The 72,089-nt window shown below is 48.7% G+C and overlaps 2 protein-coding genes across 2 annotated transcripts; one reads left to right on the top strand and one right to left on the bottom strand.

Moving 5' to 3' along the window:
- Positions 1-45,181: 45,181 nt before the first annotated feature.
- LOC109745335 (uncharacterized) lies at positions 45,182-47,415 on the top strand. The gene has a single exon (XM_020304450.4). It carries the CDS (start codon positions 45,343-45,345, stop codon positions 47,110-47,112), a length of 1,770 nt encoding a protein of 589 aa, XP_020160039.1. The 5' UTR covers positions 45,182-45,342; the 3' UTR covers positions 47,113-47,415.
- Positions 47,400-50,427, bottom strand: LOC109745336 (auxin-responsive protein IAA5). The gene is made up of 5 exons (XM_020304452.4): positions 50,004-50,427; positions 49,696-49,913; positions 49,377-49,518; positions 48,312-48,373; positions 47,400-47,805 (listed from the first exon to the last, which is right to left on the bottom strand). Exons 1-5 carry the CDS (start codon positions 50,321-50,323, stop codon positions 47,768-47,770), a joined length of 780 nt encoding a protein of 259 aa, XP_020160041.1. The 5' UTR covers positions 50,324-50,427; the 3' UTR covers positions 47,400-47,767.
- Between the last annotated feature and the right edge of the window lie 21,662 nt (positions 50,428-72,089).

The following is a 72,089-nucleotide window of genomic DNA, read 5'->3' on the forward strand; positions in this document are numbered from 1 at the left end:
GGTGGTCAGGGCCGAGCGATGCGTGTTTCTCTCGTACACGCACGCGCGTGGGTGCGAGGCGTTGGGCTCTAACTGAACCCGAGCAATTGCACTGCAGGCTACGCGTTACTGAACCCAAGCGATCGATCGATGGCTGTTAACTGAACCCGATCGAGTGATTCCTTCGCTACTGCTGCTAACTGAAGCCAATCGATGCTGCCTCTGGATGAACAGTGAGCATTGTTGGGGGGTTTGGATGAACATTTCCCGGTGGGGGTGGATGAACAGGACCCCGTGGTGTTGCCTCTGGATGAACAGGACCCCGATCGATTGAGCCGGTTGGGGCTGGATGAACAGGACTCCGTGGAGGGCTGGATGAACAGGACCACCCCGTGGAGGGCTGGATGAACAGTAGACGGTGGAAGGGTGGATGAACAGTAGCCCGTGGAGGGGTGGTTGAACAGGAGCCCGTGGAGAGGGCTGGTTGTACAGTAGCCGGTGGAGTAGCGCGCGGTGGAGGATGGATGAACAGGAGCCCGTGGATGAACAGTCGCAGGTGGAGGATGGAGGAGGTCGACGGTGGATGAACAGTAGCCCGTGGAGGCTGGAGGGGGTCAACGGTGGAGATGAACAGTATCCCGTGGAGTCTCGTTTTGTGGTACGCCACACCCCTCCCGATGAACAGGACCCCAGTTTCGACCGTAGTGCTCCAACACAAGTCTGTTTCCTCCGTTTTGCGGTACGCCACACCCCTCCCGATCAACAGGACCCCCGTTTCGACCGTAGGAGGTCCATTTCCTCCGTTTTGCGGTACGCTAGACCCCTCCCGATGAACAGGATCCCGTTTCGAACGTGGCCGGTTGAACACAAGGTCGTTTCCTCCGTTCTGTGGTACACCAGGCCTCGTTTCCATCGGATGTTTCGTCTAAGCCCTCCCGATGAACACGACGACGCATTCCATTCCGACCCCCCCCCCCCCCCCCGGTTGGCTCCCCATGAACACGACGACGACGTTGTTTCTCCGTTCCGACCCAGCCATGTACACGAGCCCTGGCCGTACGTATGCCCGAGTAGGCGTTCAAGACCCTGCTCGTATGTACGTGCGTGGCCGTATTTTTTTTCTTGCACACTGGCCGCTATACGTACGTGTACATGCTACGTGCGCGCCTCTACTACGACAAGTGCGCGCCTCCACATCGACCAGTATGTACGTACACGTTCGCGACCAGAATGACAACACTACGTATGCTTCGACCAGGTGGGTCCCGACTGTCAGGCACTTCCTTGCGTGCGAAGATGTAGCAGGTGGGTCCCAGCAGTCAGGGGGGAGAATCGTTTTTTTGCCCGGATGCACTTCCTTGAGTGCGAAGATGTAGCTGGTGGGTTGCAGCAGTCAGGGGGAAACTTTTTTCGTGAAATACAGTGGCCCGTCCGGTGGGTCCTCGTTGTCAGGTGGAGGAATATTTATTTTGCGCATAATAAGGAGGCACTTGCTTGCTGCGGCCGTGGACCCAGCTGTCAGCCTCTCCACGTACAGTCGATGTCCGATGGAAGCCGTTCCTTGACCACGTTGACCACGCCGTGCCGAGAGCACCAGGGCGGTGGATGACGGCGAGGCCTAGGAAGGGGATGACCTGGAGCCGGGAAGACGTGGCAGTGGAAGCCCGCGCGGAGAGGAGTACGAGGGTTCACTGGTTCGGCTGCGGTGTGAGGCTGCCGTTGCCGCAGAATAACAGGGGGTGTGGGTGAGTGGAGGGATGGCCTAGCCAGCGGTGGGAGTAGTAGGGGGCGGTGAGGCCTCCCCGGCAGCACGGCCGGCGCTGGTTTGGGTGGCTGGAGCAAGAAGACCAGAGGTTGAAGAAGCACTACGGCCATTGGATGGACATCGTACGGTCACTAGAGCTAGAATCGTGCATATTGACTTAGTTGACAAAGCCCTCCGTCCCCGTCAACTTAGTAGGCCCACAAGTCAGCCTGCCACTATACTGGGTCCCAGCTAACAGGGGGAGTATTCATTTTTTTTGTGCGTAATAAGGAGGCACTTCCTTGCATGCGAAGATATAGCTGGTGGGTCCGAGCTGTCAGCGGCGGTAACATTTTTTTTCACGAAATACAGAGGCCCTTTCGGTGGGTCCCATATGTCAGGTGGAGGAATCATTATTTTGCGCGTAATAAGGAGGCATTTTCTTGCATGCGGCTGTGGACCCAGCTGTCAGCCTCTCCACGTACGATCCACTTCATATGCATGTCGGTCGTTGACCACGTTGACCAGGCCGCGCTGAGAGCACCAGGGCGGTGGACGACGGCGAGGCCTAGGAAGGGAACAACACAGAGCCAGGGAAGACTCGGCAGTTGTTTCCCACGCGGAGGGGAGTACGACTGTACGAGGGTTTACTGGTTCGTCTACCGTCGCAGGAGAATAACAGCAGGTGTGGGTGAGTAGAGGGATGGCTAGGCCAGCGATGGGAGTAAGCTGGGGCGGTGAGGCCTGCGCGGCAGTACAGCCGACCGTGGGGAGGAGGGAGCAGGCAGTCCCGCTGGCGCTTGTTTGAGCGGCTGGAGCAGGAAGAGCAGAGATTAAAGAAGCACGATGGTCGTTGGATGGACATCCAACAGTCACTGCTTGTGCGTCAACCTTTTTTTAGGAAAACCTCAAATCTGTGGAAAACATCATACAGCCCATCTGCCATTATTTCTAATACTTTACAGCCCATTTGCTAATTCTTAAGGTTTTTTTCTGGAGCCCATATTCTTTTCGTTAGCATTACAGCCCATATTGTGGCCACGGTTAAAAAATTGTATGAAATTTTGCATATTTCGGTGCGGTCCGAACTGTTTTTAATCCCAAAATTTCGAGTCACATTCAAACTAATTTTAAAAATAAATGTATATCAATATAAAATCCAACAAATTTTCCATGCATAAAAATCAATGCGATTTAACATCTCGAAATGAAAAAAAGAAATTTGAAACTAATTGCCGTTTTGATGTGTTTTAAAAATGTACAGCCCATTTCTCATTACTGATAGGCCATTTTCTCGGCCAGCCAAATGAAGCTCTCCTTGTCTTGAAAGATTTGCAGCCCAACAGGCCTGACAAAGCGACTTACTTGGCAAATCACAAAAAAACTGGGTTGTGGCTGTGGACCGAGCTGTCAGCCTCTCCACGTACAGTACTCTTCTGATGGAAGTAGGTCGTTGACCACATTGACCAGGCTGCGCCGAGAGCACCAAGGCGGTGGACGACGACGAGGCCTAGGACCCAGCTGCTTCTTGCGGCCGTGGACCTAGCTGTCAGCCTATCCACGTACAGTCCACGTCCGATGAAAGCCTTTCCTTGACCACGTTGACCACGCCGCGCCGAGAGCACCAGGGCGGTGGACGACGGCGAGGCCTAGGAAGGGGACGACGCGGAGCCGGGGAAGACGCGGCAATGGAAGCCCGCGCGGAGAGGAGTATGAGGGTTCACTGGTTCGGTTGCGGTGTGAGGCTGCCGTCGCCGCAGAATAACAGGGGGTGTGGGTGAGTGGAGGGATGGCCTGGCCAGTGGTGGGAGTAGTATGGGGGCGATGAGGCCTCCGCGACAGCACAGCCGGCCATGAGAGGTAGGAGTAGGAGGCACGATCGGCGCTTCTTTGGGCGGCTGGAGCAAGAAGACCAGAGGTTGAAGAAGCACTATGGCCGTTGGATGGATATCATACGGTCACTGGAGCTAGAATCGTTCATATTGACTAAGTTGACAAAGCCCTCCATCCCCGTCAACTTAGTAGGCCCACAAGTCAGTCACCCACTATGGTGGGTCCCAGCTAGCAGGGGGTATTCATTTTTTTGTGCGTAATAAGGAGGCACTTCCTTGCGTGCGAAGATATAGCTGGTGGGTCCGACCTGTCAGCGGGGGGAACGTTTTTTTCGTGAAATACAGAAGCCCTTCCCACATACAGTCCATGTACAGTGCGTAATAAGGAGGAACTTTCCTTGCGTGCGACCATGGACCTCGTTGGTCCCAGTCGTCAGGCTCTCCACGTACAGTCCTCTTCCGATGACTCTCGTATGTTGACCACGCCACGTCGAGCGCACCGAGGCGGTGGACGACGGCGAGGCCCCAAACTGGAATGACCCGGAGATGGGGAAGGCGCAGCAGTGGAGTCGCAAACGGAGAGGAATGGGAAACCTGACTGGTTCGGGTGCGGGGTGGGCCTACACTCAGCAGAGAATAACAGGAGGTGCGGAGTGGAGGGATGGCCTGGCCGTCAGTGGGGTAGTGTTTCGCTGAGGAGCGCAAAACAATGCCGCTGGACGCCGGAGGCTGGAGCAGGCGGTCCCGGCAGCGCTGGGGGAAGAAGACGAGAGATTGAAGAAGAATGCCGGCCGTTGGATGTAAATCCAACGTCTTCTTAGGCTTCGACCTACTGGCCCACATGTCAGCTAGTCCATTTGTTTTTTAGTCCATTTGGTGGGCTGGGTGAAACAATGATGTAGCATCTATGCAACCTGTTTATATATATGGTAGAATTTAAAGCCCATTTGTATTTTTCTCGAAATCTGCGGACTTGCTGGGCTGGGTGAAAATATCATGTTGGGATAGATGGAGAAATGTTATAAAAACATAAACACATGATTGCACGTCTATTACTACATTGGTCAGTAAAATCTTTGCAAGCTTATGTACGCAATCACTAGGACTTAAATTTCCAAGTTATATATAAACAATTATTATTATTATTTTGTAAGAACTTTCAACTTATGAAATAAAATATCATTTTAATTTGATGAGTTAATAGTATGTGGGGTATTATTATTTTTTAGGCTAGACGTGAGATAGTTGAGTTGGTTCTAGGAAAAAGTACTGGGAGAAAACTCAGTTTACATCGAAAAAGAAAGTGGGAGAAAATTCAGATATAGGATTAATGAAAACAAAAAATAAAGGAAGTGGGAAGGTCTATAAAATGGTTGGACGAACGACAGGTTTAACGAAAACTTATATTGTTTCTAATATATATATATATATATATATAATAAAATAAGATATAAATATAGGTTCACTTTTGCATTCTTATAGAAAACAGGTTCAGTTTTGCATTCTTATAAAAAAATAGAACTGAGCTGTGCGTCGTCTTGAAAAAACAAACATAACTTGGGTTGCTGATGTTATAGACAAGCTAGGTTGGGAGGCCCAGAGGCCGCTTGATACCTGCTGGATCCAAAAAAATGTTGAAACATGTCATGGGCTGCCCATGTTAAACAACAAAACCTAGGCCATGGACCTGGTGGGCCCAGGACTGTCAGCCTCTCGACGAACAGTTGTCTCCCGATTCCTCTTGTTTTGCTGACCATGTTGGGAACAACAGACGGCGACGACGCGGCTAGAGCACCAAGGCGGAGGACGACGTTGAGACCTCGGACTGAACAAACCGGAGCGGGGGAAGATGCAGGCGGAGGGGAGTACGAGGGTTGACTTGTTCGGGTGCAGGGTGGGCCGGTGGAGCTGCCGCCGCCGGACAATGTGAGGTAGTAGAGGGATGGCCTGGCCAACGCCATAGGCTATGATGGCCAGCCACTGTATAGGAAGAGGACGAAAGATTAAACAAAATAAAGAAATACAAATGGATAGGTGGTTGGTCCCATATGTCTGTGTACGAGACCTACTGGGTCCACCTGAGGAGGGGAATATGTTGGGAGGAAGGAGATTCAAAACACGGCAGCCGAGTGAACTATTTTTTTAACGGACAAGTGAACTAGTTGCATACATAAGCAAATAGCCACTAAAAAAGCAAACGGGTTAATGGGTTCTTAAAAGAAATATTTCGGACAAAACAGATAATTACGACACATAGGCTAATGCATGAAACACTCGGATGATAAAGCTGCTTATAAACAGATAAAGTACAACATCTAGACCTTCCTGGCACGCTTGATCATGACGCTGCGGCTGTCCGTGTACTTGTCGGTTACGGGAAGCAGACACGCCCTCATGTCCAAGATCTGCCTGTACATGTCGTAGCATGCGTATGCGTCCTTGGCCGCGTAGGTTATGTAGGCTAGATTCAGAGGTACCTCCCACATGTTCAGGTCCTTGGTATCATTGTCTTCTTTCATGTTGGCGTATCAGGGGTCGATGATGGTCTCGACGAGGTCAACCACGGAGTCCTTCTCCTGCCCGTTGCTGATGATTTTGTATTGCTTCTGGATATCGACAAGCTTGTTGCACCAGATGGCCGAATCGTCGCGTTCTTCCTTCTCTCCACCGTAGCGAAGGTGCAGTCGGCGCTGCCGATGAAACGGGCGAATGCTCCAGAACCTCTGATGGCCCTATAGAAGTGGTAGATGAGAACCTCGTCCCGCACACATACCTGGGTGATGGCGATCTGCTGGTCCCTGTCAGGAGACGAATGGATGGGCACAAGGTCTAGTCCTGCAACCTTGTGCTTTCTCGTCCTATAGGTACAGCTTGAACTCGGCGAGGCAGAGCTTCACCGAGTCCGGATCGTTGGTGTACATCACATTCGACTTGGTGCAGCCATAGGACTGAACGGCGAACTCAAAGGGGAACTCCTTGCTGAAGTCCATATCCAGCAGGATCACCCCTCAGATCGCCATTGGAGTCTCTTCAACTGAACGAGTGTGTAGGCGGCGGCAGCAGTTCATTTTTCAACTGAACGAATGGATGGGCACAGGTGACAACAGTTACTACGCCTCCCTCGTCCGCTGCGCGCCCGGCAGAAGATGCACCCTCGGCGCATTCAAATGCCTCCATTAAGAAACCTACTCCGGCCACACGTCGGTTCACGAGCGGGTCTGTATTGGTACTGTAATAACAGGAGTTAGTGGTCACTTTACTTAAATTTAATTAGCTTTAATAGAAATTTATACTTAAAACAAGCAATGCATTGGCTCGTTCTATCAGTGCCACAGGATCAACATGCACAACAATTAGAATTATTATTCTCAGGACGCACACGATCAGCACATTTGTCGCACTTTCACAAAGATAATACTACCAAGTTTGAACTGTTTGTTATGGTTGTTGTCCTCTGCATCATCATGTCGTGTTTCCCAGCTTGCAAGATTCAGAACCAACAAATAAGATCCAAATAATAAGTACAACAAAGATGCCTACACATCTCATTGATTCCCAGCTTGCAAGATTCAGAACCAACAAATAAGATCCAAATAATAAATACAACAAAGATGCCTACACATCTCATTGATTCCCAACTTGCAAGATTCAGAACCAACAAATAAGATTCAAATAATAAGTATAACAAAGATGCCTACACATCTCATTGATTCCCAGCTTGCAAGATTCAGAACCAACCCATTAGAGCCTTTTGACAAAGTGAATATCGAGATTAAATCCATCTTGGCTAGCCATGTCATACAATCGAAGAACTTGGCGAATGCTCTTAACCGTCACAACATCTGTAGTTGAGTATTCCTGTTTGCACAGCACAAACAAGAAGAGCATGATTTCACTTTAATAGTGGCCTCCTTGAACTCAACCTGCAGCTCCACTCGGATGAGGCCTGCCTGGAGTTCCATGACTCAATTCATGCGCCCTTTTCTGCAGTTCACCTAAAATGAAGCAAAGATTGCATCATTCAGCTAGCAAGAAGTACTTGCTCTCGTGAGCTGGCAGGTTCTTCTTTAGTAGTTGCACTAAAATTGAGGAACATTAAGGTTGGTTGTCCAGCTCATGTAAGGTGCAACTATAATTTTCTTATCCTTTTGTGCAGTTCCACTAAAATAAAGTGCCATTGTGGTGACAGTGACGGCTCATCTTGCAAAGGCTAATAAAATGTTGGACGAGATTACCAGCAGAACTTGACGGAGATTTTGGAAACTCCAATCACCATTTTGTGCAGTTCCACCAAAATTGAGAGATGTTGCCCACGTGACATTTTAGTTGAACTGCACAAGACACTCATTCCAAAAAAAGTGTTTTGTGAAGTTCACCAAAAGGTCACAATAGCAACAAGGTGAAATGGATATCCCTATCTGCACAAAAAGATAGAAAGTAAACAGTTGCTGGTCAATAAGAATATACGAAACATATACGAAATGAAAAGAAGCATCTTAATTATGTTCATGGCAATCACGCAAGGACAGTAGAAATTTTAAAATGTTAGCAACGCTTCATGTTACCAGAAGCATTATGATCAACAATGAGATTCCTCAAATATGGGATTACTTTAATGGTGGCATTGCTTGTTTACCAGATACAGTAAATCAACAGCAGCTAAAGAGTTGGTTTAAGGGCATGGGACCATGGGGACACCAGGACACTCAGCAGCGTAAAGGAGCAACTTACTTATCATACTGGGGAAAACAGCAGGAGTGTCATTTGTAACACATTTTAATTGCATCTTATCACTGGAGGCATTAGATTAACAATAACACTGGTTAGACATGTCCCTAAGGTAACATTGTGATCGCTTCATTTTACATGCGCCCTTACATTAACAACAGCAAAAGGTTGGTATAAGGACATGCGACAGTGGACGCATCAGCACAATGTACCTACAAGGAGGCATAAAGTGGTGATGCTGAGTTTGTTCATGCTATGTGAGGGCAGCAAATCTAATCCTGGAGACCTTTTACTATGTGAGGGCAGAAAACCTAATCCTAGAGACCTTGTACTATGTGAGGGCAGCAAATCTAATCCTGGAGACCTTTTACTATGTGAGGGCAGCAAATCTAATCCTGGAGACCTTTTACTATGTGAGGGCAGCAAATCTAATCCTGAGACCTTTTACTATGTGAGGGCAGCAATTCTAATCCTGGAGACCTTTTACTATGTGAGGGCAACAAATCTAATCCTAGACATACTCTGTTGACTTGTGCACCAGCCGCCACTTTCTATCCTTTTTTCAACCAATAATAGATCTGTTCCTTATCCTGTTTGTACTGCGTTTTCCCATTATTTCCCTTTTCAACCAAGAGACCGGTTGGGTATCCGGTCTCTACTACTTCCACCATATTATTTCCTCTTTGAATCAAGTCCTAGATTCATGCTACAACTTTCCCCCCTTTCTTCGTTGTTTGAACAAAGCCCTAGATTCGAATGCATGAAGTAGCTTTACCTCTAATAATACTAAAAATTTAGGTGGCTTTGGAAGAGCTGATGGGAGTAGAAAAAGATGCACATGCGGACACGTGGGGAGCTGGGGCAGTAGAGCAAGGCCGCTTTCGAAGAACTTATACCTGAGGGTCATCGGGATGTCGGCGGCGGCAGGTCGAATCTGCGGACAATACGGCAGGGAGGAAGAAGGGTCGGAGGACCTCCTGATCCGGCACTGTCTCGGAGAGAACGGCACGGGTAGAGGATCGGGCCCCTCCGGCAGCTGTAGGTTTCCTCCCTCGCCGGCGATGACCGCGTGAACAATGCACCTAGTCCTCTACACACACCAGCCGAAGGGATTCGGTCGGATCTATGAGCAGAGAGAAAATGTCGCTTACGCTGTCTTGTTTATATCTGGAGAGGATGAGAGAATGAAGAGAGCAACCCTAGTAAAGCAAGCACTCATGCCCCTATGTACATATATAGTGGAGTGATTATCTTTTTCTCTCCACAACAAGCGTTTCAATTTTCGTACGTGGCATTAAAGAAAAGAAACTCTCTATTTAAGGTGACCAACTGTACGACTCCTACTTACTACTACTAGTAGTAGTATTGTTCACTTGTGCTCCTCGGCCCTCCATTCATTGAACAACCCCATGGGTGAATAAACATACAGTACTAGTATTTATATAGAACGAATAAGCTCGAACTATTTTTGCGTAGTTAAAAGTTGAGGGCGGGGCTTTTCCCGGGCAGTACGCGCGGCAGTTTTCGTGTAGGCGGTTTGACAGAGAGGCGAGGAGGGTGAGGGAGTAGCGGATTCAACTTACTTACTGCTGGAAAGGTCGGGCTATGCGATTTAACGATGCGTTACTGTTTGGATCCATGTGTCAGAGTTAGTGGGTTAGTTTGAACTCAACTAACCCAAAAATATCCAAATAGGAGGGTTAGTTTGGGTTACTGTTTGGATCCATGTGTTAGAGTTAGTTTGGGTTAGTTTGAACTCAACTAACCCAAAAAAAATCTAACCCACCCAAGAGGTGCTTATTTTAGTTAGTTCTTCTCGGGACACTAAAAAACACATTTTTCTCTCGCTCTCCCCGCAGCAGATCCCTCCCCACTTCCTCGAAGCTTCTCATCCTCTCCCTCCCTCCCTTTCGCACCGCCCATGAAGGCACCTCGCCGTATCCGCGCTCCATCTAACCCTGTCATCCAAACACCTCTTTCGGTCTAACTCTAACCTTTAACTGAGTTAGAGTATCCAAACAGGGCCAGGCGGTACGACCGGGGTGATGCCCCCCTTCCATTCTGTACTCTAATCTGGTGCATGACACGTATTACATCGACCCGGATGCTGCTGGCTGTCCCACATGTCGGTGAAGTAGTACGTAGTAGTAAGAAGGAGCAAAGAATCATGCGGTGTAAGTCTTTCTAGAGATTCCAACAAGTGACTAGACTACACCGCGTGCAGTATCTCAAATCTCAAATCTCCCTTCCGGTTTATAGGGCTCAAATCTCAAATCTCATCAACCAAGGCATTTTGCGATTGGAGGAATGTATCTCGTACTTTATAAAACTACCCTAATTAAACTCATGCATTAATTACGTAGTTATCTCGTTTTCCTCTCCGCCTTGGTCGCGGTGCACAATATTGGGCAGTCCTATATGACTAGCCGCTCTATCTACATGCGGGACATCAAAGCATCCGGGCCCGCGTGCCATCCACCAAATCACAGCGAGGTGCTACAGTCAAAACTCACCGGTCACCCCAGTGTGGCCGTCATGACCCGTCATATCACAAAACCCACACCTTTACCAGCAATGGTAAAGTGGCCTCGAAGTTGGACTGGACGAAGCAACCATCATTTCACTGCAATGCTCGTTGAAGCCCTTTCTCCCCTTTCTTGGAGAAAACCTCACTCCAGGCTACTCACTTCTGCCATTTTTCTTCTGTACCAATGAAGGAAAGGTGGGCGAATCAGTGATGCTGCTATATTTTCATTCCAAGAATCTTCTTTTTGCGAAGCACTCACCGATTCTCACAGCCTATTCTTTTCCCGTTTTCATTGTGATTGTGGTTTCCTTTCGATTGCTTTTTGTTTGTCTGTTCATTGATGGATCCTGGAGCACTAGGCAAAGAGTTGCCGGCGGACAACCCACTGGAGACAACGATCTCCAGGAAGCGAGCACCGACCAACGAGTTGACCATGTTGGTGGGCCAACCCATGGAGACGAAGAACTCCAAGAAACAAGCACTGGCCAATGAGTTGACGACGTTGGCGGATGAACTCCTCAAAGAAAGTTGGAAGAACAGCAAGGGCCCCACCGTGCCTACCCCAAAAACTCTGATGGCCACCTATGCGAGGCTCAAGGCCAAGTTTGAGGAGATAGTCGCCGTTGAGAAGCAGTATTCCCCTGGCAAGGTGATGGCCCCCATGGAGGACGAGGAGATGGCCCCGGAGGGATGGGATCCCCCGGTGAGCTGCACAAGGTAAAAAAATGGCTTATTACCGAAAGTTGTGGTTTTTGATTATTTGCAATGTGCTTGCTAATATGTTAGGGTAGTGCAGGTGCCGGTGGACGTCCTTGATGATTCCGATGTCGCGGCCCGTCCTGTGGACAACGCCCCAGAGATCGTTTTTGATGTCGCGGTCCGTCCTGTTGGCATCGCCCCGAAGATCGATTCCGATGCCGCCGTCCATCCTGTGGACATCGCCCTAGAGATCGATTCCGATGTCGCGGTCAGTCCTGTGGACATCGCCCCAGAGATCGATTCCCATGCCGATGTCCGTGTTGTGGTCATTGCCCGAGAGATCGATGACAAGAAATAGTTGGCCGCGCTAATCCTTCAGGGTAGTTTGCATTGCCCTGTGTTTAATTACCAGAATGATGCGTGTTATCAAACCATCTTAGGGCTAGTGCACTGTCTTGTGTGGGCGGTACTTGCTACTTTTGTTTGATAGTGAATCATGTGAACCCTCTCCGAGTTATGGAAACAGATGTATCCTCACCAGCTTTTGATGTAATATATGGCATGCTTAGATGTAAGTTTGAACTATGTATCATATCAGCAGGGCTTATTTGATGATTCTTGGTGTTAGTAGGCTAGCTACTGTGCGAGCCATAGTACTTGCAAAACACTCACCGAAGAGAAATGTTGGGGCTGATGAGCTCGTGGTATGCTTATACTGATCCGTCGTCGATCGGCCAATAGCCGAAGCTCCTAAAATTGTAGGCTTAGCGATCGATCAGGCAATAGTCGACACGGATACATTCAGGCCTCATTTGGCTCATAGGGTAGGAAAATCATAGCAAAAGTACAGAGATGTACAACACAAAATCATAGCAGTACAGAGACGTCCCTCCGTTCCAAAATAGATGAGTTAACTTTGTACTACTAACTTTGAAACGGAGGGAGTACAAATCCTAGGCGGGCTAGTTTGGCCTAGTGGGTTTTAGTGATATGACGTGGTACAGTGTCGTCCAGTCTTCGCGTGTGGTAGCAGTACTGCGGGTAGAGTAAGTTTTCATGAAGAAGCGGAATTCAACAAAGTCATGATGGCTCCTTCGTCCGACTAACTTTGTGCATGGCAGGTGGACCAGGATAATTTTGTGCATGGCAGGTGGACCAGGATGGTCGACGTCCCACATGTCGGCGAATGAAAGTATTCTTTCCGATATAGTGGACGAGCAACGAGTATTCATTGTTTATTTTTGATGAAACCTATTGTCTCCACTGTTAATACGGAGGAGTGTGAAACACGGCAGCCCAGTGAACTTGGCATGTGCACCACTCCCTCCTTCCTCATGTAATACTACCATAGTGTTGACTATAAGGTTACAACTTTTTCTCACTTTCTCTCTATCTATTTCCCCTCAAAAGTTTTTTGCCTTTCTTTTTTTAGACACAATTGTTTTTTATGCCTCTTTTTTTAGAATTAGTTTTTTTATACCTAGGAGCACGTGTAGAGACGGGCTCCTGTAGATCCCACTCCTTGACTTTGTCAATGCCTCTCTCTCCTCCACATAAGCGGGCTTGTCGAGAAGACAAGAGATGATCTCTTAGCACAATATGTTTCACCATGTTTTTAGGAATAACTAGTTATTGAAGATAAGGCTAAGAGATGATCCATTGTACACATGTTTTTTTGTCATCTCTAAATTACATGAAAGACTTATGATAAGACTACATTATCAACCATTGTACATGCCCTTTATAGCCCAGAATTTTACTGGTACTACTTGCTATGAATGCGGGCAGCTGGCCTCTGAGGGGGGAGCGCGTGCGGGGAGGTGGTGGGGTGGGGGAGAGGTTCTGGTGGGCCAGGGCGGTAAGAAGCGGGCTTGGAAGCGGTGTGGACTCCCGCATGGCCCACCTCACATTATCACCACATATTTCTTGGAGTCCGTGCACGGCGGGCGGGCGATCTCTTCTCCCTCCCCCGTCTCTCTCCTCTCAGCCGACGCCCGCCGAGCGATTAGATTTCGGCTATCGACGGTTTATTCAATTGCAGTCCCACATGTCAGTGAAAACGCAAGACAACGCGTGTCCCCTCTGGGGAGCGGCGTGTGAGCCAGACTGTCGGGGGTGCGACATGAACGCGACGCGTACGAGTTGTAAGTGTGCCGCCTTTTCCTTTTGAACTTGCAAAGCGTAACATTTTCGTGTGGTTGATTGATAGAAATCCAGAACAAAATGACGAGGGTGGTGCTTTCCCGCGCGTTAGGCGGGCTAGTTTGAGTGATATGACGTGCTACAGTGCCGTCCACTTGCTTCATTTTTGTGTAAGCAAGAGTCTACACTCTTACGTGGGAGGAGTGCGAAACACGGCGGATCTGATTTTGATCGAGGGATAACTGTTCCCTGCGAAATAATGGAGCACTGTTAGCGATTATAGCATGATAGTTAGGGCATCTCCAGCGCTGGCCCTCAAATTTACACCGGCATCTGTCCGAGGACACTGATGGATGCCATCCAATGCTGCCTGCATAACTTTCGATAACTATATGAACTAACTGGACGAAATTCGTGCAAACAAAGCAAATTTCAAATTGACCGGATGAAATTCATTACATTTCAAGAACTTTTCCTATAAACTAGACGAAATTCATTACATATTTCGCACAAACCGTACTAAAACCTACTCCAGTGCCAGCCGTCCATCCGACTGCCGCGCGGGTGGCGCTCTCTCGGCCGTCACGCTGCTGCAATGCCGGCGCCAGTGAGAGGTCACGTCGGGCGTGAATGCGGACGCTGCTTCAGTGACTTAACTGCAGGTGCATTGTCTCACTGACATGTGGGCCCAACGGGCATCAGGCCCGCATGTCACTGACACACCAACTGCACCTGCAGTTAAGGCCGGTGAATGCGGCATTGATATTCTAGAGAGACATGATCATTTCAGGTGGGAAGCGCGCGCTAGCGATGGAAGGGGTTTCGGTAGGCCAGGGCGGTCAGACGCTGGCGTGATGGTAAAATGTGAACTCATGGATGACGAGCCTTTGAAGCGTATGCGGCACGTATTGACAACCAGGCGTCCATGCAACCGCTCTTGTCGCCAGCTAGCATTCAACGACCACCATTAGACACCACACAACCATACATAACTTACTAATAATGGACGAATCGATCAGACACACACTCGTATGCAGTGGCACTATGATCGGTTGCTCACGATAGTACATAATCCGCACCATAGTACCCTCTCTAGCTAGGTTGTTTTATAGATTGTCGTTGTGATGGACGATATACATGAGCAAGGCGCCGAGTCACGAGTATGACCGTTGGTGTTGAGCCAGGTCAATACATGCTCGGTGTTCGCGGAGGCCTCTAGCAAACGTCTAAACAGTAATGTCACATACGCATAATTTTGGTTTTTATTTCTTTCTCCACTGACAGGTAGGCCCGCATAGATAGATAGATAAAGAACACGAGCTGATGAGGTGCATGCGGACTGTTTGACTGGTCAACCAAACAAATACGGAGCTATACGCTGAGCCAGTGACCGTATAATCACCATATCTCGTATACAAATACAATGATCAAAGTGAGCTATCAAGACAAGTTCAATGACCGCCAATGCATTTTACTCGGTAATAAATGACCAGGATTGAAGGGGAATCCAAATTTCCTTCGTCTTCTGTCCTTGAGCTCTTGACAAACCAATGCACTTTACGGTTGTCCGGCCACTCCACCCCAGAGCTGTCACCAAGCGTCGTTCATGCCACCGCGCCGCACACTAACCAGTAAGGAAGCGCTGGCATCCCGCCGCGCCGAGTTCCTCGCCGCCCACGACCGCACATAGAATGGTAGGCAAGCGGTGGCATCCCGTCGTGCCGAGTTCATCGCCACTCGCGACCTCACACCTATGTGGGCGGAATTTGAAGCTGCCAAGGCCGAATGGGCGGTAGAGCAAGAGGTGGCCAAAGCCGCACAGAGGGAGCGGAAAAGTCAGAAAGCACTCAAGAAAAGAAGCCCGCCGCCACAAGAAAGAAGAGGACGCACGCGTTGCTGCGGAGAGGTCGGCGGAGATCCAAGCACGGTGGGGTGTCGCCGACAAAGCCGGGAAGGAGAACGACGGCGTCTGGCCAGCATGTGAGAAGTAGTAGTACTAGTAGTTAGTGTGTGTGTCTGTGTCGCCTGTACTTTGTTTGATTAATTACGAGCATATAACAGTACTATTAGTTACTACTGTAGTTTTTAGAGCAAATTACCAGTACATTAGCCTAGACTCAATGGAAAAATTCCTATCCTATGCATCAAATGGCATCTCTTTCTCTATAGGAATTGAGATGCATGTCATGTCACTTCCTATGATTTTCATATTCCTATAAAATTCCTATCCTATGAACCAAAGGAGGCCTCTGCTGGAGTAACTACTATAGCTAGCAGTACTGCTGGTACAGTAGTTTTCTTCAAGAATCGGAATTCAACGAAGTCATGATGGTTCCTTCGTCCGAGCAACTTCACAGTGGGTAAGGTTGGGTCTGTGATTTGACGGCTCATTAGTAATTACTGCGGCGCGGCGGCCGGGGTGACTCTCCCTTGGAGTTCTGCGGGCATGGCAAGTGGACCAGGATGGTCGACGTCCCACATGTCGACGAGCGGAAGTATTCTTTCCGATATCGAGGAGCAAGGAAACCGCGTGGTATAGTATCACTGGTGATTTATATTTATTTTTTATTTCTAATGAATGCTAGCGTTTCAACTCTTACGACGAAGGAGTGACAAACACACGGCACGTGCTGGATGTCGCACACGTCAGCGAAAGGAGTGGGACATGAACAGCGTGGTAGCGCGTCTCAACTTCTGGGTCGGAGACCACACGTAGTAGTACTACTATACTAGTGGTATGAACGATACAAAGTGCGACCCGGAGAGAAAGACACGTCTAGTTGGAAGGTCTCGGGGCATACACGTAAACAAATATAAAACCTAATATGTGCCTCCAATTAATATAGTAGTAGTAGAGTACTTAGTCACGTACTCCATAACATCACCGGGCATTGCACATACAACATTTAGTGGTAGTAAAAGACAAATGCCTATATGCCACGCATGTTCATACTATTTGTGCCTTTCTACTTCACTTACTGCGCTACATTACACAGGTTCGCACGTCCACTCATGGGTACATGTCCGTCTTGTAGTTCCAGTCCCACGTGTTCTTCATATAGATGGAACGATCCTTACATGACACGTGCACCTTGATGCTAGATGTGTCGCGTGTTGGCAAAAGGATGAACAAAGCTCACGTAAAAAAATAGAGTGGAAGAACATAGATTCCCGACGACCGAGAAGGAGCAAGGAACCTCGGGATGGAGCGTCTGCACTCATAATATTTTATATTATTCAGCGATATAAAATCAACCAATCATCTCCACAGTGGACTGGAAGAGTACGAAACACGGCAGCCCAGTGTAGTTACATCATACTAGTACATGGCTAACCCACGCTATCACCATATTTCTTGGCTTCCGTGCGACACCCATCTCTAGTAATCCAGCAGCCTGTATCGCTTCTCCCTCCTCATCTCTCTCAAAGTGCGCGGGCTGGCGTTTTTGCCGTCTATTGAGGTCGGTTAACTCATCACATGTTAGCGACATGCCAAAGGCATTCTAAAAAAATTCCTTTCATGTTCCGTTTTCAAAAAGAAAAAAATCCTTTCACGTACGAATTTTACTGTATGCTTTGAGCAACTTGCATGTCCTATACTGCTCCTGTTTGGATACTCTAACTTAGCTAGAGGTTAGACTAACTCATGACTAACCCTGAACTAACGGTAGCCAAAGAGGTGTTTGGGAGACAGGGTTAGATTGACAATAAATGCACTTGATGGAGAGAGAGAAGTGATTTTTCAGTGGTCCCAATGAGAACTATCTTCAGTTAGCACCTCTTGGGTGGGATAGTTTTTTTTAGTGGGTTCGGTGCAACTTGCTCCAATTTAAACCCTCATGCTTGGATACTTTAGGGCTATTTGAGCCCCAACTAGCTCAAACTAACTCTAACCCATGGATCCAAACAGGGCGTATGGCCAGCCTCGACGCGGAGCAGTCGGTGCACCGGGAAGCGGCGCTCTCTCGGCCGTCGCGCCGCTTCAAAGCCGGCGCCAGTGAGAGGTCGCCTCCGCTCTGGCCGGGCATTAATGCGGCACTGACGCTCCAGGGTGACGCTGACCGTTTCACGCAGGAAGCGCGCGCTGGCAAGGGAGTATAGGTTTTGAACCGTTTCAGGTGTAGTACTGGTAGTTTGCAAAAGTACTCAATTATTGAACTCAGTTTCCTAAGAAATTGTGGTAAAAACATTACTCCACAGCCCGCTTCCCTTCTCCTTCCTCTTCCACCGCCCACGCACGTCCGCAGGAAGCGACCGGTCAACCCTTATATAGGAGTGCTAGCACAAAAAGATGCATGCATGACCACTAAAATTTCCATATTAAAGAGCCGCTCCGGCTGGAGTATGGCATATGTTGTTACCTTCGACCGGGCCATGGCTACCGGGCGGGACATGGATCCTCTGACGTGGCTATCACTGCCTTACCCTGCCTTTCCTTTGCTGACTGGTGGGACCCACGCTTGGGGGTCCCACATGTTAGTGATAGAATGGTAGGATTGTTCACGTCAGGGGATCCTCATCCTACCGGGCGACAGCGACCAGAGAAGAGGCAGCGGGAGGGGAATGAATGCAGCTACTGTTTGGGTTCACCGTCCGGCTTAAATAAATGTGCACATCACGTGTACCCGCGGGTGCACAAATTGTAACATACGTGTCTGCTTAAGTGGGCGTCACGTAACTGGTGTGTGTGTGTGTGTGAGATTCTGAGAGACAGAGTGCGTGTGTGCAACTCTACTCTTCGACATGTACTCAACCTTTTGCATCGGGATATAAGTACAATGGTATTTACTTTAGCTAGTGATTTACGTGGCCATGTTAATGTGGTTGTGTGAAAAAATGTCACTTCCTGCTCGTGATTTGTGTTATATAATTACAAGCAAGATGCTCGTGCATTGCACGGAACATCAATATGCATTTTTTTTTACAAAACACCTATTGTGATTTACCCATGCAGGAGTAATCCCATGTGTAAAAACTAATGATATTTCGAGAATTTTATCGGAAAACTGGTATCTCGAGAATGTCATCGAAAAAATGAAAGATGAGAGATAAGGTGAGGAGGAGTGGAGCGTGGTGGTGACTGGTGGTCGGAATGGGCGGAGGCATGGGGATGGACGGTGCCGGCAGGCGGTAGCGGCCACCATGCTAGATTGTTCCAGAGACTTTCTTTTTTCATTGCTCAGCAATGAGGTTGTGGGAGATAAGGATGTGGAGAGAGGTGCGGCTATCTTTTGTAAAATTATCATAGTTTGCTTTCTATCCGTCAGATATAGATCAGACGGTCTATATTACAAGATGGCAGGCACACCATCATCGCCACCTCAGTTTTTATAAGGGTACAGATGATAAGTTTGCTAACTACTAAAGTAAAGTGGAATTTGTCCATGTTATACAAGTAAATTAAGGTGATTGTTTATCATACGGGTAAGGGTGGATGAAGGGTGGTAGGAACAAATGCTCCGCCTAGAGCATGTGTGTGTGAGATGGAGTCTCAGTGTGTGTGTGTGTGTGTTTGTGTGTGAGAGAGAGAGATGGAGTCTTAGTGTGTGTTTGTGTGCGTGTGTGTGTGTGTGATCGAGTCTTAGTGTGTGTGTGTGTGGGTGGGTGGGTGCGTGCGTGCGTGTGTGTGATGGAGTCTTAGTGTGTGTGGGTGGGTGGGTGGGTGGGTGCGTGCGTGCGCGTGTGTGTGTGTGTTTGTTTGTGTGTGTGTGTGTGTGTGTGTCGCGGGGTCCTCGGTGGCGGATGTAATTTAAGTGTGCATGGCTTCATCATAGAGAGGTGATGTATATGGCAGAGGCCACCAACGATGGGGTGCGAGAGAGAAAATGCCCGTAGAGAGGGAAGAGAAGGTGTGTGCGCGTGAGAGTAGTCGACATAGAGAGAACGTGTTTGTTCGAGAGACACCGAGGAAGACTAGTATATATCGATGGTGCATGTAGGCGGGAATTAAACGAAGGGATGGTCTTATTGGTTTCGGGGATATAGGGGAAGAGTGAGAGGGAGGGGTAGCTAGAAGGAGATTGTTAAGTGTGAGTGTGTGTTTTACCCATCCAGGCGGAAGTTATGTGCACACAAGAAGAGAACGATTCGATGTGGCGTTAGGGTTGAGGGTAATTAACTATGTATGGAGACATAGAGACCTTCAACGTGCATGTGTGAGAGGTATAGATGTATACGTGGGATGTGTGTGTGTGTGCGCGCGCGTGCATGATCGAGATAAAAGAAAGAAGACATAAGTCATAAGCTAAGATCAACGACATGGAAGAGACGGATCGGTATGACAATATGCATGCATGCGAGAATGCAGGGAAGAAGGCCCGACAATTGAGCATGTGTTTTTGTCTTTAAGAGATAGTGGCGTGCGCTGGAGCATGCATCTATGGCGAGTAGAGGGAGTGAGGCACAACGATTGTGCAAAAGAGATCAACCTATAAATGAAAGAAGGTTGATGGAGAAACAGATAAATAGAAAGATAAAGATGCTAGCTAGTGTGTGTTAGAGATAGGAGTCGAGTGGATCAGAAGGCTGGGTTATGGGTGTGGGTGTGAGAGAGATGAAGAAAGGGTGCATGTGACTCACATACAAACAAATATCGGAGAGAAATGAGATCCCGACAGACGGAGTTTTGTGTCTGCGAGAGAGAAAGATATTTCAAAACGAGAGTGATAGCTAGAGAAACATATGAGGGAACGCAAGATATCTCTAGGGAGAGAGAGTGTGTGTGAGCGACATACAAGAGAACAGTGGAGAAATATGAGACCCTGGGAGACAGAGTTTGTGTTTGTGTGTGAGAAAGAGATATTTAAGAGGAAGAGTCGTAGGTTCTCATACCTAAGGAGCGAAAGACATCTCTGTATGAGGGGTGTGCGAGTGGCACACAGGGGAATAGTAGAGAGAAATGAGACCCCGGGAGACAAAGTTTTGTGTTTGTGTGAGAGAAAGAGATTCCACATGGAGAATCATAGTTAGAGACACATAACACGGAGCGAACTTAGAGAGAGATAGAGTGATGAAGGTCGAGGGAGAGAGTACCGTTAGTGTGTTACGAAGATAAAAGATCATTGTCGACATACAGGTAGCACGAGAGATACCCGAGAGACGATGAACGCGTATAGGTCTAGAGAGATAGTCCTATATAAGCATGAGTGATAGTTATATGAGACGAATATCTGGATTAAATGGGATTCAAATATTTAAACTGGAGATCACGACATCGATAATATCATAACGCAAATTGGTGTATCAAAAATGCATATTCATTTGAATTTGGGGACACGTGTAATGTTATATAGTTTATCAATATTGGTGATCCATCGATTCTTTAATTAGAATCAATGCATGGTTTATATGCAATTAATGTCTAAACGGGATTACACTATATGTTGCGTGTGTGAAACACATTATACATGTTTGAGAAGTAAAAAAACCCGCATGAAACACACATTAATTGGAGACATTTAGCGAGGAATGCATACATTGGATTTCAACATAAAGTGGTTTCAAATATTTGAAAATCCAAATTGATGGATACAACCTTATGAATCTGAGATCATGCCATTTGTAACCCATATTTATGTATAAAGGGTGTTGTGCTTTTGAAAGTATATATAAAAAAATGATGTATACAGAATTTTATTCCAATCGAAAATGGATCCCGCCCGAAAAAAATAGAATACAAACGGGATTCGAATTGAGTTGGCACGGTAAACGTGCACTCTGCAAAATTTGAACGAAGTGGGGAAAGTCGCAGTAACCGCTCGAAACCAAAATCTGCGAGATGGAAATTACTACTGCCTATCCCTGCCACGCAAAGCCTATCTGCTCGATTTCTATAGGTTTCGATAGGGGTAGGTTTGTAATTTCACTCGAACGTGACATAACCGCCTCTCACCCGGATTCATACACGGTGGGCGCCAAAACACAGTGTGTCCTCGGCCGAAATCGACTCCCTCCCCGATTCATACACAGTGGGCGCCAAAAACAAACTCTCGTCGGCAAATATTCGGTGTATGCGAGATTACCGTCCTATCCCCAACCGACTAATGTTGCTGTGATGTAGGAAATTTGAAACGGGGGCTAAGTTTGTAAATTTCCTCGCATTTGAGACAAGCGCACCCTGAAGACATGGTTCCCCCCTTCCTCTCCACCTCCATTTCCCCATTCGTACTCCGTGGGCGCCAAAACACCCTCTCCACCCCAGCCTCCTCCGTCCGCCAGCCCATCCACCGCCATCCTCCTCCACCATGCCGGAGCTGATACCCCGATGCCGCCGTCCATTACAAGAGATCGACCTCTCTCATCCACGGCTTCGGACCAGGATCCTTGCATCCCGTCCTCTCGCTTCATCCCTGTCGTCGTCCACCTTGCCGGCGCCGCTCCTACGACCGTCTCGTCCACCGCACCCCGCCGCCATCGTCTACCCTCCTAGATCTGCTTCCACGCCGCCGACAGCCATCGCTACCGCAGCACCGTCAAATTCTCAGCAGATGCATACACGGCGCTGCACTAGAGGCGGTACTCTTTCGTGTCTGCTCAACTTATTTATCGCAGCAAGAAAATAGATCGCCACTGCTTTAGTCTGATTTCTTGTCCATCACTTACTTGCTAGTTGAAAGCAAACATTGGTTGCGAAGTTGCCTTTGTCCGGTTTGCACCTTCAGATCCGCCATGGCACGCTCAACACTATACTCCCAATGCTTATGGTTTTCCCCTTTTATATTCCACACTAGTTAAATCACAGTAGACTAAATTTCAAAATTGGGTCAGTCGATTTTTCAGAGCTCGCCGGAGTTCGCCGGTGCGAACGAAGGGGCTCGGGTGGGGACTTTGGTTGTGGGGGGCGGTCGTGGGGCCTCGCCCAACGAAGAAAACTCGACGCGGGTGGGGGCGGGGGTGGGGGTGGCGGAGGAACACAGGCGGTGGGGGCCCGTGGTCCGGTCGGCGGCCCGTGCGGTGTTCTCTATGGGAAGAATCAGAGATGAGGAAGAAGAAGGGTTAGGAGACGTAGGATCTTCATCCAACCGCTTGAAATGGTCGACTGACCCAAATGACAAGAGTCACGCGACTTGCATGCAGACATGCCTTTATATTCAGTACCATCATCGTACCTGCTTAGCACTGCTCCTGAATCCATCAAGCTAAACAACCTGCCACTCATAATTCCAAACTTGTTGCTCAAGTACGAATCTGATATGATGTTGATATTATTAAAACAGATAACATTTAATTGGTCAGCTAATGTTCCTACTTTACTTTTGAAAAAGCACGTGCACCACATATAGAGAGACATCAGGGAGTTGCTTTCTTAATGCTCTCTGGTTCATCATGTGTGGGCACTGCGCAACGAACATTTTATTATCCAAAATCTGCTTGCTCTTATTTAGCATGTTCCTCTTACGTTCTTCTTTAATAAGTACTCTCTCCGTTCCTAAATACAAGTCTTTGTATAGATTCCACCATGGACTACATATGGAGCAAAATGAGTGAATCTACACTCTAAAATGTATCTGGATACATCTGTATGTGATCCATAGTGGAAATCTCTACCAAGACTTATATTTTGGAACGGAGGGAGTATGATAGTAGTACAGTATGTTCCTTGTAGTGAAGATGAGTAGGGACATTTGTAGTGTAGAGGTCTATACGGTCGGTTGGTGTGGACACTTTGAACTCTTCGGGCCTCTTTGGTTCGTAGGATTTTGTAAACATGGGAATAGGATTTGTAGTGGCCTGCCCACTTGAATCCTATAAGAATAGCAAGGAAATGCGGGGAGCTGTGTTGCCTTTGAGAGTTACACTGATATTAACAGTGCCGCACCTTCAGTTGAAGAGAGCTGGTATCCGAAGCCTTTCTAGCCGTACCGGCAATACTAGCACATATATTCCAGCAAGTTACACTTTGCTGATTTTACTCTGATGCTTACGGTTTTCTCGTTATATCTACACTATGATCTGTGTAGCTGCTTTGTGTCGCACTAGCAGCAGTCCACTCTTGAACACCGCAATGACTTACAAAATTGGCATTGAGTGCCATTCTGGATGCAATGAAACTCATACGCTCCCCACATGTTGGTTCTTGTTCAGAATATGATCCTAATGACTATTCTAACCTCGAGGAGTCAAAGGCAGATGGCCTGTCCTGTTCACCCATCAAGGTGCATGTTCTAATTTGGCAAGGTTTTATTGATTGTGCGTATCTTGCATATGTTGTCTTGCATTTCTTCTACTTTGTTGCACCGCCATTTGCTTAGTTTACTCATCATATATGTCAAGATGCCATGCCCATCTATTATCAATACATATTCCATCTGTCATCGTACCATGTTTTTCCACTCAAATGTTGTTCTTGTGCATCAGACATCAAAAAGGAAGAGGGTGATTGCCGAACCTGAAGGAGCACCAGCAAAGTCCTTGAAAAACGTGGTTGTGCCGGAGAAATCAGACAGCACCCCACTTATATTACTGTACAACCAGTGACACAAAACATAGGACTGACTCCAGCAGATTGTACCCATACTTCACTGGCCACACCACTAGCCGCACCACACAGGACCTGCACTCCAGCAAAAGGTATGCCGATTTCAATTGCCATAGCACCAGCCGTACCACAAAAAAATCCCACTCCAGCAAAAAGTACAGCAAGTCCACCGGCCGAAGACCTATCCCAACTGCAGAGAAGGCCAATTCCTGCAGATTGGAACCCCATTCCAGTTATTCCGAGTTTAAAAGACAATGCTTTCAATGTTGTTAGGGACTACGTGCATATATTCCCATCATGGGAAGATTATAGTGAAGACAAACACCATTTTCACATCTTCCTGTCCCACTTACGTGTAAGTGCTATTATTCATGGTGATTATTTTCCTGTTTTCTGCTGATTGAACACATCAATGATTTACATTACATTGTTGTAAGTAGGCGAGGGTCAATCTGGATAGTCATGACGAGCAAAGCTTGCTTGCGCTTTTCAAGAAAGCATTGCAGCAGTATTGGTGTTACCTGAGGAAATCACATTTTGATGGCAAGTCTATAAACGAATTTCTGGTGAAGTCTCCTGTGCTAAATTTAGAAGAGATTGAATGGAAAAACCTTGTTATGAACTGGTCTCGTTCCGAGGATGAGGTACTATCTATGATATCGCATGACAATTTGAACTTCTACTTTTCCGCATGTGCCTTACGGATCTTTTTTGCAGGAAATCTGCTCGAAAAAGAATTCCGGTTTGAAAAGAACGACAGGATATCGCAAATATGCTGCCTGCTGCTTTGCTCTTGTTAGTACCTGTTGTCCTGTATCACTGTACTTGCATACATGCCTGGTTCATTATGTGACAGCAGTATGCATGATAGCTTGCTTATCAATTGTTCGCTCCAAATTATCTGATCTGTATGAATGGTTACATTAGTGTAGAATATATCCAATGCCAATGAATTTTTTTAGCTCTGCATTGTTCTTGTAAGTACCTGTTGTCCTTTATCAGTGTACTTATATTGACAGGTAGGTGTTCATGTACCATCACTCTCCAGCTTATTTTCCTTTGCCCTCCATTTTCTACACATAAGATCTATATTTACCCTTACCATAAGGTTGGATAACACCGATGGTACTGAAGAAGTTTAGCTCTGCATTGCTCTTGGTTGTACCTTTTGCCTGTATCGTTGTACTTACATTTATAGCTACTTCGTTATGTAGCATCACTCTTCATCTTATCTTAAATATTCTCCATTTTTTCTTATATTGTCACATCTATATTTACTCTTAACAAAATGTAGAATAAAGGCAATGCTTATGAAGAAGATTCTGTGGTAAACTTCTTGAATTGCCCCCCCCCCATCAGCATGGACAAGGGCTTTATAGAGCCTGCCTTCACCAATAATGTAAGTTTGTCCTTCTCAAGCCTTCAAACTTTGTTGTGTATATTTGGTTAGGCATGACTGCAACAGCTGTTTATTTTTGGTGTTTGCATCAAATTGCATGTTTAAAGTTTATTATGTACTCCCTCCGTCCCATAATATAAGAACGTTTTTGACATTAGTGTAGTGTAAAAAAACGTTCTTATATTATGGGACGGAGGGAGTAGTTCATAAACAAAAGTTTGTCCTTCTCAATTTAAGTTTTCAGTTGTACAACCAAGTTCCTTCTTCATACCATGTAAATTAAACTATATAGAGCAAGTGATCTTTTTTTGGCAATCTGAAATGGGATAAATTGACTGCACACTAACCATTGATACTTATGAGTTCTTAACTTATGAGTTCTTAATCTGTAATTCAGTGGTGTCGTGAAGCTTCCAACTCCTTCACAATGTCATTTCCTGCCATGTCTTGACCTGAACAATACCATATTGTGTTAATGCTATTTTAAACTGTGTCACTTTATTCGTCAGTAAAAAATGTGATGAATTGTTAGCACTGATACTTAAATGTGCAAAACCTGTCATCTGTCTGCTTGTTTGTCTTTCAGAGAGAGGAGGATATAAGTGTCAAACAAGTGCAGTCTCACCAGCTTGCTCAGCTGCTTGTGCTGCAGCTCCCGAGCAGGGCTAACCTTTCTTGAACTCTATTGAAGTATTGTCGGTTTTGTATATTATTTTGTCGGCGTGTTTAATTGCACTGGTGGCGATCTTTGATGCCTAGTGTATGTAATCTGCTGTCTGCTTGTGCTTTATTATCATAGTGGCGAACTTTGATGCCCAGTGGATGTAATATGTCGTAATTTATTTATTGTATAGTCTAGGTTTTTTTCTTATTCATGATGCTGCAGTTATTTTACTGTATATATATCCTGCCTTCGCAGTAAACCGGCCAAACCGTAAAATTACGGTACATAATCGGGCCGTCATGCAAATCACCATGTATGATCCGCATCATGGGCCCCGTCATCTTGGTCCGTTAATAGGCCTAAATGTAAACTGGCCCACTAGTAGATTCGGGCCTTTAATAGGCCGAGAAACCGTCGGCCCTATTTTCCCAAGAAAACTCAATGGGATTTTAGGAGGCTGAAAAGTAGGTTGGGCCTGAAACGTGCCGAATAGCTCACGGGCCGGCAGCAGGCCGAAATAGACCCCGGCCCATGATTGTGCCAATCAAATCATGGGCTTATAACAGGCCAAAATTGTCTCGGTCCTTGTTTGGCCCAATCAGATTATCGTCTGTGAGCAGGCCGGATGCAAACGGGGCCGTAGTTAGGCGCAACTATATGACGGGCTTTTAATAGGCCGAAATATATATAGGGCCGAAATGTTAAACGGGCCTTTAACAGGCCGAAACTAATATCAGGTCAAATTACTAAATGGGCCTTTATCAAGTGGGCCCAAAAGGATAGCGTCCAGTTGACGGGCCGAATCTGATATGGGCCATAATTTAGGCCAAAGCCTCTCAAAGGGTCGGACCTGATCTGGGCCGTAATTTGGCCCACAACGTGGTAGGCTTTTAACGGGCCGGATCACATATGAGCCTTTATTAGGCCCGGAACATGGCAGCTTGTCGGGGGTTGGGTGCGACATATGCCAATGGATGGCTTATCATGGTGGGAGCGAGTAGAACGTCACCGGTGCCTGGAAGCGGGATGAGGCATAGACACGAACGCCGGCGCACTTTACCCAGGTTCGGGGCTCTCCTAGGAGATAACAGCCCTAGTCCTGCTCTACGGGGTATCCGCATGATCACTAAGGCACTAGTGAGTACAATGGTGCTCCTTCAGCTGTATGCTAGAGGTAGAAGAAGGCAGGGTTTGCTCTCCTCTTCCCCTAGGTGTGAGTCTAACTCTAACAGGTTCCAACCCTTTGCATGGGCGCCCTGGGGGGTTTATATAGGCCTACCCCCCAGGGGTATAATGGTGATCCGGCCGAGTGTAGGACCCGGCTGTCAGTCTCTCTGGTCGCCGGCTTCTCCGCCGGCTGTTGGGGCCCGCCGGCTGGTCTGGTACGGCACCGACAGGCCGCTCCCGTCGCTCGCGGGTCTTGCCGGCTGCTGATTACTGTAGCCGTGATGCTAATGACGCAGGCTTGGTCAGGGGAGCGTGGCTACAGTCCCGCCACCTGGTGGGGGATCACTGTAGCCACTCTGGGTCTTATCTGGTTAATGGTGCACGGGCCCCGAGGAAGGAACGGGCCGCCTGCTGGGAGCCTGCCTCCCTCGGGTCCGACTGGTGAGGCTCCCGCCATCTTCTGGGCTCTCGCTGACTGATAGGGCCCGCCATCTTCGGGCCGTACCGACAGGCGGTCGTGGGAGCAGGGCCCTGCCTGACAGGAGTGACGTCAGGGGCGGAGTGGCAACAGTGCCGCATCGGGCGGAGATCCCCGCATGTACGGAGCACTGTGGCCACGCCCGGCCCTGGATACGGGGGGATGGGCTACACTGTAGCCTCACCCTGTCTTGTCTTCTTAATGGGGGTGCAGACTTTGAGGGCACCATGGGCCGACTGCTAGGAGCCGGCCTCTCTGGAGGCCGCCTGCTAGGAGTCGGCCCGTCTTGGAGCCGCCTTCCTCAGCATGGCCGTCTTCTGGCAGTCGGCCGTTCAGCCAGCCGGCCACCAGAAGGCGGCGCTTTATCTTGACATCTTGAGGGGCGCAGTCGGCCCCGATGTCTTGAAAGGTTATGGGACTCGGGTTAGGCTACCCGTGGCCCATTACTCCGACAGTAGTCCCCGAAGCTGGTGAGGCGCCGCGGCTGAAGAGCCGAGAAGCCTCAACAGTTTCCTCCTCCGGGTGCTCTGGGTGGAAGCTTCGTCCGACTCCTGGCAAGCCGCCTGAAGGGAGTCGGCCATGTCCAGTCGGATCTATCTGGAATTTCGAATCTAACGGCGGGAATTAGGTGGCGTGCTAGCTAAGCTTCTAGGCCCGCCGCCTGTCGTGGGCGTGCCACGTGGCACCAGCCAGCGGGCCAGCCTGCCAGCCCACGCGCGTGATGGGACGCGACTGCGAGCTGGGCCCGCCACCACCGGGCCTCAGCACGCGAGCGGATCCGCTGCGGCTGAGGCGGGCGGTTGAGTTTCCCCGCGGAGTTACTGCGCGCAGTAACTCGCGTGATAAAGGCGGGAGCGTGGGGTCGTGGGCACAGTTAATCCCACGATCCCACGCCCACCCCCTCGGCTTCATAGCCCGCAGGCTATAAGAAGGGAGAGGAGAGGGAGCGGCGGAGCACGCGCGCCCCTCCACCCCACTCTTGCCTCCTTCTTCTTCCTCTTGCCGCAGCGACCCCGAGCCACGCCGGAGCGCTGCCGCAGCTCGTCTCCGTCGAGCTCGTCCACCCCGAGCCCTCTTTGCCCCGCTCCATTCTCAGCTCCCTCGTCGCGCCCTTTCTTCGTCGAGCTCTCCATGGCGCGCGAGCGAGGAGGAGACTGGGACGGGTCCAACGTCAACGAAGACCATATCACTTTCCTCCATGAGACGCGGCGTCTCCCCGGCGCGGGCTACGTGAAGGCGCGCATGCCGCCAGAGGGAGAGATCTCGCCGGCGCCGGGGGAGGACGAGCGGGTCGTCTTCCGCTCGCACTTCATCAGCGGCTTCGGCCTGCCGGCGAGCGGCTTTCTCCGCTCGTTTCTTGAGTTTTATCACCTCCAGCCTCATCACATCACGCCCAACACCGTGATGCTCCTGGCCGCGTTCGTCACGATGTGCGAAGGCTATCTCGGCATCCTCCCCACCATCGAGCTGTGGGGAGCATTCTTCTACACCAAGCTGGGCACCTCCGTCCGGGAGATGGGTGCCTAGTGTGGTGCCTTCGTCGCGGTTCGCCGGCCATCGCCGACGAACGCCTTCCCCACCATCAAGCTGCCACAATCGGTCAAGATGTGGCAGCAATCTTACATCTACGTGGAGAACGTGGACCCGGCCGTCGACTTCATCAACCTGCCGGCTTATGTAGCCGGCCCGCCGGCCGAGCCTCGGGCCAGCTGGGGCTACAAGCCGAAGCCGGTATCAGCAGACGGTGCCGCTGCCATCCAACGATTCCGAGAGCTGACCGAAGCCGAAGGCCTCAAGGCGTCCGACTTGCTAGTCGCCTTCGTCGCGTGCCGGGTTCTCTCGCTTCAAGGCCGGCCGTACCTGATCAGCCGGATGAGCGAGCATCGTGACCCGTGCCGGCTGAGCACCAAGGAGATGCCGGCTGCCGAGGTCGCAAACTTGGTGAACGAGATCTCCGGCCTCAAGCTGGAGGGGTCTTGGAGCTTCGGCAAGCAGCCATATTCCCGCGCCGACCCGCCGCCTGCGGTAAGTTCTCCAATTCTTTCTTCTTGACACTCGTCTTAGTCTTGATCTTGGTCTTGATCAGCTGGCCTCTCATCATTTGAAACAGATCTACATGTCGGAAGCGACAACCGCCATCGTAGGGGCGGGTGGCGACTATCAGCCGGACCGGGCGGTGAGCGACGTGGACGACCCCGACTTGGGGGCGGCCGCCTTGGAGGACACCGCAACAGGCGGCGTCTACGAAGCAGGTGGCTCCGAAGAAGGCGGCATTGAGACTTGGCCTGACGACGACAAGGAGGAAGACGAGCCGCGCCCCACGCGGGTTGCCGGCATGGCGGACGCGGGCCCCTCCGTTGAGCCGACTGCCCGAGGCGGCACGCGCAAGCGTAAGCAAGGCACCGCCTTGTTCGGCAGTGTGCCGAAGAAGGCCAAGAATCCGACCGCCGCGACCAGGCGGAAGGAGGCCGCCGCGAAGGCGGCCAAATACCAGAAGCTCCCGAAGGCACATCCTATGGTGTCAGCGTAAGTATCTTTTCCTTGTGCTCTCCTTTCTTGCCGATTCTTTCTTAACTTCTTCTTCTTCATTTTCCTGACTTAAGGCTCCGCTCTCCCTTGAGAAGTCGGCCGCCGCCTTCGTCGTTGGGTCGGCGGAGACCTCCACCACCACCCGGCGAATCGATCCGGCCGCCGGCCGCCGACCATCGGGAAGCGCGGGAGCGAAACGCACGGGAGGTGCGCGAGGAGCAGGAAGCCGCCCGCCTCGAGAAGGCGGAGACGCACAGGGCGGAAGCCGCCGCCTTGAAGAAGCTGGCGGAGGCCGAGGCTGCCACCGCGGCGAAGAAGCAGGCCGAGGAAGCCGCGCGCCGTTAGTCGGCATTGTTTGTCATCCCTCTGAACTCCGCGCCGCCACCACCAGAGTTTGTGACGCCGACTGGGGGAGCCAGCGATGAGCACCCGATCATGGAGAGGGACGGCGGCGATGTCGTCATGCCGGATGTAATCGTGCCCCCGCCACCACCTTCTGAGGAGGCGCGAGACAAACAGTCGGCTGATCCGCCGTCGCCACTAGCCAGAGACGAGATGGTGACGGGACCAACTCCTGAGGTCCGCACCCTGACACGCCGCCGGTTTGCAAAGGCGGCTTCAGCGCCACGCCCGCTGGAGACCGCCGCCACGAGCTCTTCGATCCCGGACGCCAAGGCGACCAGCGCCGCGCCCGCTGACTGGGTGCGGGAAGGCGGGATAGGCCCTTTGAACAAGGCGATCCTGGACGTCCAGGCCAAGCTTCGCGCTGAATTCGACGCACTCAAGCACTGCAACAATGCGTTCCTGGAGTCGCGAGCAGCCGTCCGGGTATGCTTCTTGCTTCTTTGTTTTTAGTTCTTGTCTTGCTTCGTGGGGGGGCGCCAGCGCACCCACTGGGTGTAGTCCCAGAGTTTCGGGCCAGCTGCTGAGCAGGCGGCTTGAAACTTTAATTGGCAAGCTCCGAGTACTAATATTGTCTGATATCTTTGCTGCAGGATTATCATAACCTCCGTGCAGCCGCCTTCAACTCCAAAGTCCAGGAGTTGGATCAACGGATTGTCGACTTGTCAGAGAGCCGGAGTAAGTCTTTTTGTTTCTCTGCGGGGGCGCGCATGCGCACCCGCGGGCTGTAGTCCCCGAGATCCGGGCCGACTGGTGAGCAGTCGGGCCGGATCTTCCCAGCAACTATATCTCTCTTTGTTGATTGTTGATGTCCTTTTCTTTTTCTACTTTTGCAGAGGCCAACGCCACCCTGCAGCAGCAGCTGGGCGAAGCCAACACCGCGCTGCACGCCAAGGAGGCGGAATGCAGCAAGCTGGCCTAAGAGCGTGACCGGCTGGTCACGCAACTGGCGGAGCAGGTGGAGCTTCTCAAGAAGACCGAGAAGGAGGCGGAGGACAAGGAGGCCGGTCTCCTTGCTGAGTAGGAGAACGAACGCTCTACCTAGACCGATAAGGAGGCCATGCTGACTGCCGGCTTTGGCGAGATTGAAGACATGGTTGACGGTAAGCTGCCTTCTTTACTCTTTCTTCAAGCCGCCGGCTTCTGATCAAGCCGGTTTCTTGTTTCTAATGGCTCTTTTGCTTTTTGTCTGAGCAGACTTCTTCCCAGGTCACCCTAGTGCTGCCAACCAAGCTATCGAGGTCGATCGCGAAGGGCGGAGGGCCGAAGGCGAGCAGATTGCTGCCGACGCCCCCGCACTCGTGTGAGCAGCTTCTCAGCATCCAGGCTCGTCTTCGGCCGGCTTATCAGATGTTGCGCCGCCTTCAGCGTGTCGGCGCCCAGGCGATCGCCGCCCTGTGGCCAGACATGCCGGCTCCATGTACACCCAGCCGGACTGCCAACTGGCTGGAGGTGGCGGGCGGCCGTCTTGAGGCCTGGAAGGGCTCCTCGGCCCGGGCTGGAGCACGCCGGGCCTTGGAGTTCGTCAAGGCGTGGTACCCTGGGCTAAATCTAGCCCAGTTAACCACGTTTCGTCAGGAGGCCCAGGAGGAGCTGGTGGCGGTGGAGAGTGATCTTGTCAAGCGAGCGGCGGCGATCGCCGAGTACACCAATACCCGCATCTTCATCCCGGAGCTAGCCGAGAACGGCGCCGAGGCGCCACCAGAGTGGTTCGGGCTGAACCCGGAGGATGGCGAGGACTCGGCCGAGGTGATCGACTCCAATGACGAGGGAGAAGGCGAGGAGGAGGAAAGTGAAGAGGAGGCGCCAGAGGTCGGAGCAGACGACCAGCCTCAGCTCGACCGCGCCTCCAGCAACGAGCCACGCCCGAGCGAGCCTGCTGCTGCTGAGGGCGACCAAGCGGAGACCGACCAGCCGGCCGCTCCTCCATCCGGCAGCACCGACTCCACCATTCCGCCGAACCCGTTTGCTGCTTCCTAGGCTGCCAATTTACCTTTTGTTTCTACCTGCTTATCAGTCTCGACAAACTTCGTTAATTTCGCACAATCCCACCCGCGGGCTGTATTTCAAACTTCTGTTGAATGTTGGCCAAGGGCCTTTTGATATGTAAATATGCTCGCCTAGTTCTATCTTTCCTTGTTTTCTGCTCCTTGGCTTTTTTTCCTTTGCCGCCTTCCCTCGGTTGCCGTCTTGCCAGCCGAACAGCCGCTCTGCGGACTGTGGCTGGGTCAAGTACTTAGCCACTTTCGGGAGGCAAGTACTTAGCCGATTAGAGTTTTCTAGCAAGTTAAGTAGAAGCCGGCCGGCCGGCTGCTCAGCAGCCGGTCGGCGAAGACCGAAACCAGCTTGAACTATGTGCATGCTCTGGGTCCTTAGCCATTTTTCATGTGAACACCCTTTCTGCCTTAACTCCTGCCGACCGGACAGTCGCTCTGCGAGCTGCGGCTTCTGGCAGGAGAAAGCTTAAGTGCCAACACATTACTTGTCCGGCTGCAGGAAGCATTACATAGTACAAGGCGGCGAGTCCCCGGGTCGGCTGGTCGAACCCGGTGCCAGGCGGACTAAATGAAATAACACATTGATAGGCATAATACTTATCATATAGATAAAAGAGGGCAGTCCCGAGCTCTTCTCGGGGGACCCGGAGTCTTTGTACTTCATACAAAAGTTGGCGTGGTACATACTTCATTAACTGCAAAACCTTCGGAGGAGGTTTGCATTCCATGGTCGCTCCGTCTCCTTGCCGGAGTCGTCTCTTTTGCATGCTCGAGGCTTCTAAGCATCGATCGGGTAGTAGGAGTCATTGCCCAACACCTTGCTGATGATGAAGGGGCCTTTCCAAGGTGCCGAGAGCTTGTGCTGGTTGGCTGTTCGCTGGATCAGCCGGAGCACAAGGTCTCCCTCTTGGAAGGATCTTGACTTGACCTTTCAATTGTAGTATTAGCGCAGGCTCTGCTGGTAGATGGTGGACCGGCTGAGTGCCAACAGCCGGCCCTCTTCCAGCAGATCGACGCCGTCTTCTCGTGCTTCTTTTGCCTCCTCTTCGGTGTACATGGTGACTCGAGGGGAGTCGAATTCTATGTTCGTCGGGATGACGGCTTCGGCACCGTAGACGAGGAAGAAAGGCGTGAAGCCGGTTGACTTGTTCGGAGTTGTGCGCAGACTCCAGAGGACGGCCGGAAGCTCATCGAGCCAGCAGCCGGCCGAACGCTCCAGAGGCTCGACCAGTCGGGGCTTGATGCAGGACAAAATGAGGTTGTTTTCTCACTCCACCTGGTCGTTTGACTGCGGATGGGCAACAGACGCTAGGTCCAGTCGGATGCCCTGCGTCGCGCAGAAACGGGCCAAAGCGCCTTTGGCAAAGTTTGTGCCGTTGTCGGTGATGATGTTGTGTGGTATGCCATACCGGAAGGTGATGTCGGAGATGAAAGTCACAGCAGTCGGACCATTCAATTTTTTAATTGGCTTTGCTTCTATCCACTTGCTGAACTTGTCCACCGCGACAAGCAGATGAGTCATGCCGCCGCGTGCTGTCTTGAATGGTCCCACCATATCCAGCCCCCAAACAGCGAAGGGCCAGGCAATGGGGATGGTCTTGAGTGCAGAAGCCGGCTGATGTGGCTTGGAGCGGAACTTCTGACACCCTTTGCATTTCTGGACCAAGTCTTTGGCGTCTTCTAGAGCAGTCGGCCAGAAAAAACCGTGGCGGAAAGCTTTGGCCACGAGTGCTCTTGAAGCCGCGTGGTGACCACACTCGCCTTGATGGATATCTTTGAGGATTGCTTGGCCTTGCTCCGGCTCTACGCAGCGCTGGTAAACACCAGTGACACTGCGCCTCACAAGTTCTCTGTTGACGATGTTGTATGCTGCTGCCCGGCGTTGCACTTGCCGGGCCGAGATCTCATCAGTCGACAGCTCTTTGTTCACCAGGAAGTTGAGGATGGGCTGGGCCCATGAAGGTGCTGCAATTTCTTCTACTGCTAGGACTGCTACTTGGACGAGGGCGGTTGGGCCGGGAGGCGGCGGGTTGGAGTCGGCTGCCGCTTGCTGCGTCGATGAAGTCCCCGGGCCGACTGCTGCAATCCCTGGGCCGGGCTCTGAAGTCCCCGGGCCAGGTGCGGCTGCTGCAGTCCCTGGGTCACCTGCCGAACTCCTCATGCCGGCTGCTGGGGTCCTCAAGTCGGATCTGACTGCTTCAGAAGGAGCCGGCACAAAGATGGAATCCGACTCTGGCGATGGCTTGACAGACGGCTTGAGGAGGCGCTGCAAGGCGATGCCGGCTGGTATTGCTTGCCGGGTGGAGCCGATTCGTGCCAAGGCATCTGCTTGCTCATTGTCATTTCTTGGCACATGGAGGAACTTGCATCCTTCAAAGTATCCACTGAGTTGTTGTACGAGGAAACGGTAGCTCGCCATGTTTGCATCCTTGGCGTCCCAGTCACCAGACGACTGCTGGACCACCAAGTCAGAATCTCCATAGCACAGGATCCGGCGAATGCCGAGTTCCTTGACAAGCCGGAGCCCGTGAATGAGTGCTTCGTATTCAGCAACGTTGTTAGAGGCAGCAAAGTGAATTTGCAGCACATATCTGAGCTTGTCGCCTTTGGGAGAAGTGAGGATGATGCCGGCTCCCAAACCGGTGCGCATCTTGGAACCATCAAAGTGCATTCGCCAATGAGTGGAGTCTGGCGCTGGCGGCAGGTACTGGGTCTCGGCCTAGTCGACAAGGAAGTCGGCCAGTGCTTGTGACTTGATGGCGGTGCGAGGCTGGTAGTAGATGGTGTAGGGGGCCAAATCTATGGCCCATTTGGCCACTTGGCCTGAAGCATCTCGGCTTCCAATGATCTCGGCCAGCGGAGCTGTGCAGACCAGAGTGATTGGGTGCTCTTGGAAGTATGGCTTCAGTTTCTTGGCGGCAAAGTGCACGCCATAACACATCTTCTGGTAGGGAGGGTAGTTTTGCTTGGAGGCGGACAGCACTTCACTCAGGTAATACACCGGTCTCTGGACTAGTAGTGCTTTGCCTTCTTCTTTGCGTTCCACCACTATGACTGTGCTGACCACCCGGCTGGTGGCGGCGATGTAGAGGAGCATGGGCTCCTTGGGAGTCGGAGCCGCCAGGACAGGCGGAGTGGTCAACATCTTCTTCAGCTGGAGAAAAGCTTCATCCTCCTTGTCGTTCCACTCGAAAAAAGTGATCTTCTTCATGAGCTGGTACAGGGGAAGAGCCTTCACGCCCAGCCGACTGATGAAACGGCTGATGGATGCCAGGCAGCTGGTGAATTTCTGCATGTCCAGCAGTCGGGTGGGCACCTCCATCCTCTCGATGGCCTTGATCTTCATAGGGTTGCACTCTATGCCGCGTTCTGAGACCAGAAAGCCAAGAAGCTGGCCGGCTGGCACTCCAAAGACGCATTTCTTCGGGTTGAGCTTGATCTGAAATCGACGCAAGTTCTCAAAGGTCTCCTTGAGGTCCTCTAGCAGCGTTCCACACTTCTCCGTCTTCACCACAACATCGTCCACATAGACGTGGGCGTTTCTGCCGAGTTGCTTGAGGAGACACTTCTACATGCAACGCTGAAACATGGCGCCAGCATTTCTCAAGCCGAACGTCATGGTCAGGTAATAGAAGGCTCCGAATGGCGTGATGAAGGCGGTCTTCAGCCTGTCAGCCGGGTTCAGCTTGATCTGGTGGTATCCTGAGTACCCATCCAAAAAGCTGAACACCTCGCATCCAGCTGTGGAGTCAATCACTTGGTCGATTCTTGGCAACGCAAATGGGTCTTTGGGGCATGCTTTGTTGAGGCTGGTATAATCAATACACATACGCCACTGCTTGTTCTTCTCCAGCACCAGGACTGGGTTGGCTAACCATTCTGGAAAGAATACTTCCATGATGAAGCCAGCTGCTAGGAGCCGGGCTATCTCTTCTCCAACAACTCTTCTCTTCTCCTCCGACACGCGGCGCAAGGGCTGCCTGACTGGCTTGGCATCAGACCAGACATGTAGCTTGTGCTCGGCAAATTCCGTCGGAACACCCGGCATGTCTTTGGGAGACCATGCAAAGATGTCCTGATTCTCACGGAGGAAATCGACGAGCTCGCCTTCCTATTTGCTGTCAAGATTTGCACCTATGACTGCGTGCCTCTCTGGGTGCTCTGGGTCCAAGGGTATCTTCTTTGTCTCTTTTGCCGGCTTGAACGAGCCCTCAACTTCCGACTCCTTGGGGTTGGGTGACATTTCCGGCTGCTTGCCGGCCATCGCCACAACCCGGTCAAGGAGCCGCTTCTCAGCCGCGATCACGAGGGAATCGGCTAACCGGCTGCTCTCTGCTGCGCAGGTGGACAACTTCTTGTAGTCTCCTGCTATGGTTAGGATTCCCTTGGAGCTCGGCATCTTCATCTTTAGGTAATCATAGTGGGGGACCACCATAAACTTGGCCAGGGCAGGCCGGCCAAGCAATGCATGATAGGGGCTCTCAAGGTCCACCACCTCAAACCAGACTGGCTCTCGGCGGAAATGATTTTTGTCCCTGAAGAGGACGTCAATCTGTGTCTTGCCGATTGGTGAGCAGGAAAGGCCTGGAACTATGCCATGGAAAACAGTCCGGCTAGGCTGAAGATGTCTCTGCTTGATTCCCAACTTCTCCATGGTATCTTTGTACAGAATGTTGATGCTGCTGCCGCCATCTATCAGAACTCGGGAGAAGCGAGCTGCTCGCCTCTCCGTGGCAAAGGTGGTATCCAACACCAGAGCATAAGAGCCGGGATTGGGCATCACCTCAGGGTGGTCAGCTCTGCTCCAGCTGATGGGCTTCTCAGACCAATGCATGAACTCGGGGGCCTCTGATGCTACTGCATTCACTTCTTATTAGTGATGCCGTCTGCTGCGCCTGTCGTCGGCCACGCTGGTGAACACGACGTAGGCCCCATGCTCTTCAGGGTATTCATCTTGTATATCGCCGACTGGCCGAACCGCCGGCTGCTGAGGAGGAGGAGGCGGCGGGCCGGCAGGCGGAGGGGGCTGGAGTCCATCACCCTTGGCGATCCTGGTGAGCTAGTGGCACTTTCGAGTGGTGTGGTTGGACGGCTTCGCGCCGCTGTGGAACTTGCAGGGTGCATCGAGAGTCTGCTCGTACAAGAAGGCAGACAACCAGTTGGGCTTGCCGCCCTTCTGGCGCTTGGGAGGAGGCTGCCCTTCCTGCTGCTGATCTTCGACTGTTGCCACCTGCCGGCTCGTGGAAGCCGGCTGCATGGCCTTGCGCTTGTTGTCGTTTGGTTGCTGTCGCCGACTGGTGTCACCAGCCGGGGTCCAAGGAGGTTGAGGGGCCATCTTGCCCGACACATTGACTTGGATCTCTGTCTTCATGGAGGAGTCGGTCGTGGCGTACTTGTCCGCTATGATCAGCAGTTCGTCGAGGGTCGCCGGTTCGTCGCAGAGAAGCTTGTGCTTGAGGAGGGTGCCCTCTCGGCACCCGGCAGTGAAGTACTCGATGGCCTGCACCTCGTGCACGCCCTCGCAAGAGTTGCGCAGCTCGGCCCAGCGTGTGAGATAGTCGCGAGTCGACTCGTTGGGGCCTTGGACGCACAAGGAGAGCTGTCGAGGCTTGGGCGGCCGCTTGTACGTGCTGGTGAAGTTGCGGATGAATGCTTCTGTGAAGTCAACCTAGTTGTTGATGCTTCGGGGCTTCAGGCTGTTCAGCCATGTCCGGGCTGTGCCCTGGAGCATGAGCGGAACGTACTTCATGGCAACGCGCTTGTTGCCGTTGGCGATGCTGACGGCTGTGGAGTAGCCGACCAGCCAGTCTTCCGGCTTCACGGAGCCGGTGTACTTGGGTGTATCTCTCGGGAGAGTGAACCCTTTGGGGAAGGGCTCATCTCGGATGCAGGGGCCGAAACAAGGTGGACCCAGCTCATCTTCTTCTTCTAGCGCCAAGGATCAATTGAGGCGATCGATCCGGTGGCGGGCATCGTTTTCTCCGATTCCTTCTCGGCGGCCAAGGCGGTCGCTGAGTGATGAGTGATCAACAGGCGGCAGGGAAATACGCCTCTCCCTGCGAGGAGGAGGAGGCGGACAGTCGTCTCGCCGCCGCACTGCTCGTGGGCGGCCGTCTTGATCGCGCTCGATGATGATGTGACTCCGGCTGCGGCTGGCAGCCGGCTCCTTGTCTCTTCTATCGCGGACGCCACCAGTCGGTGTCCGGGATGTCGCGCCTTGGTCTCGGCGAGGAGGCGGGTCGTCGTTTCGCCGGTTGGGCGCTTCAGTGCGGCACCCGGCGTCTTGCTGCTCAGCTGCCGCGTCGAGCAGCTGCTGAACGGGCTCCGTCATGTGGCGACGCTCGTCGCCCTCGAGCTTGTCTAGCTCGTCTGCTGCCGCCTGGGCAGCTCGTATGTTCTCCGCAGGCGTGGCGTAGACGGGACGATCCATCCCGAGCATGCTGGCGATCGTCGCGTCACGCTGTCGGATCTGGCCAATGCGGCTAGGCCCACTAGGAGCCGGCGTGCCTCCGACGGCACGGTCCATCTCCCGCTGGTAGGCCTCCGAAAGGCGTCTCATGTTGGCCAGCCGGTTGGCGCTCTCGACGAGCTAGACGCTGCGTGCTTCCAGCGTCTCGGCGCCGGCGTCTTCCGGGATGGACGCAGTCAGGTCTTGTATCGCCGCCTGCAACGTATCCTGGCCACCTCCGCCAGAATGCTCGCCGTGGCTGATGATGAGCACTTCCGTAACGGTGCTGCAGCCGCTGTCCGCGCGAGGAAGCGGCTCGTCGTAGACCACCACGTTGGTGGGGAACGCGTCAAGCGACGGCGTGTCGGAGTCGACCAACATCGGGTCGGTGGAGCCAACCGACTCCAAGTCAGCAGCAGGCTCGCTGGCGACGTGGAGCTGATCGAGGAGGCTCACGAGGCGGCACTCAGGGCCGTCGATGCCCGCATCAAACGCGGGCTCGTCGGAGAGGCGAATCTCGCCAACAAGATCGGTGAGGCAGCTCACCGCGTAGGCAACCTCCGCACCGCGGAGCGCGTCGGTGCAGACGCCGTCTGGCGTGTCGGGCTGGCTGCGCTCGCCAGGAAGGAACAGGGTTCCCGTCCAGAACAGGTCTCCGGGAGACGGTGCACCTCGCCCCACGGTGGGCGCCAAATGTCGGGGGTTGGGTGCGACATATGCCAATGGATGGCTTATCATGGTGGGAGCGAGTAGAACATCGTCAGTGCCTGGAAGCGGGATGAGGCGTAGACATGAACGCCAGCACACTTTACCCAGGTTCAGGGCTCTCCTAGGAGATAACACCCCTAGTCCTGCTCTGCGGGGTCTCCGGATGATCACTAAGGCACTAGTGAGTACAATGGTGCTCCTTGAGCTGTATGCTAGATGTAGAAGAAGGCAGGGCTTGCTCTCCTCTTCCCCTAGGTGTGAGTCTAACTCTAACAGGTTCCAACCCTTTGCATGGGTGCCCTGGGGGGTTTATATAGGCCTACCCCCCAGGGGTACAATGATAATCCGGCCGGGTGTAGGACCCGGCTGTCAGTCTCTCTGGTCGCCGGCTTCTCCGCCGGCTGCTGGGGCCCGCCGCCTGGTGGGCCCTGCCGGCTAGCCTGGTACGGCGCCGACAGGCCGCTCCCGCCGCTCGTGGGTCTTGCCGGCTGCAGATTACTGTAGACGTGATGCTAATGATGCAGGCTTGGTTAGGGGAGCGTGGCTACAGTCCCGTCCTGGTGGGGGATCACTGTAGCCACTCCGGGTCTTATCTGGTTAATGGTGCATGGGCCCCGAGGAAGGAACGGGCCGCCTGCTGGGAGCCTGCCTCCCTCGGGTCCGACTGGTGAGGCTCCCGCCGTCTTCCGGGCTCTCGTTGACTGATAGGGCCCGCCGTCTTCCGGGCTCTCGTTGACTGATAGGGCCCGCCGTCTTCGGGTCGTATCGACAGGCGGTCGTGGGAGCAGGGCCCTGCCTGATAGGAGTGATGTCAGGGGCGGAGTGGCAACAGTGCCGCGCCGGGCGGAGATCTCCGCATGTACGGAGCACTGTGGCCACGCCCGGCCCTGGATACGGGGGGATGGGCTACACTGTAGCCTCACCCTGTCTTGTCTTCTTAATGGGGGTGCAGACTTTGAGGGCGCCATGGGCCGACTGCTAGGAGTCGGCCCGTCTTGGAGCCGCCTTCCTGAGCATGGCCGTCTTCTGGCAGTCGGCCGTTCAGCCAGCCTGCCACCAGAAGGCGGCGCTTTATCTCGACGTCTTGAGGGGCGCAGCCGGCCCCGATGTCTTGAAAGGTTATGGGACTCGGGTTAGGCTAGCCGTGTCCCATTACTCCGACACAGCCTGTTAATGGACCGGATCAAATATGGGCCGGCATTTGGCCCAAAACATGGCAGCCTGTTAATGGGCCGGCCTACTAGTGTCATCAAAATATTTTGGGCCTTCTGCTGGGCCGGCCCATTATGGTCGGTGAAATCTCGTGGGCCTTTAGCTGGGCCGGCCCTTTATGGTCCGCAAAATCCTGTGGGCCTTTAGCTGGGCCGGCCCATTATGGTCCGCAAAATCTCACGGGCCTTTAGCTGGGCCGGCCCATTATGGCCCGCAAAATCTCGTGGGCCTTTAGCTGGGTCGGCCTATTATGATACGCAAAATCTCGTGGGCCTTTTGCTGGGCCGGCCCATTATGGACCGCAAAATCTTGTGGGCCTTTAGTTGGGCCGGCCCATTTAAACTTTATGGGCCAATTTTGGGCCGGTCCACGTGTCAACATATCATAGGCGCATCTCGCCCATTGGATGAGTGAAACCTGTGCCAACGCGGAGCTGACACGTGTTTCCATCAGCCAATCAGAATTTTACACGTGGAAAATCCCCATTGGTCCGGGCTGTTAACGGGTTATCGGATCCAAAACCGGACCCGATAGCTTAACGGCATTCCGTTACGGTGGATGCCACGTGTCGGTCACCCTTGATGAAAGCACTTCTGTGACGCGTGATTTATCGTCATGGAAGTGGACACTTCCGTGATGATAATTTTGGTAATGTCATGGAACACTTCTACGACAGCACAGGTATGACTATCTTGATTCTGTCATAAATTTGTCATGGATGTACATGCATGACAGAAAACGTGACCTACTGTGACAAACACGTATCATCACGGAAGTGTATTTTTTTGTAGTGCATAATGCCTACATATTGATTGTGCCTTGGATGATCATCATAACTATGTGCAATTCTGTCAATTGCCCAACAGTAATTTTTTACCCATCGTTGTTATGCTTATGAGAGAGATCCCTCTAGTAAATCAATGGCCCCAGGGTCCATGCTCCATTAATACTAAAACACTGCAATTGCTTCATGTGTATCTATTAATTTCTTTTTTACTTTTATTTTTTTGCCTATCACTATTAGTTTTAATCTTGCAACTAGCAAGAACAAGGGGAGTGACGACCCCCTTGCATGTGTTTGGTGCAAGTAATTGTTGTGTGTGTGCAGGTATGGTTCATGTTGCTAGTGTGGTGCCTCCTTCTGGATCGATAACTGTGGTTCTTAACTGAGGGAAATACTACTGATACTATATTCCTTCACCCTTCCTCTTCGGGGAAATCTAACAACTCCATCACAAGTAGCAAGACATGACATAGTGAGGGCTGGACTGCCTCCTAGCAAAAAGTGCTCATCTGATGTAAACACCAAACCTCATGTCCAGTGAATAACATTAGGGGGTGTTACCCTACTGAGTGGCCTGAACCTAGGTGAAAGTCGTTGTGACACTACATTATCTTCACCATGTAGTAGAGGTGGATCTTGAGTGTGTTAGCCCTCGTCGAACACACAAAGGGGACACCCCTCATACCCAGGTGTCGTGCTTGCACGGGCGACAACATCATTGTCACAAGTTCTTCTCAAGAGAGTATAAGAGAAATGCTAAAGGATTAAGATCAGAGTTTGCTCTTGAGGACCTAGGAGATTTGCACTTTTTCTTAGGAACTGAAGTGAAGAAAATTAAAGAAGAAGTGGTTCTGACCCAAGAAAAATATGATACAATCTTTTGGCTAAAACTGGAATGCAAGGTAGCAAACCTTCACCTACATGGCTACACCTCTTTCCAGCACCGAGAAATTATCATCTTTTGATGGTGAACTTTTGGGACAGGGAGATATTACAAAATGTAGAAGCATAGTTGGTGCTCTTCAATACTTGACACTTTCAAGAACTGAAATTTCTTTTCCAATTAAAAGAGTGCGTCAGTATTTGTATGTACCAACCATAGTACATTGGCCAACGCATCTTAAGGAACATCGAGAACACTATGCAGATTGGGCCGGATGCGTTGATGATAGAAGGTCAATTGGTGGGTTTGCTATTTTATTTGGACTAAACTTGATATCTTGGTGTGCTAGGAAACAAGGAACCATATCAAGGTCAAGTAATAAAGCAGAATATAAAGCTCTTGCAAATGCAAATGCAAAAATTATTTGGGTTTAGTATATGCTCAAGGGACTTGTAATAACACAAGATCCATGTCTTTGGTATATGGCAATTCGGGTGCCGCATATTTCTAAGTAAATCATGTCTTCCATGCCGGAACATATCACATAGAGATAGATATCATTTTGTGAGAGAATAGAAGCATAAAAAATGTTAGAGATTCAGTTTGTCCACTCCAGGTATGAAGTTGCATATGGTTTCACCAAGGCTCTACCAACAAGAGACATGAAATCATTCACACATAATCTCAACTTAATGAAGTGATTAAGGGCGTTGTTTGAATTTGTATAGAATCTCTCGTAGACTCTAGAAGTCTCCTGTAATGTCCAACACATGCATGCAAACTAGCACAATTAAAGTTGTAACTGATCCTTCCTTGATTAATGCATCGTGCTTCACCTTCCTTGTAATGTCCGGACGAGGGATTTTCCCATCTATATCAGTAGACTCATGCGGCCTCTTCGGGAGGTGGAACACTTCTACATCATTGTGCGAATTTTCATAAAGCACTTACATTGTGATGGTCATAAGCCGAGGCATATAAGAGCATCTCCAGCCGCGCCCCCAACAGGCCCCCCCAGGCGACTTTTCCGGCGCCGGCGTCAAAAAAACGTCCCAGTCGCGCCCCCAGAACGACGAAAAGCGCCGGTTCGGCCCTTTTTTTCGCCCGGCGGCCGCAGGCCGAACCCGGCGCGCTAGGGGCGCTTGGGGGCTCCGGCGCAATGGAAAAGCGCGGCTGGCCCACGCCGTCAGGTGAAAGTCAAGATTTTCTTCCCCGACTCGCCTCCCACCCCCCGCGCTCTCGGCCGCCACTAGGTATATCCCGGCGCCGCCCCGCTGCCCTTCACCGGTAGATAGTCATTCCCCGCCAGAAAAATAGCAGAGGTTCGCCGCGGCAGCCCCTCCGACACCAGTTGGGCGTTTCCGACCGCCGTTTCCGGCCGCGGAGGGGCAGTTTAGCGGCGGGTGCACGCCCACCGCGCGCAAGGTGTTCGGCGATTTGCCTGCCTCGGCGATGGACTCGGATGACGAGGAATTTTCTGTGATGAAATATGTGATAAAAAAATATTTATGTTGATAATTGAACGCCGAGCCACGGCGAACCACGCCGAATATGGGCCTATTCTCGCCCATATGGGCCTTTTTCGCCGAAATGGGGTTTCAAAAGTGGGCCAAAATCGACGACTGGGCGTAAAACCGTCCCCAGCGCCGAACGAATCGCCGGCTCGCCCCTAGGGGGCGATTTTTATGCGTCCTGGGGGGGCCAACGGCTGGAGATGCTCTAACTAGTCGCTTGGGTGTAGGTGCATAATAGTGGCAGCTCAGGACCTAATGAGGCAGTGACTAGGGGAGAACGACCGAGAGGTTAGGTTTAGGTGTGTAAAGAATTGGGTTGGGCTTGGGCCAAGCAAAATGTATATGGGCTTTACCTTTTTAAAATTGGCTGCATATAGGTAAAATACACGTGGAAATTTCCGTCTCCCTACATGTTCCACGCGGGAAGGGGACCATATGTTTTACTTCCGTTTCCGTTCCGCAAAACCCTTTTTCAGTTTCTATAATTTTCTCCATTTTCGCTTTTTGCTGAACTACCGAGTAAATTCCACACTGTGCTCATCTCTTTTTTAATGATACTATATTTTTAGAGCTTGCTCATCCTTATCCTTTTCCATTTGGGGAGCACTTGCTCATCCCTCTAATTTTTTTTTATTTTTTTGTGTTGAGAAACGCTCATCCCTCTATATCCGCGGCGAGATCGTAATGCGGGTTATTAATGTGGATCATTTGACTGGGCCTAGAGATATTGCTAGGCCCAGCCCATCAGAGTGAAGGAAACCGACTCCGGGTCGAATTCCAATCCACCAACCCTGCGGTTGCCAAACTCGTACGGCTCCAGGTCGAACTCGGATTTGAGGAGATCAACAGTAGTAATCTAGGCGGAGTTGGCGTAGTACGTACGCCTGGATGCCGATGGGAACTCGGACTGTCAGGCTTAAACGCGTCCTCGCCCGTGCTAATATATAGCCTTGACTTTCCTCCGAAATCCCCAGCCATTCTTTCCTTCCTCTCTCCCTTCATAATTCTCGCCCCGCCCAACAAATCGCCATGGCTCCAATCCGACGCGCCGCGCAGCGGCCGGACTTCGCCTCCCACCCTTCTGACCTCGAGCTCATCAGCACGTACCTCATCCCCTGGGTCAGCACCGGCGAGCGCCCCTGGAAGTTCGTCCATGAGGCCGATGTCTACGCCGCCACGCCGCAGGACCTCGCCCGCGCCTACGCCCCGGCCACGGCCAGCGACGGCCAGGAGAGCTGGTACTTCTTCACGACGCTGCGGGCCAAGAGCCGCCGCGGACAGCGCAAGGCCCGCACCGTCGGATCCGGGGACCACGGCTGCTGGCACTCGGAGCGCGCCGCCAAGCCCCTCTTCGCCGGCATCGGCCACAGCCGCCAGATCGGGTACCGCCAGGCCTTCTCCTTCGCGACCAAGGAGGACGGCCGCCTGGTCCGCTCGGGGTGGCTCATGGCCGAGATCGGCCTCAACCCCGACGCCTCCGCGGAGGAGGAGCTCGTCCTCTGCAAGGTGTATCGGAGCCCGCGCGTCGGGACAGGCCAGAGATCTACGGCGCCGGCCGCTACCGGAGTTGGACCCGTCAGGATTGGAAGGGGAAAGGCGAGCGAGGAGGACTCTACCTCGTCTGAAGAGGGGACGCCAAGGGCTGCTGGGCCCGGCTGCTATTCGGCCCAGCAGCCCGCTCGAGTCTCCGCGTCCACTTCAGGTACCCTGTCCATGGAGGTGTCCGACTCCGAGCAGGGTTCGACCAGCCGAGGCGGCGGAGTGATTGGCACGTCGCCGTCCGCCACTCCGCCTCGGGTTCCCCGTTCCGAGGCCCTTCGAGCTGCTCAGCTTCCCCGGATCCCGACGGTTCCCGTGGCGCAGCGCCCGGACTTCGCTTCTCACCCTTCGGACCAAGTGCTCATCAAGTCCTACCTCACCCCGCGTGTCGCCTCCGGCCAACACCCGTGCCAGTTCACGCACGACGCCGACGTCTACACCGCCAGCCCCGCCGCCCTCACCAGGAAGTACTCCCCGGCGTTGGCAAGCGACGGCGAGAAGGCCTGGTACTTCTTCACCCTCCTGCCGGCCAAGAGCGCCCACGGCCAGCGGCGGCCGCGCACGGTGGGTACCGGGGAGGGGTGCTGGCACTCGGAGGCCGGCGTGAAGCCTGTTCTCGACGGCGACCATCCGATAGGATGGCGACAGTTCTTCTCGTTCATGACCAAGGAGGAAGGCCAGCGTGTCCGGAGCATCCGATCGGGATGGATCATGGTTGAGATCGGCCTCGACCATGGCAAAGAAGAGGGGCCCTCGGACGAGCTCGTCCTGTGCAAGGTGTACCGCAGCCCGCGCGCCGGCCCGGTGGAACCCCCAGCGGCGGCTGGACGGAAGAGGAAATCCGGCGACAACTACTCTGGCTCAGCGGCGCCCGTGCTGACGCTGGGGCCCGCGCCCGGTGCCAGGAATTCTACGGCGGCGTCGACATCTTCCTCCGGGCACAAGAAGAGGAAGACCCACAGCAGGAACTCCGGTCCCGTGCTGAGGCCCGCGCGCGGCGTCCTGAAGTTGACGCGGCCGGTGACGTCTGGGCGCAAGAAGAACAGCAGCGCGGAACGGCGCACTCCATGCGCTCGCTGTGGGATGGAGCCAGCGTTGTCGCACCGCGGAACGCCCGATCCTGCTGACGAGGAGGAAGACGGATCGGAGACGGATCTTGACGAGGACGACCCCATGACCGGCGAGTCCGGCGCACCCCATTGCCACAGAGCAGGTGAATCTTCAGTATGCGGCAGGACGTTCTACCAGTTCAAGATTTGACAACTAGATAGATGATCCCCAGTTTTCTCCTGAAACATGCTTTCCCAGCGAATTTTGTATCCACCACCAGGGGAGGGGATAGGTTTAAGTAGGGGGGAAATCCCATGGTTCTGCCTGCAATTTACTCTTCGTTCTTGGTATGCACATCGGATTAGGTACATATATAGGCATTTCGGTTTGTCAAATTGTTGTACTTCTTGGCGTACAAACAAATCGTTCAGCAACTTGATCAAATTGTACATTAGCAGTTTTCTCAATCGCAAATAAATTGTACAACAATGTAGCAGTTTTCTTCGATCAGAACAGAGCATTGCATTGACAGTAGCCAATATAAAGTTTTTGGCAATTGGATAATTGCAACAGAGCATAATACGTAGTGCAACACTTGAATATACATATGAAATAATACGGGTGGAAAGCTTGCATTCAGGAAGTGCAGAGCTTCCTCACATAAGCTTCCAAGTGAAAATACGTCAACCATAATTGCGATACCTCAGCAGATCACATTACAGACATTTGACAAACAGGTCTAAGAAACACGTGTAACTACACTAACATTTGGGATATTTGAGGTACTTGACATGAATAATTTAGACCATCGACATCATCGCAACTTAGCTCGGTTCATTTTCTTTACTCCGGAAGAAGGTCAATCTTATTTGTTCTGACCTGTCTGCTCTAGGGATCTTGGAGCTGCAGGCAGATGGACACATCTCAGTTCAGAGCATGTTTGTAATCCAAAGTTTTACCTAGTAATGATATAATCTACACAAATCTACACAAACCTAATGTTCAGGTATAAAGGTTAAATAGTCAATGTGTTGGTAGCTGATGGCGAAAGTACATTATAAGTTGAAGTTTCAGGTTCCAACATATCCCAGCTATTGGTTTCTATCAGCCAACAGTTTATTATTATCATATCAGCCAAGGTTTCTGTCACTTATGGAGTTATGGTAGCCAAGAGAAACTATTTTCTGCATACAAGTGTTTTACCAGCTAATATTTTAATTTAGGTTCCACTATCATCAATCACTATACATTTTTATTTTTATGTGCACAGGGTTGACACTAGTGGAAATAAATCATATGGAACACAATGGGAAACACAAATACAAGTACTGTTCCATATGGTAAAAACTATGCAACACAATGGAAACACAAATATAAGCACTGTTCCACATGGTAAAAACTGCAAATACCTATTCCAGCTGCATCAGATCCTCTCATGATTTTCAGTTTCCTGCATATTGTGGTAAACAAACTGCAAGGAAGAATTTAAGGTCAGGAATTATTGGAATTGTTAGAACTTGACCTCCGTAGCCAATACATGTATGAAAGCTAAGGCAATATGACACGCAAATCAATTTCGAAAATTCACCAACAACACCTAAGTAGATTCCAGTAGCCAATTAAACATCAAGGCCACATGCATGATTTTTCACTAAAAGAAGGTAAAGGGGTCGGCGCATATAAATTTTATATCTCCAAACTACCTATTCAAAGATGAGAATAAAAGTTCATGAATCCTAAATTAACATTTTTATATTAGCAGCGTATTAATAAATCTAAGTTTCTATCCAGTGCTTATAGGCCAGTGAAGATCCATGTGAAATTATTGCCTCAAATGTTTGCAAATGGCTAGATAATCCGGATTGTTAATTTGGCAACAATAGGCCTCGTACTCGAGGTTTCAGAGAGAAACAGCAACCGAGATTGAGCATGATAGATATAGCCCAATTGTGAGGCCAGCCTGGCAGATTCGTTGCTTTCTTTCAGGGGGGGGGGGGGGGGGGGGATATAACAAGCTTGTTCTTCTATAAGTTATCCAGTATCTACGGTTACAGTCTTCTTTTCCTCGAGGATGGGTACAATTTTCTTTGGGGAGGCAAGACGTGTAGATGGAGAAAAACGGTGGAGCCCTAATATCTGCCAAATGGTGAATGACATCATGTTCATAGTATTTTCATAATGAGCCTCAGACCAACCTAACAACAAAAGAATCTTAAGTAGTCCCAAAATAAGTGTCTTAACTTTGTACATGGATGTGGCCTTGATGTTAAATTGGCTACTGGAATCTACTTAAGTGTTGTTGTTGGTTTCGATTAAAGTTGAGATACTTATTTTGGGATGGAGGGAGTAGTTCCATCTGCAATAGGGATTAAAGTTCGACGAGATTTGTATTTAAGACAATCAAAGATATTCTGGGATTACTCCTTGAACTGGCGTCCACAGTAAATAGGAGTATAGCAATTAAAGCAACTTACTCCCATGGAAGATCACCGACAAGCATCCAGTCAGCGTCTTTGTCTTCGTATGTAAGGACATACTCTTGATCTTGGAGGGAATCAACATTTGAACGATTAGTGAGCCTGTCCTTGGTTGATGGTTTGCGCAGCGAGCTTTGACCTTTAGAATCAGAGGTGGATGTTATTACTAGTAATTTTACCCTTCCAACGTCCAGGCTTTAGCAAGTTGGCAAAGATGGAAACTACTACTAGTAGAACTGAACACCTAGGCAATACCACTGGATCCATTCAAACGCAAAGATGGAAAGTACTACTACTAGTAGAACTGAACACTAACCAGTGATGAAGCAGCTGAACATCTTCTGAAGTGCCATGGAGAGATCCTCGTAGCTGGAATACATCTTGAGGTCGACCTTCCTGAGGTACGGGGCACCATCCATGCTCACCTTGACATAGTGAGGCGCGCCGTCGTCTGCCCCCTTGGCCTTGGAGGCGCTCGCCGCGAGCGTGTTCTTCCGGTAGTTGCGCACGGGCGGCCATCCCACGACCTGCGCCCTGGGCAAGAGAAGGCCCTGTCGATCAGCAGCGGCCAACCAACAGCGTACATCCAATTTCAGAGGCGAACCGAATCGAATCGAATCTTACTTGGCGGCCGGCGGGGCAGCGGAGGGCGGCTTGTCCTCGGCCCTGGCGGCGGCGGAGCACCCGCGGTGGGGGGAGGCGTCGGGGAAGGCGCGCTTGGAGGCGGCCTTGTGGGGGGCGGGGCCGAGGGTGAGCGCCGGCGCGACGTCGTCCGCGGGGCCGTCGCGGTCGCGGTCGGGGGACTCGGATCCCGGGAGGCCGAGGCGGAGCGTGAGGCGGGGCCCGGCCTCGGCGGCGGGGCTGGGCGAGGAGGAGCAGGAGGAGGAGGAGGGGGTGGGGGCGGAGAGGCCGATGTAGTCGTGCGGCTCGAGGGGCGGCGACATTGGAGCGGGTGGGGTGGGGTGGGGGAGCGGAGGTGGGGGGAGGAGAGGTTCCCTTCTCTATGCTTTGGAGGGAGGCGAGTGGGGTGGGGAGTGGGAGACGACTTGTTAATAAAAGTGGCCGACCGGGAGGATTTATTTTGCCCGGGCGTTTCCTTTCTTTATGCGTGGCCCTTGTCCGCTTGTCCTCTTGTCTGCTGCCGCTTGTGCGCTCTGGCAGTCGCCTCTGCCTGCCTTGTTTGTGTGCGTCTCGACGAGTAGAGTACAGTTCGACCATTGTTCGGAGCAACAAGTCAAAGCAAGAGGTACTACTGTAATTTTATTTTCGTTTATAGTTGGGTACTGCTGTAGTTAATAGTTTAATTCTCTTTGTTATTGTAAATTTCGGGCATTGGATGGCGCTGCTTGATAACTGCCTCAACATCGACTAGGCCCGTCCGGCGTCCGCACCACTGGGTGTCACAACTCACAAGGGACTTGTCTGCTAATGGCTCCAGCTAGGACGCGAGGTGACAGCTTCCCCGGCAGACGAAACTGTCTAGTAAATGCTTGCAGGTGACAGCCGAGAACATAAACGCGATGTTACGTTCTCTCCTAAGACATGTTGGGACGTACGTACGTATGATGCACGCTCGAAACCTTCTAAGGCAAGTTTGTTCTCTTCTGGCTTGTTGGGCCAAAAATCACCCGCAAGTTCAGCCTAATTTGGCTCCACGTGTGGCGAACGAAATAGTCCCGGTTTGACGAGCGCGCAAGGCGGAGCAGTTGTGGGTGCCGGGGCGGGAGCGCAGCGCGCGTAGCTGCCGACACGAGAGCTGCCGGCCCTCCGACAGCGCCGCGGAGACGTCGCTCTCTCCCACCGCACCGCACCCGTTCAGGTTTCCCGTTCCCCACCACAACGTACAGTACGGGGCTCTCGTGCTCGGTGCCGCTGCTCTGCGCCACGCCGATCGGATGAGACGGGTCGCGCTCGCGGCCATGGATGTCGCCCCGCCCGCTCGCCGGTCGCCGTATGGTGGACGTCATGCGCACGCGCGCACCGGCGTTCCAGTGCGGCCCCCTCCCTGCTCGTAGGCTTGCCCACGGCACTTGCATTGGACATTTGGACGCCTCCTTGCGTACGTCTGGATACGATCGGACGACACGTCCACGCTAACGAACCTTTGGGCCCATCTGTACGTAATGCAGATTTCCCGTATCATTTCTTGGACGTCTCCTTGCACCATAAAGTTCAGTTTAATTGCACGTTTTGTAAAGGTATCTCCAACGCGGATCATCAAAACACATGCAAATTGTTTGGACCGAACAGTCTTAAGCCTCCGCGTTTGCCCTTGCCCGTTTCGCCGTTTGCCACCGACCGCGATTGGACAGCCGGAACTCTTCAAGATGTTTGTCGTCCCGCCAGACCCGGACAAGCCTGCTCGCTCGGTCCGTGTATGGCAAGGGCGGCTGTTGAGTATATGTGTTATGCATATTTAAGTATTGGACCCATTTTCTAGTTTTTTTATAGTTGAGGTCGTGGTCCACCATTGTACATCATATATACATGCGATTGCACCTGAGTAATACATTGTGCAATTCCCACAACATATATGATATCAATTTTTAGGTTTCAACCCTAGTTTTCGCTGCCGCCGCCGTCGCTCCAGCCGCCGCCGCGCCCCTCCCGTCGCACCGCCACCGCCTTCCCCTCTCGCCGCTGCGCCACCCCCTGCCGCCGCTGCCTTTCCCGGTCACCCCAGCCGCCCCGTCCGTCGCTGCCGCGATCTCTGCAGCCGCCGCCCCTACCCGAGCGCCGCCGCCATCACCTCCCGTCGCCGTCGCCGGTCCTCCCTGCCGCCGCGACCCCCTCCTCTTCATCCGAAGCCGCCGTTGCACCTCTCACAGCCGCCGCCGCTCACCCAACCCTAACCCTAGCCGCACCGCCACCTCGCTGCCATGTCGTCCGTCACCTCGTCCGGCTCCACCATCAACCCCAACCCGTTCGCCGACGCCAACCCTCCCGACGTCACCGACATCCGCAACCTCAACATCTACGAGTGGGTTTTGGTTCGTCTCTCCCAGACAGACTCCTCCTACTACGCGTGGAAGACTTACTTCTCCCTCGTGTTTCGGGAGTACCACCTCGTCGACCATGTGGACGGCTCCGTCGACTCCAGCCTCGTCCCCGACTTCCATGACTGGTCCACCATCGACGCCACGCTCATCCGGTGGTTCTTCCTCACCATCTCGCCGGACCTGTTTCAGACGGTCGTGCAGGACGGTGATGACGCCCACGCCATGTGGACCAAGCTGAACGGGCTCTTCACCGACAATCGCCTTCAACGTCGCGTTTTTTTGCAGTAAGAGTTTTTTTATGCCACCAGGATAACTCCTCCGTCGACGACTATTGTCGCCACCTCAAGACTCTCGCAGACGAGCTCCGCGATATTGGCGCGAAGATTGACGATGATCTCCTCCTCAGCACGCTCACCGACGGCCTCAACGAGGACTTCGGGAATGCCACAGCGAACCTCACCCTTATCCCCGAGCCCTCCTTCGCCAAGTTCGTTGCTTACCTCCGGCAGGAGGAGCGGCAGATGAAGCAGGTGAAGGCGTGGGCCATCCACACCGCCCTCGCCGCTGGCACCACCCGCGGTGGGCCACCGCCACCACCCGCCACCCCGGTCGCACCCCAACAGCAGCGCCACCCGGCGCCTTACCCGCAGCCGCAGCAACAGCCGCCGTCGTCGCTGCCCTTGCTGCTGCCCCCGTACGGGCCCCCCGCTCCTCCCGCGCCACCCGCCGATCAGCGCCGCGGAGGCAGGCGCGGCGGCCAGCAGCAGCCGCAGACCGCGGGCCCTCCTCGCCAGCAGCAGCAGCTCTAGGTGCCTGATACGTCTCCAACGTATATATAATTTATGAAGTATTCATGCTATTAGATTATCTATCTTGGTTGTTTATATGCATTTCACTACTAGGGAAAAGCCTAGCAGTAGCGCGGGTAACCGCGCTACTGCTACGGTGCTACAGCTAAAGGTTAGCAATAGCGTGTGTTAACACGCGCTACTGCTATATCTACTTAGTAGTAGCGCGTCGTGCAACAGGCGCTACTGGTAATTACTAGTAGCGCGTCTCACTGCCCGTGCTACTACTATTATTCCGTATTCTATTTCTTTTTTATTTTGTGTCGTATTCATACACCTTTATATAAGTTTCCATACAGTAGCAATTTAGAGATTGTTTTTACACTATAATGAGTTATTACATCATTAGATGAAAGAACATGTACATGACTTGATCACTTAGGATCCATCCACTTGAAACTAATCCGCGGTTCTTTCACCCAATGATATAATAACTCATCATCATCATCATCATCATATTAATATAATAAACTCTTGCATCATATCATCACCAACAACACTAGCTAATAATCATCATAGTCATTACCACTATTTAATCATCATAGCCATAGTGTAGCTATCTAATCACCACCAACACTAGCTAATAATAATCATCATAGTCATTACCACCAACACTAGCTATTTAATCATCATAGTCATAGTGCAGCACATCATCATCTTCAAACCCATTCTAGCTAGCTAATCACTCATGTTGCTCTCTCTCTCTCTCTCAGGTAAAATAGCATAGAACATGTGTAACACTCCTGATTCATCATATTGAAGCATGCAGATGAACCTGTATCCTAATTGTGGGTTGCGCTTCTGATTGCTGCCCCCTAGTAATTCTCTGCGATCCTTCACAATTTTGCTTCAGTCTCTAACTATTAATACTTGCTCGCTTTTAGAAATCCTGAATGCACTCGTGTGCAATGTAGGATGTCTTGGCCATAAGCTAACCATTTTCATGTGACCTTTAGCCTCGATCCAATGAGGCACAACTATCATCGGGAGACCCTGTTGAAGAACATCGTAGTAACATACTTAGCAATGAAGTTTAGCTTAAAAAATAATGTATGCAAAAGATGCACTGAGGACAAATAGTAAAAATCTTACCATCTTTCCTAAATAGATGTGACTGTAGTTCAATACGCACGCTATTGGTCGCACGTTTTGATTACTAAGATTTTGAAGTCCAGGAAAATAATTTGTCTTGACAGTATCAAGATCCGCAAGCCATGAAACATAATGAGTTATCTCCTTGCGGTTTAGTTCAGCCTCGGGACAGTAGTAGGTCATGTCTACCAAGCGATGGACATGTTTGCTTGATTGGAAATAAGTTGTCAATAGAAATTAGTTGTCAACTATTTTTGAATAAACAATATCCAAGACATAAATATGGTTGAGAAACTCACATAATGGTAGAACTGGAGGCGTCTGCACATCGACCCAGATGTCGATATTGCCTTCAATATCATCTTCCGGATGAATATCAAAGGTGATAAGCATATCAGGCTCAAATGCATAAGCCTTGCATAGTGCTCTCCAATTTTTGCATTCAAAGTAGGTGTAGGTGTCTGCATTGTATAATTTTGCGTCGAAAGTATAACCATGCTCGGTCTTCAAGTGAACTCTCTTTACCTCCATAGTTTTCGTAGGACTGAAACCAATCTTATCCAAGACAAAAATTCTTGCATGGCAGGAGATACGCTAGTAGAATAGTACAAAATTAAAATTACAAGTTGAAGCAAAAGAAGCAGAAATCATGCTTAATTATGAAAAAAGACTTGTCGTTGTGACTTACTGTATCCACTTCGAAGTTCTCATCCAGCTTGATGCTGAAGTGCCTATCATCAACTAGGAAATGTCTGTCGCACAGGCCGGGCTCGTCTTCGCAGTATTCGCACATACCGAAACCCTTTTCGTCGTCAGACATTTCCTATGTTCATAGATGAAACATTAATTGAAAATCGATCAAAGGCAACTACCAGGAAACTCAACACACAAATCCGGGGCACTCAATATTTCCTACATATTGTAGCACAAGTCATGCTTAAATTCACAGAAAAATCCGGCATGACCTTTGCTAAAATAGGACATATCGAGCGCCTGAAATTTGCTGGAACGGAAATGAATCAACACTCCGGCAAAACATAGGCCACTCGGGTTTTCCCTGCGATACAAAGATGTTCATCCACATACAATGATGCTTAAACTTGCAATTCCATTCGGATCAATTATCATAAGCATTCGCACATGAGCTCACCGACTAAATACCCTAGTTCTACTCTATTCAACACACCGAGGAGTGGAGAAGGAGGAGGTGGACTTTTAGCTCACCGACTCGGGTGTAGAGGAAGTAGAGGTAGCTCGGATGACGATCACTCCAAGGAGACACGACTCTACAAAGCCTGCATATTCCACCGAGTAAAATTTTAGAACATCAAATCTCATATAGCATTCTTTGATCACAAAGTGATAATGACATAAAAATAATTAAATTTTCCATACCTAAATTTTCTTACTAAAAACAAACTAGTCCTATTAATTCAACTAGTTCAACTAAGCACTTACTATAAATAAAAATAATTAATGTTCTTACTAATTCAACTAATTCTATTAAGCACTTACTATAAATAAACTAGTTCTATTAACCACTTAAATTCTATGTACATTCTACAAAATTCTACCTATCTATACTATTGAAAAAACCTACATTCTACCTATCTATACTATCAACTAAATCTATGGAGGGAAGAGGGGCTGTGGATGGAGGAGGGGGAGGGAGTAGGGGTTGTGGAGGGATGAGGGGCTATGGAGGGAGGAGGTGCTGTTGATGGAGGGGCGGCTAGAGGAGGGAGGAGGAGGGGGACGAGGGGAGGAGGAGTGGGGCAGAGGAGGGAGGAGTGGCAGCTAGAGGAGGGAGGAGGGAGGAGGAACAGGAGAAGGAGGAGGCTTACCGAGGCCGGAGGATTGCGGCCACGCCGGCGGCGGCAATGTGGCGATGGGGGCAATGGCAGGAGGAGGACGACAATAGTGAGACAGAAGAGTGAGGAAATGGGCGGGCGCGCGGGGGATAAGGCTGGATTAGCAGTAGCGCGGTTTTGAAGCAAACGCTACTGCTAAACTAGCTAGCAGTAGCGCGTTTCATAGGAAAGCGCTACTACTAAACTTAGCCTAGCAGTAATGGTGGGGTAATTTTAGTAGTAGCACTCTTTTCCCTTGCCGCGCTACTGCTATGTTCATAGCAGAAGCGCCTTCCTTTGCCCCGCGCTACTGCTAAGTAGCAGTAGCGCCCTATTTTACCCAGCGCTACTACTAAAGTTCTGTGTATAAGGTTTTCCCTATTAGTGTTTATATGCTATTTTATATGATTTTTGGGACTAACCTATTAACCTAGAGCCCAGTGACAGTTTCTGTTTTTTCCTTGTTTTTGAGTTTTACAGAAAAGGGATATCAAACGGAGTCCAAATGACCTGAAAATTTACGGTGATTTTTTATGGACCAGAAGAAGCCCCCGAAGCAAAAGAGTTGGCCAGAAGAGCCACGAGGCCTCTGATACGTCTCCAACGTATCTATAATTTATGAAGTATTCATGCTATTATATTATCCTTCTAGGATGTTTTATATGCATTTATATGCTATTTTATATAATTTTTGGGACTAACCTATTAACCTAGAGCCCAGTGCCAGTTTCTGTTTTTTCCTTGTTTTTGAGTATCGGAGAAAAGGAAAACCAAACGGAGTCCAATTGACCTGAAACTTGACGGAGCTTATTTTTGGACCAGAAGAAGGCCATGGAGTAAAAGAGTTGGGCCAGAAGAGTCCCGGGCTGCCCACGAGGGTGGGAGGCGCGCCCACCCCCTGGGCGCGCCCCCCTACCTCGTGGACAGCCCGGAGACCCCCTGACTTATTCCCGACGCCAAAACCTCTTATATATACAGAAACCCCCAGAACATAACCGAGATCGGGAGTTCCGCCGCCGCAAGGCTCTGTAGCCACCAAAAACCAATCGGGACCCTGTTCCGGCACCCTGCCGGAGGAGGGTAATCCCTCTCCGGTGGCCATCTTCATCATCCCGGCGCTCTCCACGACGAGGAGGGAGTAGTTCACCCTCGGGGCTGAGGGTATGTACCAGTAGCTATGTGTTTGATCTCACTCTCTCGTGTTCTTGATTTGGCACGATCTTGATGTATCGCGAGCTTTGCTATTATAGTTGTATCTTATGATGTTTCTCCCCTTCTACTCTCTTGTAATGGATTGAGTTTTCCCTTTCAAGTTATCTTATCGGATTGAGTCTTTAAGGATTTGAGAACACTTGATGTATGTCTTGCATGTGCTTATCTGTGGTGACAATGGGATATTCACGTGATCTACTTGATGTATGTTTTGGTGATCAACTTGCGGGTTCAGTGACCTTGTGAACTTATGCATAGGGGTTGGGACACGTTTTCGTCTTGAATCTCCGGTAGAAACTTTGGGGCACTCTTTGAAGTTCTTTGTGTTGGTTGAATAGATGAATCTGAGATTGTGTGATGCATATCGTATAATCATACCCATGGATACTTGAGGTGACATTGGAGTATCTAGGTGACATTAGGGTTTTGGTTGATTTGTGTCTTAAGGTGTTATTCTAGTACGAACTCTTGAATAGATCGATCCGAAAGAATAACTTTGAGGTGGTTTCGTACCCTACAATAATCTCTTCGTTTGTTCTCCGGTATTGGTGACTTTGGAGTGACTCTTTGTTGCATGTTGAGGGGTAGTTATATGATCCAATTATGTTATTATTGTTGAGAGAACTTGCACTAGTGAAAGTATGAACCCTAGGCCTTGTTTCCTAGCATTGCAATACCATTTACGCTCACTTTTATCGCTTGTTACCTTGCTGTTTTTATAATTTCAGATTACAAAAACCTATATCTACCATCCATATTGCACTTGTATCACCATCTCTTCGCCGAACTAGTGCACCTATACAATTTACCATTGTATTGGGTGTGTTGGGGACACAAGAGACTCTTTGTTATTTGGTTGCAGGGTAGCTTGAGAGAGACCATCTTCAACCTATGCCTCCCACGGATTGATAAAGCTTAGGTCATCCACTTGAGGGAAATTTGCTACTGTCCTACAAACCTCTGCACTTGGAGGCCCAACAACGTCTACAAGAAGAAGGTTGCATAGTAGACATCAAGCTCTTCTCTGGCGCCGTTGCCGGGGAGGTGAGTGCTTGAAGGTATATCTTTAGATCTTGCAATCGAATCTTTTAGTTTCTTGTTTTATCACTAGTTTATTTCATAAAATAAAACTACAAAAAAATGGAATTGAGATTGCCTCATATGCTTCATCTTTTTAATGTCTTCCGTGAAAATAAGGATTCCGACAATTGTGCTCAATTGCTAGAGGAAGAATGCATTAAAATGTTTGGCACTAAATATTTGAATGATGAGCATGATAGCAATGTTGTTAGTATGAATTCTTTGAATACCCATGATGCTAATGATATGCAAAGCCACAAGCTTGGGGATGCTATGTTTGATGAAGATGATATTTTTTGTCCCCCAAGTTTTGATGAGCAAATTTATTATGATGAAAGCATGCCTCCTATTTATGATGATTATTGTGATGACACGTATGCTATAAAGAATAAAGATAACCATGAAACTTGTCATCATGATTTTAATTTTCAATTGGATTATGCTTCACATGATAGTTATTTTGTTGAGTTTGCTCCCACTAGTATTCATGAGAAGAAATTTGCTTATGTGGAGAGTAATAAAATTTATATGCTTGTGCATCATGAAAATAGTGCTTTATGTGATAGTTATATTGTTGAATTCATTAATGATTCTACTGAAAATTATTATGAGGGAGGAATATATGCTTGTAGGAATTGCAATAATTTCAAGTTTCCTCTCTATGTTCTTAAGATCTTGAAGTTATGCCTGTTTTGCCTTCCTATGCTAGTTGATTATTGTTCCCATAAGTTGTTTGCTCACAAAATCCCTATGCATAGGAAGTTGGTTAGACTTAAATGTGCTTGCCATGTGTTTCATGATGCTCTCTTTATGTTTCAATTCTTATCTTTTATACGAGCATCATTGAAATCATCATGCCTAGCTAGAAAGGCATTAAAGAAAAGTGCTTGTTGGGAGACAACCCAATATTTACCCCTACTGTTTTTGTGTGTTCACATGATTAAGCTACTGTAGTAATCATGTTTTATAGCTTTTTTTCAATAAAGTCCCAAGTAGAACCTTTGGGAAGACTTGGGTGGAAGTTAAGGTGATCTTGCTGTAAAAAACAGAAACTTTGCGCTCACGAGTTTAGCTGTCATTTTTTATAGAAGAGTGATTTTAAGTTGATTCCTTTTTCATAATATTAATATACAAATTCCTCAGGTCCACCCATTTATTGCAGAATTTTTGGAGTTCCAGAATTATACGTTTGATACAGATTACTACAGACTGTTCTGTTTTTGACAGATTCTGTTTTCTATGTGTTGTTCGCTTATTTTGATGAATCTATGAGTAGTATCAGAGGGTATGAACCATAGAGAAGTTGGAATTCAGTAGATATTACACCAATATGAATTTATAATGAGTTCACAACAGTATCTAAGTGGTGATTTATTTTCTTATACTAACGGAGCTTACGAGTTTTCTGTTGAGTTTTGTGTTGTGAAGTTTTCAAGTTTTGGGTAAAGATTCGATGGACTATGGAATAAGGAGTGGAAATAGCCTAAGCTTGGGGATTCCCAAGGCACCCCAAGGTAATATTCAAGGACAACCAAGAGCCTAAGCTTGGGGATGCCCCGGATGGCATCCCCTCTTTCGTCTACATTCATCGGTAACTTTACTTGGAGCTATATTTTTATTCACCACATGATATGTGTTTTGCTTGGAGCGTCATTTTATTTTGCTAGGATTTGCTTGATGTTGTTTATAATAATGTTTTGCATCTTTATTTTCAATAAAAATTTCAAGGATAGCCTTTACCATGCTTATTTTGCAAGTATACATGTTGCTGTTTCAAAACAGAAAGTTTACCGTTGTTGCAAAAATTCCCTAGAAAAGTCAGAATATGATAAATGTTGAAACTTTTTGCATATTGAGCTCTGATAAGTCTGCTACAGTGTGGTAGAATTTCATAATGTTTGGAGTTAGGTAAGTATGATGAATCTTGCATTCTTTACAGACTGTACTGTTTTGGCAGATTGCTGTTATGTTTGCATATGTTTGCTTGTTTAATGAATCTATTTGAGGATAGGAGTATTAAATATGCAGAGGCATTTAGTATGCAATGTTGAATAATAATTTTAGTGATTTGTTACCGTAAAAAATGATAAGGTTTTTGCATTGGTTTATACTAACTTATCTCACGAGTTCTTGTTGAATTAGGTGTGGATGAAGCTTTCGAGATTCAGGAAACCGTGATATGAGAGGAATTAAGGAGACACAAAAGCCTAAGCTTGGGGATGCCCGAGGCACCCCAAGATAATATTTCAAGAAGTCTCAAGTAGCTAAGCTTGGGGATGCCCCGGTAGGCATCCCACCTTTCTTCTTCAACAATTATCAGTTAGTATCGGTTGAGCCTAAGTTTTTGCTTCTTCACATGATGAGTGCTATCTTTGAGATGTCATTTTCTTTTGTTTTGCTTGTTTTTTGAATAATATCCCAAGATCTGAAATTCTTAAATGAGAGAGAGTCTTCACATAGCTACATAATTATTTAACTACTCATTGATCTTCACTTATATCTTTTTGGAGTAGTTTGTCATTTACTCGTGTGCTTCACTTATATCGTATGAGTAAATGGTTGAATGATTTGAATGTCATAAATCTGAAATTATATATGTTTCATATGCCTTTCCCATGGGGAGTAATGCCTTAACATATAAGAAGTAGAGGTGGTAAATTTTTTGAAGGTTAGCAAACATTGTATTGGTCACTTGAACAATTCATGAAAGAATATTGAAGGAAGAGAGATTTCACATATAAATATACTATCTTGGACATCTTCTATGATTGTGATCCCCATTAATTATTTTCAAACCTGAGCAGATTAGTTGAAGTTGGACATGGAAGACAACATAATGAGTTATGCTTGGGTATATTTGTATAGAAGTTATATTGTTATGGATCCTCTAACATGTGGTGCTTGCTATTTAGAATCCTTTGCTAGCCAAAATATCTGTACTAAGCGGGAATACTGCTTGTGCATCCAAATTCCTTGAACCAAGTTTATTCCATGAGTGTCCACCATATCTACCTATATGCGGTATTTACCTGTCGTTCCAAGTAAATGTGCATGTGCCAAACTCTAAACCTTCAAATAATAATCTGTTTTGTATGCCCGAATCGCTCATGTAGCAACTAGGGGCTGTCAGTATCTTCCATGCTAGGTGGGTTATTCTCACGATGAGTGGACTCCGCTCATCATTCATGAGAAAATGGCTGGTAACTGGGATGCCCAGTCCTATGATCAAAAGATCAAAAACAAAATGGCAAATAATTTAAACAAAAGTCCCCCAGGATTGTTGATACTTGGACGACACCCGTTGTTTCGGACAAGCCGTGGAGTGTGATTGTTGGTGGAGGGGGAGTAAAATCTTTACCTTTCTGTTTGGGAACTGCCTATAATGTATCTAGTATGGAAGATATTGGGAACTCTTGGTCGTTATGTTGACAATGAAAGCATACCTCTCGAAATTATTTTCATCTCCGTTTTAAAGCTTCGAGCTCTGGCACCTCTGCAAATCCCTGCTTCCCTCTGCGAAGGGTCTATATTTTACTTTTATGCAAGAGTCAGTAGTATTCCTTCTCATTCCAACCCACTGTTTAGTTGGCAAGCATCATGTGATGGGGAAAGATCTAAGCATATATGGCCATTCAAATATATTTGATCATGAATTATTATTGTTGACGATTATCTATATGATAAATAAGTTGGGAGGCGAAACATTAAGCCCCTATCTTTCTCTGTGTTCGATGGATGCTATTTGTTCTAAAAATATGCTTTGAGTGGTAGCAATCATGGAAGACTATCTGATAGTTGAGTATGTGGGATTTGCTAAATCAAAGCTCTTACATAGACCCTTCCTGAAAATAAGAGAATTGCAATTGTTTGATGACTGAGAACTGTTTGTTAGTTTTCAAGAAAGTTTATGATCTATACTTTAACATGTGAATAGCTTGTTACTTTATCATGAGAAGCTTTATGATATGAGCTGCTGTTATGACATATAATGATGCTAGAAAAGGTGATTGAAATTATCATTTATCAAACTTGTGCACCTGCTAGCATTCGCACTTCATAAATTATTTCTTTTATCATTTACCTACTCGAGGACGAGCAGGAATTAAGCTTGGGGATGCTGATACGTCTCCAACGTATCTATAATTTATGAAGTATTCATGCTATTAAATTATCCTTCTAGGATGTTTTATATGCATTTATATGCTATTTTATATGATTTTTGGGACTAACCTAGAGCCTAGTGCCAGTTTCTGTTTTTTCCTTGTTTTTGAGTATCGCAGAAAAGGAAAACCAAATGGAGTCCAATTGACCTGAAACTTGACGGAGCTTATTTTTGGACCAGAAGAAGGCCATGGAGTAAAAGAGTTGGGCCAGAAGAGTCCCGGGCTGCCCACGAGGGTGGGAGGCCCGCCCACCCTCCCGGGCGCGCCCCCTACCTCGTGGACATCCCGGAGACCCCCCTGACTTGTTCCCGACGCCAAAACCTCTTATATATACAGAAACCCCCAGAACATAACCGAGATCGGGAGTTCCGCCGCCGCAAGCCTCTGTAGCCACCAAAAACCAATCGGCACCCTGTTCCGGCACCCTGCCGAAGGAGGGTAATCCCTCTCCGGTGGCCATCTTCATCATCCCGGCGCTCTCCATGACGAGGAGGGAGTAGTTCACCCTCGGGGCTGAGGGTATGTACCAGTAGCTATGTGTTTGATCTCTCTCTCTCTCTCTCTCTCTCTCTCTCTCTCGCTTGTGTTCTTGATTCGGCACGATCTTGATGTATCGCGAGCTTTGCTATTATAGTTGGATCTTATGATGTTTCTCCCCCTCTACTCTCTTGTAATGGATTGAGTTTTCCCTTTCAAGTTATCTTATCGGATTGAGTCTTTAAGGATTTGAGAACACTTGATGTATGTCTTGCATGTGCTTATCTGTGGTGACAATGGGATATTCACGTGATCTACTTGATGTATGTTTTGGTGATGAACCTGTGGGTTCAGTGACCTTGTGAACTTATGCATAGGGGTTGGCACACGTTTTCGTCTTGACTCTCCGGTAGAAACTTTGGGGCACTCTTTGAAGTTCTTTGTGTTGGCTGAATAGATGAATCTGAGATTGTGTGATTCATATCGTATAATCATACCCACGGATACTTGAGGTGACATTGGAGTATCTAGGTGACATTAGGGTTTTGGTTGATTTGTGTCTTAAGGTGTTATTCTAGTACGAACTCTTGAATAGATCGATCCGAAAGAATAACTTTGAGGTGGTTTCGTACCCTACAATAATCTCTTCGTTTGTTCTCCGGTATTAGTGACTTTGGAGTGACTCTTTTTTGCATGTTGAGGGATAGTTATATGATCCAATTATGTTATTATTGTTGAGAGAACTTGCACTACTGAAAGTATGAACCCTAGGCCTTGTTTCCTAGCATTGCAATACCATTTATGCTCACTTTTATCGCTTGTTACCTTGCTGTTTTTATAATTTCAGATTACAAAAACCTATATCTACCATCCATATTGCACTTGTATCACCATCTCTTCGCCGAACTAGTGCACCTATACAATTTACCATTGTATTGGGTGTGTTGGGGACACAAGAGACTCTTTGTTATTTGGTTGCAGGGTTGCTTGAGAGATACCATCTTCAACCTACGCCTCCCACGGATTGATAAACCTTAGGTCATCCACTTGAGGGAAATTTGCTACTATCCTACAAACCTCTGCACTTGGACGCCCAACAACGTCTACAAGAAGAAGGTTGCGTAGTAGACATCAGCCTCCACAAGGTCGGGGGGGCACGCCCTATCCCCCAGGAGGGTGCTCCGACCTTGTGGGCGCCTCGTGGACCCCCTTGACATGAAACCAATGCCACAAATTCCTATAAATACAGAAACCCCCAAAAAGAAACCTAGATCGGGAGTTCTGCCACCGTAAACCTCTGTAGCCACGAAAAACCAATCTAGGCCCTCTCTGGCACCCTGCCGTAGGGGGCCAACATCACCGGAGGCCATGGAGGAGGAAGCCGGAGGGGTCACCATCGTCATGGAGGCCAAGGACTAGAGGGAGAACCTTTCCCCGTCTAAGGGGGAGGCCATGGAGGAGGAAGCACAAAGGGGAGAACCGCTTGATGTCGCTTGAAGCTACGTCGGTATTTCCCCAAAGAGGAAGGGATGATGCAGCACAGCGGCGATAGGTATTTCCCTCAGATATGAAACCAAGGTTATCGAACCAGTAGGAGAACCAAGCAACACAATGTAAACAACCCCTGCACACAAATAACAACCACTTGCAACCCGACGTGTTAAAGGGGTTGTCAATCCCTTTTGGGTAACGGCGCCAGAAATGGTGCGCGGACGGGAGAAAGTTGTAATAGATTGAATAAATAGATCACAAATAAATAAAGTGCAGCAAAGTAATTTTGGTTTAATAGATCTGAAAATAAATGCATGAAAAAATTAGATCGCAAAGGAAAATATACGAGAAAGAGACCCCGGGGCCGTAGGTTTCACTAGTGGCTTCTCTCGAGAAAAATAGCAAACGGTGGGTGAACAAATTACTGTTGGGCAATTGATAAAACTTCAAATACTCATGACGATATCCAGGCAATGATCATTATATAGGCACCACGTCCAAGATTAGTAGACTGACTCCTGCCTGCATCTACTACTATTACTCCACACATCGACCGCTATCCAGCATGCATCTAGTGTATTAAGTTCATGGAAAAACGAAGTCATGCAATAAGATCGATGACATGATGTAGACAAGATCTATCTATGTAGAGATAGACCCCATCGTTTTATCCTTAGTAGCAAAGATACATACGTGTCGGTTCCCTTTCTGTCACTCGGATCAAGCACTGTAAGATCGAACCCACTACAAAGCACCTCTTCCCATTGCAAGATAAATAGATCAAGTTGGCCAAACAAAACCCAAATATCGGAGAAGAAATATGAGGCTATAAGAGATCATGCATAAAAGAGATCAAAGAAACTCAAATACTTTCATGGATATAAAAAGATAGATCTGATCATAAACTCAAAGTTCACAACTTCAAAAAAAAACTCAAAGTTCATCGATCCCAACAAACACACCGCAAAAGAGTTACATCATATGGATCTAAAAGAGACCATTGTATTGAGAATTCAGAGAGAGAGAGAGAGATGAAGCCATCTAGCTACTAACTACGGACCCTGCTACCTCTTGAGCATGCGTGTTGGTTTTCCCTTGAAGAGGAAAGGGTGATGAAGCAAAGTAGCGTAAGTATTTCCCTCAGTTTTTGAGAACCAAGGTATCAATCCAGTAGGAGGTTACACGCAAGTCGCCTTGTACCTGCACAAACAAATAAGAACCTTGCAACCAACGCGATAAAGGGGTTGTCAATCCCTTCACGGCCACTTGCAAAAGTGAGATCTGATAGAGATAATAAGATAAATATTTTTGGTATTTTTTATGATATAGATTGGAAAGTAAAGATTGCAAAATAAAATAGATCGGAAACTTATATGATGGAAAATAGACCCGGGGGCCATAGGTTTCACTAGTGGCTTCTCTCAAGATAGCATAATCTACGGTGGGTGAACAAATTACTGTCGAGCAATTGATAGAAAAGCGCATAGTTATGAGAATATCTAGGCATGATCATGTATATAGGCATCACGTCCGTGACAAGTAGACCGAAACGATTCTGCATCTACTACTATTACTCCACACATCGACCGCTATCCAGCATGCATCTAGAGTATTAAGTTCATAAGAACAGAGTAACGCATTAGGCAAGATGACATGATGCAGAGGGATAAACTCAAGCAATATGATATAAACCCCATCTTTTTATCCTCGATGGCAACAATACAATACGTGCCTTGCTGCCCCTGCTGTCACTGGGAAAGGACACCGCAAGATTGAACCCAAAGCTAAGCACTTCTCCCATTGCAAGAAAGATCAATCTAGTAGGCCAAACCAAACTGATAATTCGAAGAGACTTGCAAAGATATCAAATCATACATATAAGAATTCAGAGAAGAACCAAATATTGTTCATAGATAATCTTGATCATAAACCCACAATTCATCAGATCTCGACAAACACGTCGCAAAAAGAATTACATCAAATAGATCTCCAAGAGAATCAAGGAGAACTTTGTATTGAGATCCAAAGAGAGAGAAGAAGCCATCTAGCTAATAACTATGGACCCGAAGGTCTGTGGTAAACTACTCACACATCATCGGAGAGGCTATGGTGTTGATGTAGAAGCCCTCCATGATCGATTCCCCCTCCGGTGGAGCGCCGAAAAAGGCCCCAAGATGGGATCTCACGGGTACAGAAGGTTGCGGCGGTGGAAATAGGGTTTCGTGGTGCTCTCGGATGTTTTCAGGGTATATATAGGCGAAAGAAGTAGGTCGGTGGAGCCACGAGGGGCCCACGAGGGTGGGGGAGCGCCTCCCTATCTCGTGGCCGCCTCATTGCTTCCTTAACGTCCACTCCAAGTCTCCTGGATTGCGTTTGTTCCAAAAATAACTCTCCCGAAGGTTTCATTCCGTTTGATATTCCTTTTCTGCGAAACACTGAAATAGGCAAAAAAACAGCAATTTGCACTGGCCTTTGGTTAATAGGTTAGTCTCAAAAAAATATAAAAGTGCATAATAAAGCCCATTAAACATCCAAAACAGATAATATAATAGCATGGAACAATCAAAAATTATAGATACGTTGGAGACGTATCAAGCATCCCCAAGCTTAATTCCTGCTCGTCCTCGAGTAGGTAAATGATAAAAACAGAATTTTTGATGTGGAATGCTACCTAGCATAATTCTCAATGTAATTTTCTTTATTGTGGCATGAATGTTCAGATCCGAAAGACAGAAGATAAAATTTTAATATTGACATAAAAATAATAATACTTCAAGCATAGTAACAAAGCAATCATGTCTTCTCAAAATAACATGGCCAAAGAAAGTTATCCCTACAAAATCATATAGTCTCGCTATGCTCTATCTTCATCACACAAAATATTTAAATCATGCACAACCCCGATGACAAGCCAAGCAATTGTTTCATACTTTTGATGTTCTCAAACTTTTTCAATCTTCATGCAATACATGAGCATGAGCCACGGACATAGCACTATATGTGGAGTAGAAGGGTGGTTGTGGAGAAGACAAAAAGGAGAAGATAGTCTCACATCAACTAGGCGTATCAACGGGCTATGGAGATGCCCATCAATAGATATCAATGTGAGTGAGTATGGATTTTCCATGCAACGGATGCACTAGAGGTATAAGTGTATGAAAACTCAACAAAATAAACTAAGCGGGTGTGCATCCAACTCGCTTGCTCACGAAGACCTAGGGCATTTTGAGGAAGCCCATCATTGGAATATACAAGCCAAGTTCTATAATGTAAAATTCCCACTAGTATATGAAAGTGACAACATAGGAGACTTTCTAACATGAAGATCATGGTGCTACTTTGAAGCACAAGTGTGGTAAAAGGATAGTAACATTGTCCCTTCTCTCTTTTTCTCTCATTTTTTTATTTGGGCCTTTTTCTCTTTTTTTATTGCCTCTTTTTTTATTTTATTTTTTATTTTCGTCTGGAGTCTCATCCCGACTTGTGGGGGAATCACAGTCTCCATCATCCTTTCCTCACTTGGTACAATGCTCTAATAATGATGATCATCACACTTTTATTTACTTACAACTCAATACTTAGAACAAAATATGACTCTATGTGAATGCCTCCGGCGGTCTACCGGGATATGTAATGAATCAAGAGTGACATGTATGAAAGAATTATAAAGGTGGCTTTGCCACAAATACGATGTCAACTACATGATCATGCAAAGCAATATGACAATGATGAAACGTGTCATAACAAACGGAACGGTGGTAAGTTGCATGGCGATATATCTCGGAATGGCTATGGAAATGCCATAATAGGTAGGTATGGTGGCTGTTTTGAGGAAGGTATATGGTGGGTGTAAGATACCGGCGAAAGGTGCGCGGTATTAGAGAGGCTAGCAATGGTGGAAGGGTGAGAGTGTGTATAATCCATGGACTCAACATTAGTCATAAAGAACTCACATACTTATTGCAAAAATCTATTAGTTAACGAAATGAAGTACTACACGCATGCTCCTAGGGGGATAGATTGGTAGGAAAATACCATCGCTCGTCCCCGACCGCCACTCATAAGGAAGACAATCAATAAATAAATCATGCTCCGACTTCATCACATAACGGTTCACCATACGTGCATGCTACAGGAATCACAAACTTTAGAACAAGTATTTCTCAAATTCACAACTACTCAACTAGCATGACTCTAATATCACCATCTTCATATCTCAAAACAATCATAAAGAATCAAACTTCTCCTAGTATTCGATGCACTTTATATGATAGTTTTTATTATACCCATCTTAGATGTTCATCATATTAGGACTAATTTTATAGCCAAAGCAAATTACCATGCTGTTTTATAGGACTCTCAAAATAATATAAGTGAAGCATGAGAGATCAATAATTTCTATAAAATAAAACCACCACCGTGCTCTAAAAGATATAAGTGAAGCACTATAGCAAAATTATCTAGCTCAAAAGATATAAGTGAAGCACAAAGAGTATTCTAATAAATTCCGATTCATGTGTGTCTATCCAAAAGGTGTGTACAGCAAGGATGATTGTGGTAAACTAAAAATCAAAGACTCAAATCATACAAGACGCTCCAAGCAAAACACATATCATGTGGTGAATAAAAATATAGCCTCAAGTAAAGTTACCGATAGACGAAGATGAAAGAGGGGATGCCTTCCGGGGCATCCCCAAGCTTAGGCTTTTGGTTGTCCTTGAATTTTACCTTGGGATGCCTTGGGAATCCCCAAGCTTAGGCTCTTGCCACTCCTTATTCCATAATCCATCAATCTTTACCCAAAAACTTGAAAACTTCACAACACAAAACTCAACAGAAAATCTCATGAGCTCCGTTTAGTATAAGAAAACAAATCACCACTTTAAGGTACTGTAATGAACTCATTCTTTATTTATATTGGTGTTAAACCTACTGTATTCCGACTTCTCTATGGTTCATACCCCCTGATACTAGCCATAGATTCATCAAAATAAGCAAACAACACACGAAAAAAACAGAATCTGTCAAAAACAGAACAGTCTGTAGCAATCTGTATCAAACGTATACTTATGTAACTCCAAAAATTCTGAAATAAATTGGTGGACGTGAGGAATTTGTCTAAATCATCTTCAAAAAGAATCAACCTAAAAGCACTCTCCAGTAAAAAATGGCAGCTAATCTCGTGAGCGCTAAAGTTTCTGTTTTTTTTACAGCAAGATCATAAAGACTTCACCCAAGTCTTCCCAAAGGTTCTACTTGGCACAAACACTAATTAAAACATAAAACCACATCTAACCAGAGGCTAGATGAATTATTTATTACTAAACATAAAGAAAAAGCAAGAAACAAAAATAAAATTGGGTTGCCTCCCAACAAGCGCTATCGTTTAACGCCCCTAGCTAGGCATAAAAACAAGAATAGATCTAGGTATTGTCATTATAATGGTAGGGAAAATTGCGAAAACTCATCTCATATTCCCTACGTTCAGCAGCAAGTTTTCTTTGTGGCAAGCAAAAGTAATCAAAAGGGCTAAATTTAATGGGACAAAAGTCCCCAAGGTCAAGCTCGGGAGGTATGGGTTCCTCCTTTGGCCCCTTATATTGCACAACCAATTCATCATTATAAGCATTCTTTTGGCAATAAGTCATGAGCCTTTGTTCAAGAGAAAAACCTAACCCATTGTTCTGAATAGCAAAGTCATCATTGAGTTCAGAAATTCTATCAACTAGAACATCGGTAGGAACCTTCTTTCTAAGATTTTCATTGTAAGCAACATGATCTAAAGATCGTAAACGCATTAAGTCTTCTTGATTAAAAAGGATAGCTTCTATGGGAGGACGGCCAGCGTCCACCCTATAATGCGCAAAAATTTCATTGGCCTCTTTCATTATAAATTTGAACTCATGTGCCAAAAAGATAGTAGCTGCTCGCTTAACAGAAGAATGCTCGATATTGGAAAACTCTAGAAAAATCCTTTGTATGCAAGGATGCATATGAATAAATAGTCTTTCAAGTTCAACTACGAGCAAGGATATAGCATCTGCAAGACTACTAGTTCTATGAAGAATAGACCCACCCATAGAGGGCAGGGCACCGGCACAAGTAAAGAAATCTTGAATAACTCCTTTTGCAATAATATTACCGCTGCCAATCCGTAACCTTTTAGTGTGTAAAATAGTAGGTTCTTCACGAGGATCATCAAAAGCATCAAAGTTTCCCATGTTATTACCACTATCATTATCAACGATAACCTCCCCAGTTTTAGGCATGATGGCAGAAAATGGCACAAAGAACGAGCACACAAAAAGCAAGCAAAAAGAGACGAACGGAAAGAGAGGGCGAATAAAACGGCAAAGGTGAAGTGGGGGAGAGGAAAACGAGAGGCAAATGGCAAATAATGTAATGCGAGGGATAAGAGTTTGTGATGGGTACTTGGTATGTCCTGACTTGTGAGTAGATCTCCCCGGCAACGGCGCCAGAAATGGCTAGTTGCTGGGAGATCAAATCTTGACTTGACTTGGCGTAAGCCTCCCCGGCAACAACGCCAGAAATCCTTCTTGCTACCTCTTGAGCATGCGTTGGTTTTCCCTTGAAGAGGAAAGGGTGATGCAGCAAAGTAGCGTAAGTATTTCCCTCGGTTTTTGAGAACCAAGGTATCAATCCAGTAGGAGGTTACACGCAAGTCGCCTTGTACCTGCACAAACAAATAAGAACCTTGCAACCAACGCGATAAAGGGGTTGTCAGTCCCTTCACGGCCACTTGCAAAAGTGAGATCTAATAGAGATAATAAGATAAATATTTTTGGTATTTTTATGATATAGATTGGAAAGTAAAGATTGCAAAATAAAATAGATCGGAAACTTATATGATGGAAAATAGACCCGGGGGCCATAGGTTTCACTAGTGGCTTCTCTCAAGATAGCATAATCTACGGTGGGTGAACAAATTACTGTCGAGCAATTGATAGAAAAGCGCATAGTTATGAGAATATCTAGGCATGATCATTTATATAGGCATCACGTCCGCGACAAGTAGACCGAAACGATTCTACATCTACTACTATTACTCCACACATCGACCGCTATCCAGCATGCATCTAGAGTATTAAGTTCATAAGATCAGAGTAACGCATTAGGCAAGATGACATGATGTAGAGGGATAAACTCAAGCAATATGATATAAACCCCATCTTTTTATCCTCGATGGCAACAATACAATATGTGCCTTGCTGCCCCTGCTGTCACTGGGAAAGGACACCGCAAGATTGAACCCAAAGCTAAGCACTTCTCCCATTGCAAGAAAGATCAATCTAGTAGGCCAAACCAAACTAATAATTCGAAGAGACTTGCAAAGATATCAAATCATACATATAAGAATTCAGAGAAGAACCAAATATTGTTCCTAGATAATCTTGATCATATACCCACAATCCATCGGATCTCGACAAACACACCGCAAAAAGAATTACATCGAATAGATCTCCAAGAGAATCGAGGA

The sequence above is a fragment of the Aegilops tauschii genome, chromosome 3 (genome assembly GCF_002575655.3).
Source record: "Aegilops tauschii subsp. strangulata cultivar AL8/78 chromosome 3, Aet v6.0, whole genome shotgun sequence".
NCBI classification, from domain to species: domain Eukaryota; kingdom Viridiplantae; phylum Streptophyta; class Magnoliopsida; order Poales; family Poaceae; genus Aegilops; species Aegilops tauschii.

What these genes read in the sequence shown, in the direction of transcription:
- LOC109745336 (XM_020304452.4), bottom strand. Translation starts at nt 50,323, where the DNA reads ATGTCGCCGCCCCTCGAGCCGCACGACTACATCGGCCTCTCCGCCCCC. An exon ending in GTTCAGCTGCTTCATCACTG is followed by an intron (nt 49,519 to 49,695) that starts GTTAGTGTTCAG and finishes CTGATTCTAAAG; the next exon opens with GTCAAAGCTCGCTGCGCAAA. An exon ending in ATCTGATGCAGCTGGAATAG is followed by an intron (nt 47,806 to 48,311) that starts GTATTTGCAGTT and finishes ATCTGCCTGCAG; the next exon opens with CTCCAAGATCCCTAGAGCAG.
- LOC109745335 (XM_020304450.4), top strand. Translation starts at nt 45,343, where the DNA reads ATGGCTCCAATCCGACGCGCCGCGCAGCGGCCGGACTTCGCCTCCCAC.